Here is a 66,277-nt window from a genome sequence, read left to right as displayed (position 1 = left end):
GAAGACAGACAACAGCTTGAGGTTATGTGTCGATTACAGGCGGCTAAATGCCAAGACCAGACGTGATGCCTTTCCTTTGCCCCGTATAGATGAATCCTTTGATGCATTACATGGTGCAAGGTTTTTCTCGACTATCGACCTGGCAAGTGGCTATCATCAAGTGGCAGTTCACGAAAGAGACAGGCACAAGACTGCTTTTACAACCCCATTTGGGTTGTTTGAATATACTAGATTGCCCTTTGGTGTGTGTAACGGTCCAGCCACTTTCCAAAGACTCATGCAGGCCACTATGAGTGACTTAATCCTTCAGATCATGCTCGTGTACCTAGATGACATATTAGTCTACTCATCAACTTTTGAAGACCATTTGACACGTCTTCAGACAGTGTTGCAGAGACTCAGGGAAACTGGGCTGAAGGTTAAGGTGGAGAAATGTCATTTTCTCCAATCTAGTGTACGCTTTTTGGGTCACCAGATCTCAGCTGAAGGGATAGGTACGGACCCAGACAAGATAGCTGCAGTGAGGCAGTGGCCAGTACCCACCACAGTTAAAGAGCTGAGATCCTTCCTGGGTTTTTGCAGTTATTACAGGAGATTTCTCCATGGATTTTCGCAGCTGGCAGGTCCTTTGCATGATCTGATTAATGCATGGGGCAAGGAGGACAGTCCAGCTAAATATAAAAACTTGCTGGAAAGTGTGTGGACGCCATCTTGTCAAGAGTCATTTGAACAGCTGAAAGAGAAGCTCACGAGTGCCCCCCTACTTGCTTATGCTGATTTCTCACTGCCATTTGTTGTTGAGACGGATGCCAGCAGTTTAGGACTGGGAGCAGTTCTTTATCAGGTGCAGGGTGGCAGGAAACGTGTTATAGCATACGCCAGCCGAAGGTTGAGAAATGCAGAGAGAAATGACAGAAACTATAGCAGCATGAAATTAGAGCTCCTCGCCCTTAAATGGGCTGTGTCTGAGAAGTTTAGGGGGTATCTCTTAGGCTCCAAATTCACAGTTGTGACAGATAACAACCCCCTCTGCCACCTGAACTCAGCAAAGCTGGGAGCCATTGAACAGCGCTGGGTTGCCCAGTTAGCGCCATTTGACTTTGAGGTGCAGTATCGTCCTGGTCGGTGTAACACAGCAGCCGATACCCTCTCTAGACAGCCATTAGCAGGGGAGCCCCAGCCTGCAGGAGATGAGGAGGAGTTTGATGGATGCATATCCATCTGTAACCTTGTCAGCAGAGGGACAACGCTAGGCCTGGACTTAGTAAGTGCAGGTGTAAAATGTTGTCAGGTGAGGCAGGCCCGGGTCACAGCAGTTGAGCAAGACACCCATTTTACTGATTCCCAAGGGAATACACCCACTCTGCCAGGGTATTCTAAGGAAGAGTTGCGACAGTTTCAGTGCTCTGACCCTACTATCAAGTCCTTTAGGCAGTTTTGGGACAAAAAGAAGAAACCCACACACCAGCAGAGGAGAGGTTTGGCTAAGTCTGTGATTTCTCTGCTCCGGCAGTGGTCACGTATCATGGAGTTGGAGGGATTGTTGTATCGGGTCATTGAGGATGGACATTTGGGGAGGTGTCAGCAGCTCCTTTTGCCAGCTTGTTTAAAGGAAGCTGTACTGGGGAGTGTGCATGATCAGATGGGGCATCAGGGGGTGGAGCGGACCCAGAATCTGTTAAGACAGAGATGTTTTTGGGTTGGTATGTATGAAGAAGTGGACCAGTGGATTAAGAAATGCTACAGATGTGTGCTTACTAAGTTGCCACAGCCCAAGATTCATGCCCCTGTCAAGCCTTTTTTGGCCACTAGACCTCTTGAAGTGGTTGCAGTAGATTTTAGCATGTTGGAGCCAGCCTCAGATGGACGGGAAAATGTGTTGGTGGTTACAGATGTTTTCACCAAGTTCACACAAGCTTTCCCCACACGCGACCAGAAAGCTGATACAACTGCTAAGATTTTGCTTAGAGAGTGGTTCATGAGGTATGGCGTACCAGAGAGGTTACATTCTGATCAGGGCAGAAATTTTGAAAGTGATGTGATTCAGGAACTGTGCAAGTTATATGGGGTTAAAAAAAGCCGTACTACACCACATCATCCCCAAGGTAATGCACAATGTGAACGTTTCAATAGGACACTTCATGACCTATTGCGTACCCTCCCACCTGACAAGAAACGCCGTTGGCCTGAGTATTTGCCAGAATTGGTCTATGCGTACAATGTGACTCCCCATGCCACCACAGGGCACTCGCCGTATTACCTCATGTTTGGAGTGCACCCCCACCTTCCTGTAGATGCTTTACTGGGGCAGGAGCAGGTGCTTGATAAGAGACATGACTGGCTGGTTGTGCATCAGCAGCGCTTAAATGAAGCACATAACAGAGCAAGGCAGTACACGGAGCAGAAAGCAGCGGAAAGGCTTGAGCTGGACAAAACCCGAGTCTATTGCCCCCCTGTTGAAGTAGGTCAGTTAGTTTATCTGCGACACTGGCCCCAAGGCAGGAACAAAATTCAGGACGCCTGGAGCCCTGTGGTTTATAGGGTTGTCGAAGTCCAGGGCAGCACACATGCAGTGGAGCCGGTGGAGGGTGGGCCAGTAAAACGGGTTCACAGAGCTAACCTTAGACCTTGTATTGGCCCAATTCCTGCACCCAGGAAAAAGAAAAATAATGAATCCCCTGTGGTAGTGAGTCCTAGGACAGAAGAGAAAACAGGCTGTTCAGATCCAGATCCTGAGTATGTGTTGTTCGGAGAAACCTCATACCCAAGTGCAGAGCAGGGGTCTGATGAAGCAGTTCAAAGCAGCGACATTTCTGAGTCTGTAAACACTGATGATGCTCGTGTTACTGTACCATCTGACTCTGAGCAGGTGTCCACACCAGAGACAGTTGCTACTGAAACTAACAGGGATATTGGGGTCATTCCACCAACACCAGTGCCCCGTCGGAGTAAAAGAGCTAATGCTGGAGTGCATTCAAACCCTTACCATGTCCCTGTATCAGCATGTCATGCCATCACCTTGAGCCCTGAGGTACTGTCTCAGTTGTTGACTAATTTGGGTACTGCTCTCTTTAAGGAAGCAGTGCATGAGTTGAGATATACCAATTGAGTCACCGGGGACGTTGACTCTTAAGCAGGGGAGTATGTAGCCGGGTGGAAGTTCGATATTATGGGACATGCCACTGGATGGCACTGTTTTTCTTTTGGGGTACCTCTGAGAGCGGAAGGGATCATGGGGATCTACGGAGACATGCACGAGTGCTAGCTTGCATTGGTGTTATGTGGGTGTGCAATGCCTTTTTTGCGCTGCGTGATCTGTTTTGAACGCAAAGTGTGCAACAGTTAAGGCACCAGGAGTAGCTGCCACCAACTTCGCCGTTCGTCTCAGAGGGATCCATATTCCGTTTTCTGCTGGATTAATGCACTGAGAAGCCACTACAGTTATTTTTGCACTGCTAAGTTTTGTTTTATTTATGTTTGGGTTTATATCAGACACGAAATGACGCTAGATGTCCTTGAGTTCCAGATGCTGATAAAGTTGGGGAAATAACCTGCAGTAGCAGTGGGTTACCAGAGCACAAAGCTGTTACTGGATAGGAGCTGTCTGTAACAATTTTATTTCTTTATTTTTACAACCTTGTTATTTTCTTCTGAGCACTTACTTTATCATTCAGATTAAAAGAACCCCAAAGATAATCTGTGTTCTGGGCTGGTTAATTTAGCCAGGCTACATGCATTATATCTTTAATATAACAGTTTGAACTTTGACAGGGGATATTTACTTGTGCCCCTGTAGGTGGTACCTAATGAAGTCTTAATTGACCTCTTAAAACAGGTACAGAAGGGAAGGGATCCATTTATTTGTAATTATTCATACATTTGGAAGTGACATTTTTATACCTTTGAAAATGGCATTTATATAGCACTTTTCCTGTTCTATTGACCACTCTAGTCTTTATCTAATGTCTGCTGAGAACAAAGGCATACAGAACTTTATTACTGTGAGACAGCAGTACTAACCACTGCATTATTGTGGTGCTAATCAGAATGTGTTCAGGGAACGACCCAGTAAAACCCTTAAAATTAAGAATAACATTACTAGTTTTACTATTTTGGCCAAGCACAGTCACTTAATGTACCTTTCTAAGGACCACTTTATTACTGATATGTTGTACTGGATGTTGATTTTTATTAACTACACCTAGGAGTGTACATTCGTGTAATTTCACTTGTAAGGAGAGAAATGGACTGGCAGTCCATGGACAGCCCCTGCAGAGAGCATCTGCTGTCGATGGAGGCAGTATACAAAGTATGTGGTACAACTGGTCTGTGGGCTGTTTTTACTTGTGCTATTGGTGGTTGTTCAGTCAGCAGTGGAGAAAAGAAACTAAAACAAAGAAAGAACTGAAGTGAAACCAATTGTTAAAAACAATGACGATTGTTCAACGCAGTTACAGTCTGTGTTTTTCATACTGTATTTTTTTTTTTAATCTTTGATATTATTTTCATGGTTCTTTCATTCCTGGTTAACTCTGCTGTCACTCCCTTCCCTATTCTGACCCACTTGTAAACCAATCAGCATTAGATGACAAATGTCATCCATGTTCAGCAATGTGTAATTGGGATTTTGGAGAACTGCATGGAGGCTCGTTTGCAGAACGTGCAGGCAATATTTTAGCTTTCAATAAAAAAATTTATTGAGATGCTAGTTTAATGGCTCTCAACGTTTTCCCCTCCAATAGTCCAATAAGCCATTTTACAGTTTAAAAACAAAAATGGAAAAACTATTTAATAAGTTGGTTCTAAGTTGGAACCACAAGCTTAAAGAAAACAGGAGTATTATTTTAGCTGTTAAGCTAATACCCATCCACATGATACATTATTGTTGTATGTGAACGATATGGAATCGTGTTTTTAGTGTAGAAAGTGTATAAATTGTGGTCACGGCATCTAGCCATCGCTACAAAAGAAGAGCAAGCATAAAGACAGTAACATCAGCAATACAGTTTATCACACAGTGTGTCTATTTATTTCCCAGGGACTGAAAAGAATATGAGATAATGTCATTCTGAGAAGGAGACAGATGTAAGAAAGACAGAACAAGAGAGATAAAACAGAGATTTTTTGGGAAGATAAGGAACCCTCATTAACATTTGATATAATGGAAATTAAAGCTATCTGTGCTAACTGTGGTGAAGTCTATGGTAATGCATTGTGCTGTACTGGTGTAGAGTAACTATGGTGTTCATGGTCAGTGTGAGGTTACATTGAGGGAACCTTTACACTTTCTAGGTGTTGAAAATCAGTTATTATAATTCATGTAACATCTGCTCATATCTTGCTGAATTCAGTTGTGTAAACCCAGAAATAGAGAGATTAGATTAGATTAGATTAGATAGAACTTTATTAATCCCTCGGGTGGGTTCCTCTGGGAAATTCGATTTCCAAAAAAGCACAGCACCGAATAGCAGTGAATCTCAGAGCAGTAGCATCACCACAGCTCAGTTAACAGCCTGTACACAAAATCTAGATGTGCTCACAATATTGTAACTTGTTCCTGAGTGATCATTTTCCCCACACTGCACCACTGCATCTGATCTTAGGGTTCTCCTATTTACTAATTTTCCCTTTTTGTTGTGGAGGAAGAGTCACTCATCTACAACAGCAAATAGCTCTATTTAAAAAATCCCTTTCTTTGTCTTTGTTTGAGTTCTGTATAACAGATGTTCAAGGTGTGTGAGTTCAGTAGAATTACAATTTAAGATTAAATAAAATTTGTATTCCCATGTGTTTATAAAAACGAATGAGGAGGGTTTTTTTTTTAATCTGGTAGAAAACAGCTAAAATAAAGGGAATAGTAGCTAAGGATCACAAAACCCAGTGTAGTAGTTAAGAACATTTAATATATTTACAATAAAAACAAACTCAGTGCATTAAAAAGAACAACAAATGCTGAAATGGCCACTGAAGTTCTGTCTAAATTATCCTTTTCTGTGGCTGCTTCTAGTACAAATCCTCTTCCAATGGTTTTTACCTATGATATACCACAAGGTTCTGTTTTGGGGCTCTAACTATTTATGTTATATCTGTTCCCTCTTCAGCAAATTTTGAGAACCTTTAAGGACATTTCTCATCATTGCTACAGTACGCAGATGACATTCAGTTATGTATTTCTTTTAAATCCCAAGATGTTTATTAGCCTCAGAGCCCGCATAGGTGCTTAGACCCTGTTAAACTTTGACTGGCTGACAACTTTCTCCAACTTAATAAAGAAAAAAGTCAGTCTTTCTTTGTGCTTTGGACAGATTTCTGCCTACGGTAATGAAAATGGAAACTCTGAACTGGAATTTGTTATTCATGTCTTTATTAAATCACATCTGGATTACCGTAGTTCATTATTCGATGGCCTAAACAAAATCTTGAAATATTTGCAGATTGTCTGATGAAGGTTTCTCATATGTCACACTGTTTCTGACTCAACTGTATTGGCTCCCCATTAAATTCAGAGTGCACATTAAGTAACCAACATTTAACTTGAAAAGAATGCAATAAGAAGACTCAAGTGCATGGCAAAAAGACAACCAAAGTAAACAACACAAGTGAAAACAACACAATTGAAACCAATGTGGATGGGGAGCAGGGAAAGGCACAACAGTAGGAATTAAAACCAAAATGTTACACTGGACAGTAACCCTCAAAGTAAAACAGGACTTAACCAAAAAACAAATTACACTAACACATAAAGAATAACACCAAACATGAAGATAGACAAGGGACACAGAAAAAACAAACACTTGTTAGTGGAGAAAGGAGACAGGTGAAAAATATTATTAACAATGGCTCAGTTGCATTACATATCACGAGAAAACCGGACAGCAAGCCTGACTACACAATAACAAGACCCTGAAACTGGTTCAGCTACAGGAAATGCAGTAATGTTAGCTGTATCCCTCCTTACGTGCCAAACTATCTGCTGTCAAAAAATGTGGTCTCCACAGTTTTAGAAACAGCTAAAAAAGCTCCAGGCTTTTTAAGCAAGCAGATATTCAACAACCAAGCCACATTCACATTTTCATTTTCTATACTAATTTCAAAAAAGAATAATCTTTAAGAAGAAATGCAATACAGCTCAAATGATTTAATGAATATATATCAATTAGGAAAGTGTTCAAATAGAACCTGAAATTTAATTTATTGTTCAAAACTGATTCATTGCTTAGAATTTGAAGCGCTTATCGGGGGGGGGGGGGGGGGGGGGGTTTGTTATAGTAATATATCAAATGATTTTTGGTGGAAAAATTACATTGAAAATAGAGAAAATGCCAACTAAACAAAATGTGAAGAGCAGCAGAACTACCCAAGGAATTATACAGTTTATTAACTAAAGCTATTTAGAAAAGGTAAGTCTACAATTTTTTTTAACTGGATTTAGTTATAAAAATAATATGAATAGTATAAATATTGTTAAATATTGGCACTTATTCACATGCCTCATATATAAACAATAGCAGAGGTTTTGTACTGAACATTAGTCAGTTAAAAGGTAATTTCCAGAACCGCACTTCTCTAAACATTTGTTGATAAAGAAGAATCCAAATTACTTTGGGGGGTGAGCATTATGATGTTTTTGCCGTGTAACCACTGAAGAGCAGCCACCCTTCTGCAATTACTCTACAATAATTGAATCTGGGTGGTGATAGCTCCCTGACACATACATTGCCTGAACATGCCTTCACAGCAGTCAGGATGAAAAAAAATGCAGTGGGTTTGCCAAAAAGGATTAAATGACAGAACAGAATCAATGGGAATATACAGTTGTGGTCAAAAGCTAACATACACTCATTATAGTCATGAATGTCATGGTATTTTGATGCTTTTAAGGATTCCTTTGAACTGTTCTTTTTCCAGGGTGGAATGATTGTATAGAATATATCTTTAATGATATTACAAAACAAGAATTGGGTGCACAAGTTTGACTATATTTTGGCTTTTCACTAAGCCAAACATGGTCAAATATATACATACAACCCCAAATACACTGCTCAAAAAATAATTAAGGAACACATCAGATTTTAATGGGGAAAAAGTCCATACTGATATGGACTGGGCAACATGTTAGGAATGAAAGGATGCTGCATCGTTTGATGGAAATGATAATTATCAATTATCATGCTTATCACTAACTTCTCATTCATGGTTGACTACAGCTGGCAGTTTCTCTTTCCCAGTATTAAAACACCAATAATCAGAACAATGGGAAAGTCCAAGAAATTCAGTGAAAGTCTAAGCAGGAGAACTGCCGTTTTACAAAAGCTGGGGAGGTCTGCTGGAACTATTTCTAAACAACTGCAGATTCCACAGTCATAAGTTAAAAAAATTTATTTAAAATTGTTGGATGTTTCAGCACTTTGCCTAGGTCTGGAAAAAAAATCGCTGGAAATCGTTGAAACAATAATTCCACTGTCCAGAGTTAAGTAAAGAGAATTTGACATTTTCATGGACTGAGAACGTGAAATAGGCCTTCCCACCAAATCAAATCAAATCAAATCAAATCACTTTTTATTGTCACATCACATGTGCAGGCACACTGGCACAGCACATGCGAGTGAAATTCTTGTGTGCGAGCCCCACAAGCAACAGAGATGTGCAAACACAACAACACAAACGAGCAAAATACAAGAATGGCCAACCTGAAACTAATAAATATATGTACAATATATAATAGTGTATGCATTTCTGGATGTGTATACTAAATATTTTCCTACGTGTGTGTGTGTGTGTGTGTGTGTGTGTGTGTGTGTGTGTGTGTGTGTGTATACACATTTTTACAAATTAAATAGTAAAAAAATAAAATAAAATAATAATAATAATAATAATAATAATAAAATATATAAAATATACAGAGTTGAATATGTGCAAAACAAGTGGCATTTATATACAGTGTGGAGTGCATAATGTTGAAGTTCCAGTAGTGAAGCTGAGGTGTCTATGACGTGTTCAGCAGTCTGATGGCCTGGTGGAAGAAGCTGTCTCTCAGTCTGCTGGTACGGGACCGGATGCTGCAGAACCTCCTTCCTGATGGAAGTAGTCTGAACAGTTTATGGCTGGGGTGACTGGAGTCCTTGATGATCCTCCCCGCTTTCCTCAGGCACCGCTTCCTGTAGATGTCTTGGAGGGAGGGAAGCTCACCTCCAATTATCCGTTCAGAGCACCGCACTACTCGCTGGAGAGCTTTGCAGTTGTAGGCGGTGCTGTTGCCATACCAGGTGGTGATGCATCCAGTGAGGATGCTCTCAATGGCACAGCGATAGAAGGTCCTGAGGATGCGGGGGCTCATGCCGAATCTTTTCAGTCTCCTGAGAAAGAAGAGGCGCTGCTGCGCCTTCTTCACTGTTTTGTTTGTGTGTACTGACCACGTAAGATCCTCAGCCAGGTGTACGCCAAGGAACCGGAAGCTGCTCACTCTCTCCACAGCAGCGCCGTTGATGGTGATGGGGGTGTGTACTTCTCTGCACCTCCGGAAGTCCACTATCAACTCCTTTGTCTTTGCGACGTTGAGGGTGAGATGGTTGTCTTGACACCAGTGGGTCAGGGCGCTGACCTCCTCCCTGTAAGCCGTCTCATCACCGTTGGTGATAAGACCCACCACTGTAGTGTCGTCCGCAAACTTCACAATGATGTTGGAGCTGTTAGTGGCTGTGCAGTCGTAGGTGTAGAGTGAGTACAGGAGAGGGCTCAGTACACACCCCTGTGGAGCACCAGTGTTCAGTGTGATGGGGGATGAGGTGATGCTGCCCAGTCTGACCACCTGGCGTCTGTCAGACAGGAAGCTAAGGATCCAGCTGCAGAGGGAGCTGCTCAGTCCTAGATCCTGCAGTTTCCTGTCCAGCTTCGAGGGAACGATGGTATTGAATGCTGAGCTGTAATCTACAAACAGCATCCTCACATACGTGTCTCTCTTCTCCAGGTGTGACAGGGCAGTGTGTAGTGTCAGGGCTATGGCATCATCAGTGGACCTGTTGTGGCGGTATGCAAACTGTAGAGGGTCCAGTGAGTCGGGTAGTGCAGAGCAGATGAAGTCCCTGACCAGCTTCTCGAAGCATTTGCTTACGATGGGGGTCAGGGCTACAGGTCGCCAGTCGTTCAATGAGGAGATGGTGGAGGATTTGGGTACAGGGACGATGGTGGCCATTTTGAAGCAGGCTGGGACTACAGACAGAGAGAGGGAAAGGTTGAAGATGTGCGTGAACACTCCAGCCAGCTGAGCCGCGCATGACCTGAGGACGCGGCCGGGAATCCCGTCCGGACCAGTAGCTTTGCGTGCGTTCACCTTCCTGAAGCACTTCCGCACATCCTCCTCAGACACAGTGTGCGCACTGACGTCATCCGCGGTGCGCACACTGTCCGGTCTCATGGTGTTCGCTGTGTCGAATCTAGCGTAGAATACGTTTAGATCCTCACACAGAGAGGCCGTGGTCTGCGGTGTGCTGGTTTTCCCTCTAAAGTCTGTGATCGTGAACAAAGAACACTATCAACTGTTAACCATGTTAGTGGTAGCATCATGCTCTGGGGCTCTTTTCTTGCCAGTGGTACTGGTACATTGCACAAAGTAGGTGGAATAATGAAGAAGGACTACCTTCAGGCAACACTGGAGACATTGAGGACAGCTACAAGTACCTGGGAAATCCGCAGGCAATTGGGAACAATGAATAGGCCATTAGGAAAGCCACAAGCACCAAATACCTGCAGAGAATATGCACTGCATGTACTAAGTCAGTTGAATGGGAAGAACAACATCAAAGTAGTCAACAGCCTTGGCCTGCTGGTTGTCAATTATCCCACTGGGAGAATCAGCTGGCGAAAGGAGGACTTAGAAGGCACTGATATCACAACAAGGAAGCTCCTTGTCTCAATATCAGTTATATATTGAGACTTGGGAGTGAAACCACAACTCCAGCACCCTTAGGCTGTATGCTAAGCAGAAGAAATGTGGCAGAGAACTACTGATTGTCACAACCACTGCTCATGATGAAAGAACAAAGACCCACGTGTAAATCAGGAGAAGATGGCCACAACTGATGATGTACTAATGGAACACCATTACCAAATGGATCCAAGCTAGAAGGATAAAGACCCCCCACAGGGCCAAGTGTATGTTTGGACACACCTTCTCAGTTAATGATTTTTCTTTATTTTCATGTCTATTTACATTGTAGATTCTCACTGAAGGCATCAAAACTATGAATGAACACATATGGAATTATGATTATTTGATTACTTCTTTGCACACTCTTGGCATTCTCTCGATGAGCTTAATGAGGTAGTCACTTGAAATGGTTTTCCTATAGTCTTGAAGGAGTTCTCAGAGATGCTGAGCACTTGTTGGCTCTTTTGCCTTCACTCTGCGGTCCATCTCATCCCAAACCATCTTGTAATTAAGCCAGTTTCATCTTAGTGCTTGATGGTTTTTGTGACTGCACTTGGGGACGCGTTTAAAGCTTTTCTGGACTGACTGACCTTCAGTCCTTAAAGTAATGATGGACTGTCATTTCTCTTTACTTAGCTGATTGGTTCTTGCCATAATATCAATTCTAACAGTTGTCAAATAGGGCTGTCAGCTGTATACCAACCTGACTTCTGCACAACACATCTAATGGTCCCAACTCCATTAAGAGGGAAAGAAATTTCACAGATGAACCCTGACAAGGCACACCTGTGAAGTGAAAACCATTTCAGGTGGTATAAGTAACTGAACTACTTCATTCATGATGCAAATTTGTGCAAGAATCACTGAGAAAATGGAGAATATCTGTGTCCATCTCACCCAATACCGTGTACCCTCTTCTGGCACACCAACTCTGTGCATATCCTCCTTCACCATATCCATGAATCTGTTTATACCTTTTTCCTCTAAACACAGCTCAATATACCTTTGCCCAGTCTATCAGCTAGCCCTCTTCTGTGCATGTCCAAACCATCCCACTCTTGCTTCTGAGCAGTTTAGAGGCAAGAATTTGAACTTTTCAACTAATCGAACTACAGATCACAATTTAATCTGCAAACTTCATATTCCACCAAGACTTCTGCCTGAACTAATTTGTCAACCTATTCTTCACCAGGGCAAACAAGAACGAGCTATGAGTCATTTCCTGATGTAACCCTATCTTAACCTACCTCTAACAACTTCCATACGTTTATGGAATGGTTCATCAGCTTTTTCCCTCTGTAGTTACTGCAGCTCTGCACATCACCCTAGTTCTTGAAAATCTATACCAGTACACGTCTTCATTCCTCATACATCCACTTCTTACTTCTGTTACAAAATGTGGTTCAAATGATACTATCCTCTCTTCTATACATCGCCATACCTTTGCAGGTAACTGCTTTTCCAGTCTTCATCCTCTTCACATCCTCTTTACCTTACTTCCTCATTATTAAGCCTCCGTACTTCTTTATTCACTAACTTGCCTGTCCTAATCTCTCTCCCATTTTCTTAATTCATTAGCTCCTCAAAGTACTCTGTCTATTGTCTCAACAGGCTCTTTCCATTTGTTAGTACATCTTCATCTCTATCCTTAATCACCCTGACCCATTGCACGTCCTTTCCAGCTCAATCTCTCTGACCAGTCAATCAGTGTAAGTCTTTTTCTTCTCCCTCTTTCAGACTATCCAACTTTTTCTTTGCCAGGCACTTCCTTTGGATACTTACCTGTACTTCATCATTTCACCACCAAGTCTCCTTTTCATCCTTCCTCTGCCAGTGTTTTCTTGGTAGTTTACCACTTCAGTTGTGCTTTCCCAGGCATCTGGGATTATCACCCAAAGCCTGTCTCAAAACTCTTTGAAGTCACTACTACATTCATTCTTCTTTACATTTACCATTTAATCCTCTATCTTCATTCATTTCCTCCTCCTGATTTCCAAAGTCATCCTACAGATCACATCCTACTTGTTGCTGCCTAGCTGCACTCTCCTGTCTTTCAAATGGCACCTTCTGCATAAGGTTTCTACATATAAGAGTGTAGAAAGTTTCCAACTTTCTACACTCTTATATGTCACCCTATGTTCCTCCTTCTTTTTGAAGTACATTTTCACAACAGCTATTTCCAACATTTTGCTAAAATCCCCATCCGTCTGTCCTTCTGCATTTCTCTCATTAACACCAGACTTACCCAGCATCTCCTCATCGCCTTTGTTCCCTCCATCTACATGTTCACTGAAGTGTGCTTCAGTGATCACTCTCTACCCCTTGGAGAGACACTCTTCACAACATTCAATTCACTCCAGAATTCCTTTGTCTCTTCTAACTGACGTTCAACTTGCCATATGCACTGACAACATTCAATATCGCTGCTTTGATATCCAGCTTCAAACTCATGTTGCCACTTGGCATTCCTTTCACCTCAATAGGATTCTTCACATAGACTTCCTTCAAGATTACCCCCACCCCATTTCTCTTCCTGTCTACACCATCATAGCACAACTTGAATCCACATCCAGTGTTCCAGGCCTTGGTTACCTTTCACCTTGGTCTCCTGCCCACACAATAAATCTAAGTTTCTTCTTTGTATCATATCAGCCAACCCTCACTCTTTAACCAGTCATAGTCCTTACATCTCACCTACAAGGTCGTACTCTCAGCCCCAAATTCATGCCTTTCCTTCTCTCTGTATGCCTCAGAAAATGACTTCTCCTTCTCTGTGGTTGTTGGTGATTGAGTTGGTTGTTGCCAACCTGGGTCTTGACTGATCCATATGCAAATCGCATTCATTATAATCTGCATGTTTGATTTTATGCTGTATGTCTTTCCTGACTCAACCCTCCCATTTGGGACTGGCAGGGGTACACTGGCTTACGACTGATTCAAGGATAAAAAAAAATCAAAAATCAAAACTGACTTGCACAACGCATTTTTATCCTATGGAATCACAGGACTCAGCCAGCAGTTTTCTCAAATGCTGGCTGCAGCACACTATAATACACAAGGCATCTTTTAGCACTAGATCCCTGATGTGCTAGACTAGGTGAAATTGGGCACTGAGTGAGAGTTGTTCTAGTTTAGATAACTGCATGGTCCACATTAAGATGTTGAAGTGGTGGTGGTGGTATAGGTATAGGTGTTTGCAAGAATATCAGTCATAAGACCATGGTTCATTTCCTATTAGGCATTCTGCCCCCACTTTCACAACAGTAACCGTCCATGCTGGGAGTGACAGACTTGTTATGTTACTCAAAGCCTAAGAACATGAGGTTTGACAAAGGTGCATTAGTTGACACCTCAGGAATGAGAATAGGCTGAACTTGAAGCACAAACCAGTTTACATGCAATCTTGTTTGTGATAATCCCAAAGGCTTATGGTTTCTACCTCCTTTGTCCATCTTGACAACCCAGATTAAGGTGTCCATATCAGTGTGCAACTGTGTGCAAACAGCAAATACATCTCTTTAAACATAAAATTTCATTCTACTGCATGTCTCACAGTGGATTAAATAAATGCTGCCATAAAAACTTGTAAACTTCTGTAACAGTAAAGAAAAAAGTGTGCTGCAGTGTGCAGTGTTTTTTTCATCAGATAAGCCAACCCCAAGGATGTGTTACTCAAGCTAACCTTCCTGGATTGTATTTCATCTTCTCGCCAGTCACTGAAACAACATGCCCCTACCAGTGCAGCCCCTGCCTTTAATACAGAGCCATTTTCTGTCTGAGCACCAGTGATAAATAGATACACTCACTCTTTAGAGAGAGTCAGGCGAGCAGGAAAAGAGCAAGTCCTTAACCAAATGATTCACCCACTTCAGTCTTCAAAGAAAGGCTACGATACAGAGAGAAAAAGAGAGAGACAGGAAAAATGACCACACCTGTTGTCCGTTTTGGTGACTCAGCCCCCTCAGACGGTAAATTGACTCACCGCCAGCTCGATTATCACTGTCTCAGTCTGCTGCATGTGTCAGGGCCTTCGACAGGAAACACAGACAAAAACAGGAGCTGCGTATTGGGCTAGGAGACTTCCAGTAAACAACCAGCATGTCACTGGCAGATTTTTATTTATAAGCCACTGTGACAAATTTCTTTCATATCTTTTATTTCACAGAGCTCATTTTCCAGTCCCAGTTTTAGATGCCAAGACACAATTATACTGTCAATTGCTGTTATACTAAGAGAGATGGTAGAAAAAAAGCTTTATGATTTAGGTTGCATCTTATTGCAAGAGAGTTTGTAGAGGGAAGTTAAATTAAGAGCTCAAAGCACTTCTCAGCTCATGCAAATAGCTTCTTTAATAATCTTCCATGTGTGTATGCCATTTTGTCTTTCTTAATACTGACAAATGTTTTGTGACTATATTTGGGCTTTCCCAAATTGCCACCTGGCTTTTTAATGTTAATGTCTGTGTGCTGGATGTTGTGTTGTTACTTTTGAAACTTGCAGCCATTTTGATAACTGGTTTGGGAATTATTTCATAATAAAAATATATGAACTCATTGAACACTTACAGATCCTTAATTTTCAGTCCACTTTAGGTCAGACAATGAAAACACATTCACGCAACAGCACTCGTTCTCTAAAATACACAGTCAGCTGCCTGATATTTGTTTGATTGATTGTTAGCACTGTTGCCTCACAGCAAGACGGTCCTGAGTTCAAGTCCACCATCAGGCCGGGTCTTTCTATTTGGAGTTTGCATGTTCTCCCTGTGTTTGCGTGGGTTATCTCCGGGTACTCTGGCTTCCTCCCACAGTCCAAAGACATGGAGTTAGTGGGGATAGGTTAACTGGAAACTCTAAATTGCCCTTAGGTGTGAATGCAGGAGTGAATGTGAGTGCAAGTGGTTGTCTGTGTCTATATGTTAGCCCTGTGACAAACTAGCGACCTGTCCAGGGTGTACCCTGCCTCTCGCCCTAAGACAACTGGGATAGGCTCTAGTTATGGCAGCAATAGCACTAAGGTTTAATTTGAATTCTTTAAAGCTTATTGTCTTTATGCAGATTATTTGTACTGTTATAACAGTACAAAAAAATTAAAAATTTTCTTAAAGCACCTTTCCATTCATACAACATGATTTAGTCCCATCTCTGTGCAGCCTTGCCGCTAGTCTTCAGCAGGGGGCAGCAGAGGCCCTACACACTTTTTAACATGGCACATCTAGTTTATTGGCTGGACAGTGATGCTCTGTAATCCTATCAGATTTGATTTAATTAGATGGATAGACTGACCTGGTTTTAGTTTATTATCTAATTTAAGTTGCTTTTCAGTGTCAATATGACACAAAGGATAGTGAGACTGTTTAATTGAATACAGTCCCATATCATATCATGGTAAACATGTTAAAAATCAGTTTACACAAATTACAATGAAAGGGGCACTCCTTTGGGGTGTTTGAGGTATTGAAATTTTGTATATTTCCCTTTTTACTTTACCTTGATTATCTATTATAAATTATGATAGTTTCTCTAATTTGGCTGAGATGACCAATTATTAAGTTAGCTATGATCTCATCTACAAATACATCTTCCGTGCCATTTTCTATCAAGAAGTAGAAAACTTAAATAATTCAACATTTCCAGCATTTTACCACCTGTTTTCCGTTTCAGAGCTTTGGAAAAATGCTGCCTCCTGCTCTGTTCATCTCACTGCTCATATTCACAGCAAACTGTAACATGTTTTAATCTATACATTTTTTGCTGTATTTTTTTTCCTCCTTCAGTTTTTTTCCCTCTGTACATATTGAGCAATGTATTTTGGGTGATTAAGTTTTTTCTGTCTACATGATTAGGGCTTTGGGGAGTCCAGCTGGGCAATAAAACCACTTTAACATGCAGCTATAAACTTCAGCAGGCGTAATTAGACGCAGTTGACTCAGATGAGACATGCTGTTACAGTCTAGCCTCATTGGTCCCTGGGGCCTGTCAGTCATGGGGGCTGACGTAATGCTGTCTGGCTCTGTCGATCTGCTGCAACACTAATATTCAACATTTTGAATCAACTCTTATTGGACTTTTGGAATGATGAACATTATAAAGGTTATATATATATATGTGTGTGTGTATATTGATGCACATGCAGTTATATTCCTAATGGGATTTTGCCTGCATGTCAGTTAGGTGAGCTCAAATTTTGGCAACACAGTGTTAAAAAAAAACAGCTTTAAATGGTGTGGGTTTGTGTATTTGTCATTTACAGCTTTACTGAAGTTCATTTTACCCGTATTTTGCCTGTTTCATTAGCGAGAGAAACAGAATGAGGGTAGAAAAACAAGCAGACACAAGAAAGGCTGGAAAGCTGCTGCAGAATCTTTTGAATTTCAGCTGCTGTGGTTTGACATTGAGGGCTAACTCGCTGCTTTTAAAATGAAGTTTGTCCTACAATCACACACTATCTAAAAAAGCTGCAAAAAAGACAGAAATAATGGATCATGAATATTCCTGCTTTTATCTGTTATTGAAATTACTATATCATATCATGTTTCTCTATTTTAATAACATGCATGGAAAACTGTTATTTATCCAAAATTACATTTCTTGATGCATCAACTGATGAAGTTAAAAGTTGATATGTAAGTGATTATGTCTGTTATAAATCCTCAAAATGTGCTTATGATTCTTTTAAAATTAAAGGGCAGGTTTTCATATCGAAATGCTTATATTGCTGGTAACTGTAATACTTGTATCTTTTTTTTTTTTTTACAAAGTTCTGCTTTAAGCACTGAATGTAAACTGTATAAACTGAGGATTTACTCTGTTCATTTAAACCAGTTTACTGATCTATCCTCAGTCATTTACTTAGTCATTTAGCTTCAGTTCATATCCACATGTAAGTTACCTGCTACTGTATGTCACACCTGTACCATGAAAGGCATTAATCACGTCTTGACACATCACGTCTTACTCGACATAAGGCAGTTTTACCTTCATTTAACTTTAGATCAGTTTAAAATAAGGATAACAAGACAACACAGGTATATGGCAGTGGAATCAATTTCAAGGAGATTTCAACTGCATCACAGTCTTCATCAGTGGATAATTCACAGACTACCATGTATGCTAAGTGGGGCTTTAGTCACATATCGACACATATTTAAGTCTGTTAAAAACTCTGGTAATTGGACTTCAAGTTGTTTGTTTTTGTCAGTGCATTGAATTTTACATTCTGTGAATTTGCAAGCACAAATCAGTAATTCAGTAGGACAAATTATGCAACTTCAGTAGCTTGAATAATTGGCACTCTGCTTATTATCTGTGGCCATAAATTGGTGCACGGTTTTAGAATTGTGTCACTTGACTCAGGGGACGCATGCTGCACACATCCGAGAGCACAAATTAGTCATTTGTACACATGATTTAATTCAAAAGCAGAAATGATGTAATCTGGGAGCACAAATGTGTATGCACAGTCCTCAAGAGTAAATATTAAGTAATTTGCTGGTACATTTTTTAAACATATTGCACATATTTGTAAGGCAGGTTTATCTGTATTGCTCCATTCAGACACAAAGCCATTAAAAGTTCTTTGCAGAGGCAAATAATAAAAAACCCGCAAAAAAAACAGAAAACTGCAGAAAAAAAATAAAAAAGTTCAGATGATAGCAGACGTGATCCTTTTCTCATTTATTTCCAAATGGTAAAGTTTTAAACTCCCAGTTTTCTCAGGTGTTCTGGAAGTTTATTCCACTGCCGAGCAGTATGAAAACTAGAAGTTTGGTTTTTTTATGCTAGGATCCTGATGGCGAGAGGCTTCAAGAAACATAATATCATCTAAGGCACAAGCAAAATCAAGATGCATCTGGGCCTGAGTCCGTTTAGTACTCTGTAACCGGATTTTAAAATCTAGCCTTTGAAATGCAGAAAGCTGTGTGTTATGGAGCACAGACTACACTAATATGTTCTACTTATTTGGTGTTAGTGAGGATTCAGGCTGCTGTATTTGCATGCAAAAGCACCCAATAGTCTAACCTGCTGAGAATGAAAACCTTGGAAATGTTTTCTGCATAGTTTTAGTAGCAACATTTTTTCCTTGATACCTGCACTTCCATAATGAAAAATGAAAGAAAAAAAAAAGGTTCCATGCAACATTATTTAAGTGACCAACCCTGTGACGAAAAGTTATTTTGAATGGCTGTCTGCTTGTTTTTCCTCGTATATAAGTCAGTGTTCTTAATCAAAGCAGTTTAAAATATGAACAAAATCACATTTATTTAGACAATCACCCTGGTCTGTTAGTTTCTGCTCATTGTCATAATTAAATATAGATGAACAAGTGACTGTGTAATATTTTAATGAAGAACAAATTACAATGAATCCATCACAGTCAAGCTGTTTTCTCTTTTTTATCCTTTGTTTCTGCTGTGAGTCTGATTTAAGAAAAAAGAAGTCTTGCAGATATTTTTTATACTCAAGAACATTTAGATTGTTGCAGCTGTGTATGTCAAATTACTGCTTGGGCAACTCATCTAACAATTGACAATAAAAGCAAAGCATATAATGCTGAAAAATCACAACTTTAATTTACATAGCGTACATACATTTCCATTATCTTAATATTTAAAAGAAAAAAGTTGCACAAAAAGTCGACATATACATGGTGGGAAACATCTTTATGATTAAAAATCATGACAATGACGCGCATAAATGTACAAAATAGAACCCCTTGGTACATTTAAACCACATAAAAATGACAATAAAATGGATCAGTAAAAAAAGATATTTATGATTACAGTATTCATAATATGAAATAAGGGTCATGTGATTCTGCAAGGTTTGCCTCTCTGAGGAAGGCAAATGTGTGATCTTTGCTTTATCTGTGGTTTCCTCCCTGCCTGTACGACCTGGCAGATGAGCCAGAGCGAGGGAGAGAGCGAGGGAGAGCGAGAGAAATCCCTAGAGACAGACTGAGAGAGAGAGAGAGAGAGGGGGGGGGGGGGGGGGGGGGGGGGGACAGACAGACAGGACCAGACAGACTCCCTCAGCAGTTTAGTCGCCGGTCACTCGGCGCAAAACGCGGATCCTCTAAAGCTGATTTGTTGTAAGGGACTGAAAGTAGCTGAAGTACATTTTTACAACGTTGAAACTACATTTAAAGGCTGCAGCGATACTTCAGCGGCACGCAGATAGATAGATAGATAGATAGATAGATAGATAGATAGATAGATAGATAGATAGATAGATAGATAGATAGATAGATAGATAGATAGATTTTCGTGGAAGAGGAGGAGAAACCTCAGAGAGGAGGAGGAGAGAACCGAGACAGGAGGAGGACCGGAGGGAAAGGAGAGGAGATTGGAGAGAGAGCAGAGAAAAAAGGAGGATTTTTTGGAGGGGAGTTTGTTGTGAGATTTTTATTTTATTTTTTTTAGTCTCCTCTCTCTCTTCCGGTCGCCTCTCCTCCTCCACTCGTCCTCTCTGTCCCGGAGTATTTATGTCTGATTTTAGGAGCATTTAAATGTTAAACTTGATGGGTGTTTTAAACGCCACCGCCGCCAATGTCTCCTGTACTTGTAACTGCAAGCGCTACACCTCCCTCCAGAGCATGGAAATCAGTGAGTAATGACTTTTTTCTGCCTCTACCTCGCTCACTTTTTCCTTTCAAGTGTCTTAAAAATGCGTCTGTGAAGCTTCGCTGCAGGTACTCGGAAGAGTTTCTGTTTCCCTCTGCTCTTTCCACATTATTTCTTTTATTTAAACGACTGGAGTTAAGTCTTCCGTTCAGAGTCAGTTTAGAATCTGCTGTTAGTTTTAATATGTGTCATGGTACTCCCTGCAATTATTAACTGTGGTGAATATTACGTTACCCTTTCTCCTTTTCTAACGTTTGTGATTAATAACGCCTCATTTTGAACTTAAACCAAAAACCTCAGGCTTCCCCATCTCTTCCTGAAGACTCGGAATGAAAAAGCTCTTCTGTTTGGTTTAATTTATATCACATCATGGCTGTTTCGAGCTGTTTTCTTCGCCATGTCAGCTAACTTTGACAGTTTGGGGTTGCTGTGTTTTTTTTTTTGGTCGACTTTCTGAGCCGTTGGCGTTTTCTGTCTGCTTTTGAACTTAACGCTCAGCTGACTTGGGTTTCAGAGAAAACCTGCTCCTTCATTTTGGATTTTGACGGTGAAAGTAAGACTTAAAGTGCGACGAAACTGTCAGGACGTTACCTTGGGGGGACACTGAAAGCTGATGCCCTAGGAATACCTGGGTTTGATCGGTGACAAAGCAGGGGAGTTGGAAGTTTTGTCGTCGCTTCGTCATTCGAGCAAAGCCAGACGGCTGTCTAGCCGCCCGTCTGTGTGCGCGCGTGTGAGAGTGCGCGCGCGTGTGTTTATGTGTGTGGCCGTATCCGGGAAATCCCTGTGTTCCACTGCGTGTGTTTATATTGGCGTATACTTTGTGTCGGAATCTTTGTGTGCTGTTTGGTCTAGCAAGACAGTAAAGCAGCAGCGGTCCCTGCCTGTGTAGATATATATAAAATGTGTTCTTACTATTGCGTCGTAATATTGGAGTTATTAATGACTTAACTGCCCTGTCCATGGGACCCTTCGCCTAGCTGGATCTGACTCCCTGATTCATGTTTGACGACGGTGATTTAGGTCTTTTTAGCTGAGTAAAACTCACAGTCCCAGTATATTTAAATAAAATAAATCGCAGACATGATAACACTGGATCATAGTTCCTGATGCATGAGTATGATCTATAGTTTTTAAATCTTCAAAATATGTAACTAAACCTTTAAAAGAAATGCCATGGATCACAAAGTACAGTATTTGCACAGAAAATATAGAGTACACTGTAGTGCAATCTGTGCTTCATTAAAGTACTTGAGTGAAGTTATGGGGTTCTTCCAGCTGGGGACACCTACTATTAAAACTGCAAACAATCATAATGTTGTGAGGTCATTTAAGACATGAAAGCTGTGTGTGTGTGCATGTGTGTGTCACTCAGACAGCTTCAGACGCAGTTTAGGTTGTTGAAGAAGACAGTGCACACACAGACACTGCAAACAATTTAAGCCTATTGAGGTTTTTTAATGTGACGTCATGCACATGTTGCTCGATATTGGTCTGCCATATTGGATGTGATCCAACTGTCAGTTGCTGAGGGAAAATGTTTTTGTTCCCAAGTGGATGGCATTGGTTCTTGGAGGTTTCTGGCTCTCACTAGGTGAAATTGGTAGCTAAGAAGGCTGGGAATACTGATTTTTCCCTCACGACCAGTGATTACCAGATAGTCATGGACCAATCACCAAGTCTGTATTGGGTGTTATTTACTTACCCTTACCCTATATTATCACAATGATTGTCACAAGTAAAGCAATATATCTCTCTTAATCATGTTTGAGGTTCCAGCAGCAGTTTCAGATAGATGGCCTTTTCCTTTTCCACAGCACCTTTAATGTCTTTTGCTTCACCACTTATCCAAATCTTGTCATGTATGACGAATTAAACATTTAAGATCTAGGGCAAACAAATCTTTGCAGTTTTGCAGGTTTAAACAAGCAAGCTACACACAGAGCGCTTATCTCCACCAAGGTCAGTTTCAAAGAAAATGTTCTGCATTTGTACCAAAACTGAACAGCCTCCATCTTTGCTCATGTTCCACCTCTCCATCAGGTTTCATCAAATTCGGCTTGTGTAATCCTGCTGACACACACAGAAGCCACAGACAACATCTGCATCAACAGACAATAAAAACGAGTTATAGTGAAGAACCAGACAAAGTATAAATCACATCAGTGAAATGGTTATTGATGAAATGATTAAGCATTTGCAAGTTCACCTTCATAATTGGGAAGATGTATTTGTAACAATTGTAAAAATGATTACTTTTAGTTTTCATTCAGTAGATAAATCATACATCCTCTAAAGTGCCAGAAATAGTGATAAAAAGCCAGACGTGACGTTATTAGAAGTCTTATTTGATCTGATAAATAGATCAAAACTAAAAGATATTTATTCGCAATCACATCTGCAGAGCTTAATCCAAATGAGCGATTAGATGATGACGTGATTTGCTGCCTTTTAAAAACTGAAAAGCCTTTTGAGCAATGTGTGAGAGACCTAAACTGAAGCATTAATAAAAAGGCTTAATTTCTCCTGAAAGTGATTTTTCTGGATGGTTGAAGCAATATTTTAACAAGTTTTGTGTTTTTCTCATTTAAAATTTAGAAGCCATGATAATGGAGAACGGTGACTAATGTATTTTGTGCAGAAATGGTTCATGATGGTGTCACCTGTCATTTTTCCATGCTGCCATGTTGAGATGACATAAGTCCCAAGCAGATGCTGTCAGACCAGGTTTCCCAACAATAATCCATATTGAATATACTTTGATTCTGTAAATGCATGATAAATAAAGTTATGTGCAATGCCTTGAAAACATACAAATGGTATACTTGTGACAGTTAGAAAGGTCAGTGTGTCAGTGGCCTCAATGGAGTTACTTTTGTGATGTATAGATTTCAGCAGTATAGTGTAGAAAGTTGTGCACTTACCAAGAAATAACATTTGCTTCATATGCTGCACTTTGCAGATATTTACAATTTATTCTTAATGCACAAAACACCCAAGTTATTCCACAATGCGTGCCTGACAGACAGCTAGACACTCTAATGACATATCCCCTTCCAGCTAGCTCTCATGCTACATAGCTAAGATGACACGATGTGTTCCCTCAACTTTCTGGCTGTTATTATGGTTAGACATATATGAAACACTCCAAACAGCAAGTTTTAGTACAAAATGTAATGTGTGATGGTAGATTTCAGTGCTGGTTCATTCCCAGTGACAGCTAGCTAGCAGCTCTTTAGCAGGTATTACTTGATATAGCATTGTTTGTTGTTTAAGCAGGTAAAAACGTTAAGTGTAAGAAGTATAAGCAGACTATTGTAAATATCAGCAAAATACGGCAGCTAGCATGACAAGCGCATTAAAATGTTCAATCACCAGTTTGGGTTGGTGCACAACTTGACAAAGCACTGTAGTGCCGATCCAAGCTGTAGAAATGCAATAGCTGTAAGTCACATGAAATGTTTTGGTAATATAAATAGGATTTTTTTATTCTTAGAACCAGTCTGCGATCGAAATCTCCCAACTAGAATTCCAAGAAAGTAAGTCCATGTAAGCATGTAGTAATGTTGATAGGGGTTATGGCAATCAAGCCATGTGATAACCATAGTTGCCTCAACTTGTAACAGAGAGGCAAGATAAGAATGCAGACAGAGGCGCATACTCAATTCTTCTGTCTGAAAACAGACGTGATGTTTAGTCTGGAGGACAGGAGGAGGGAAACAGATAAACCAAAGAGGCAGACAGTGAAGAGTACTGAGCAGACTAGAGAGACAGCGGAGAGAGAAGTTAGCAAGAAGAAAATGTCAAAACTTTGGAAAAAGCAAATACGGTGTCTGTAAAAGAAAACGACAGAGGAAGTGAAGGAGAAATAAGAGGAAAAAAGAACGGAACAAAAGACATTCTGGTGAATTTTAGATTGCGTAGGAGTTGACAGACTGAAACTAACGATGCGTTGGCTTTTATTAAAAAACCAAAAACAATATCACATTTAAGCTTGTTCAGCTTTACTGGGCAGTAAGCACCGGAGTGTGACAGGAAAGATGAAAAGCACAGTAGAACAAAGTAAAAGATAATCCCCGTTATGCACTTGATGCGGTGATCAAAGGATGACATGATAGAAAAAGGAGGGGTTCCCTAAATTTTTTACCTCTGAAGATCTTAAAAATAGATCTGAAGAAGAAAGCACAGATTTCATAGCAGACACCTGACATATCTGTTGCTGCATATATTAAGGCTGCCTGGTTCAGTTCACCTCTAAAAAAAACTAAAAAAACCCCATCTTTAGTCATTTCACTTGAGCGGTATAAATCAGAAAGTTTCAGCTTTATCTGTCCAAGTTTTTATATCTCTTTCTGAGATTTATAAAAGACGTTAACATGGTTGTGTTAATTTTGCATTAACCAACACAAATGGTGCATCTAACTAGCAGATAATTAAAATAGTATTTCTTATAGACACTTTGAGACGACCACTGGAAATGAAATTAAGTGAAAAGCAGCTCTCCTAGCTGAGTTCTAAAGACATAATGCATCTCAAACCAATTTGGCATCCCATACTGTGTACCTTCAAAGCTGGATTTGAAGCATTTAAACACTTTTAAGTCACTGAATTTAGATAAAAGCATTCATCTGAGATTTGTGAAAGAGCTGCAGATCCTCTGAGTCACCTCAGATTATCATTTATCTGTCTCGCTTCCTCTCATACGCATCCTTCCTTTGTCTCACAAGTTGTAATTGTAGGGTTTTGTGTACCTGTGCAGTCACACACACACATATGCAAAAACACATCTGTTCTGAGCAGCAGATATTGATAGTCAAAGCACATGACATCAGCATTACTCACAGACTAGCCGTGTGTATGTGGAGAGGGGGAGTGAAGTCATCGCTGGTATCAGCTTGTAAGAATCATTTCCTACCAGTAGCTCAGTTTCGCTATTCATTTGTTACTACATGTCTGGCTGCCTTAACATCAACACGTCCTCAGTCTGACTCTATAGCTGACATAAATGTTATCAATAGTGTGTGTCGAAGTATGTGTGAGTTCAGCTGGAGGGTAGGAGTGTGGGTTTTTTGGTTAACGAATTTGAGAAAAACAGTCATAGAGTTCCTGAGTGGAGAGGAGGATGACGCCAACGTTGGCAGGAGGAAGGACACAATGTGACCACGCATCATGTTCAGTCACAAGGTTGATCCTTGCAACAACCCTTATTTGATCACATTGTACTTTAACCTCTTAGCATCCACCAGATCGCCAGTGAACCTTTTAGTGTTAGGGTTAAATTCCCAACAACGCTTCATAAGGAAATGTTGTTCATCTGGTCGGAGATAAGAGGAGTTGAAATGCATGAAAGACAGTCAATTTCCAAGATGACATCTTCTGCTTTTTGAAACTATGCTTGTTTAGCATGTTGCTAAAATGCAAGCTAATGTGGTTTGCTGGTGACTTCTTGGCTGTTAACAGGTTCATTGAAGACAGTTCTTGATTTTTTGTTCTTGCATTTAGCAGTGAATTACCTCTACTAAATCTGGTAATGAAACAATGACAACTTGTAATACTAACAGGCTTTAGCTTTCAATATTTGTTCCCTCTACTAACTGTAAGGGTGGCAACATAAGTAATATACAATCTGAAAATCATCAAGACATATTTGCTCCTTTATTTACAGTTATAAATGTCTACACACTAGATCAGACTCTGAACAATATGATTTATAAGCCCACTATACCCATTTTCAGCTCCATATTTTTAATATAATATTCTTTTCAATCCAGTTCAATTTTATTTATGTAGCATTAAATCACAACAACAGCTGCCCTTAGGTGCTTGAAATTGAAAGGATAGCAGAGAGAAACCCCAGAACAATCAGACGTCCCCGTATGAGCAAACACTTGGCGACAGTGAGAAGAAGAAACTCCCTTTTAACAGGAAGAACCAGGCTCAGGGAAGAGCAGCCATCTGCTGTGACTGGTTGGAGGAGACGGCAGGGAGGGAGATAGATGAATAGATTTTCTAAACAAATGAGATTATCATTCTTGGTTTTAGCTTTTTCCCTTTTCTTTAAGCTGACTCTCTGATTGCCCAATCGTATATGAAAGATATGGCCAGCAGGTGAATGGGATTTCAATGTATATGACATTTTCACTTTCAGTGACATCATACAGAGCCATGAGTGGAAGAAATAACTGAAACAGGGTGTTTTAACTTTTGCTGACAGGGATTCCTTGAACAGTTTAATTGAAAATGCTTGTAACAGAGTTGTATGGCAGAAAACAAGGAGCCTAATAGGTCCACTTAAATAAAACATTAGTCCAGAGAATTTCACATTAAAATGATACGGAAGAGGGAGATAATTTCACTAGACTAGCCTAACTATTTAATTGATTTACACTTTCCTGCATTTTAAACAACATATTTTTTCTTAAGGAATTAAATATATGAAGTTTGTGTTGTAAACCAGTAAAAGTGATGACTCTGATTAACCTTAACCACAACCAAAAGAATCCAGTTTTCACTCGTAATTCTGTGACAAGAACATTACTCTCTCCTGATCTTAGTTTGGATAATTGCACCTACTTGCACCAAATTCAACAAGAATACATGTAAGTTTTATGTATAGCGTGACAATCTCACATCTAAAATTCATCCCGTCGTTCTGTCGCTATCATGTGTCACGCTGTTAAAATGAAAATCCCTCCCACATCCTGTTTGGGCTGCAGCTTCCATGTGGCCCAAGACATGATGTGCATTAAAAAACAGGAAAAAAAGCTTCACTTTTTTTCTCCCATTTCTGCTTTTGACAGATTATTTTTGGCACGAAAGTACATCCTGAGGCAACCTGCATGGAAATCTGTCTTTGATTGTTTTACTGTAAACTGTGGTAGCAACACAGGAATGACGCATAACGCTCCTTTTGACATATCTGTCACCTTTATATTGGCACATTGTTTGGGGGCTGTTGACTGATTATTTCTTCAGAATAATTAAACAGTGTATTATTTCAGGGAAAGGGTTTCAGCAAAGTGCTGAAAATAGAGTTAAATTCTTTCTTCCTTTCTCACTCACTCAGTGAATCATGGAAATTAAATGACTGAGTCTGTTCTGGCTGGCCTCCTAGACTTATTATGTAAACCGCTCTGTCTGGCTGTCTCAGTCCTCTGTGTGAGTGTGCATGTGTGCGCACGCGTTCACATGTGTTAGTCTGCGTTTGTCTGTTAATTTCCTCCCTGTGTGACAGTGTATTTCTGTGTGAGCAGTCAGTTGAGGGGGGATTGAGAAAGAAAAAACAATATAAACAATAATGTTCCTTATTGGACTTTTCTCGCAGCTAAAGAAGATGGGTTGGCGTGGATCAAATTCTGCCTTTTGTGTTTCATTTTTCTGTGACTGACAGCTGGCATCGTCCCAGAAACAGAATCGCTTTAATCCCGTGTACGATATACAGATAGTAATTTGTCTTCAAAAGAATTACCACAAAAAGTTGGCACATCTGCTTCCCCTTTGTTCAGTTTCCGATAACGCACGACTCCTGAGTAACTGGGTTCAGTGTCTTGCTTAAGGGCACAAAGAATAGCATTTCCTATTTACTGCGAATTGGTGAGAAATTGCCTCTTTCCAACGTTTCTCACCTCCTTGCTTGTTTCATCCTTGATTTTTCCATTTCACCTCCTGTCTTGTATTCAATTTCATGCATTTTTTAAAATTCTAGTGGCGGATATGTCAAATTGATTCATTTTCATTAGTGGTTTTTAACAGAGATCAACCATATTTGTATATTTAATATTTATGATATTTAATCATTTGAGGAATAGCCGATGCCCTTTATCAGTTTCTTTTTTGTATTGTTTTTTATTGTTGTTTTTTTTTTAAATTTAGTTCCTTTTTTGTTCCCTAGAAGCAGAAAAAGTCTTTTTCATTTTAAAATTTTTCAGGTTTCCATCACATTATCCTTGAAAATTCAGTCAGAGCAAAATGTATGTGACCCAACAACAATATCAGTTACTGACAAAGTTAAATGAGGGTTTTCAGAGATGTTAGAGAGACGCATTGCTCTCAATGAAGTATGGACTGAAATCTATGGGAGGTAAATGGACTGGTGTTTTTATAGTGCTTGCCTACTCTTGCTGAGCACTCAAAGCCCTAAAACACTACAAACCACATTTACCCATTCAAACATCATTCATTTCTATCACTTTAAACACTTACCTATCACACTCACACCATCAATGGATGCATCAGGGGCAATTTGGGGCTTAGTATCTTACCCAAGGACTTGAGGAGATGGTGATCAAACCACTGACCCTTATATTAGTAGACTACTTGCTCTACCTCCCGAGCTGCAACTATATAGGTATCAGGCAGCTTTAACCTCCAGTCAGTTATACTTTGACAGTCTTTTCACAGTAGATATATATATACTTATATTTTGCAAAGTCAATACTAATACCGAGCCTTTTGTAATTTAAAAACCTGCATAAGTAGAGGTTCCTTAGTTGGTGATGGTTCTTTGAAGAACCAGAGAACGTTTAAAAAATTTGAAACAAGTTTTCCAAGAGAAGATAGCGAGAGTTGCCACTAGAAGATGAGTATCAGCCTGCATACTTAATTTCTAATGCAAGAAACGTCCAAATGTGCCTTTTTTTTCCATAGTGGGTGAAAGACCGAAAGTTGAGGCACACAACAATGTGTGCTGCTGGTAAAGTTTCTGGGCAGCCTTTCCTCATAACACCCATCCCTCAAGAGTCTCTCCATCTAAAGCAATGCATTATCGGGGGCTGTAACATCTTTTTACTGAATTTTAAATGTGAAAATGTGATGCTGTAATCTTATTATAATGCATATATGTGCGCCCTGTCTTCTCTTTAATGGGTGAAGCAGTCTGAATAAAACATTCAAAAACTGTAAAATAATTTGGTTTATATGTTGGTTGGTTTATATCATATATTTTATGTTTATTTCAGCATCTCCTTGTGGGAACGTTGTTATGGTCTCTGTTTCCGTTTGTTTCACGTCACGTTAAACATATATATCATCCGTAGGTAAATTAAGAGTCACCAAAAAAAAAGCTTTTGCTTGCGTAGGGTCGAGGATGTATATATGCATATACACACAAATAAATATGTTTAAAGTAAACATAGTCAGGTTTTACTTTTAAATAATTTTTCTTTTCTTAAAAATTGAATTTTGACTAAGTAGACAAAAAACATTATTAATTCAACAATTACTGGATTAAATAACACACAGTTGCAGATTTAAAGTGTTTTTTTCCTTCATTCTTTGTTTAAATCCTTTCGTTCCTTTTTATTCAGCCTCTCAGCTGTTCATTGTTTCTCGGTCTAGACACCAACAACACACACACAGCTCGAAAAAGTCATCAGCATGTTCTCATCATGCATATATGTAGATGCATGCAGTGTGTGTGTGTGTCTAGGGGTTCTGGGTCAGCAACACTTTGGGGAGTTTGTGTTTGTGTGAGTGTGTGCTTTTTGCATATTATCTGCATACCAGTCAGCATTCAGCTGAGCCTCTTGTAGGCTGTTGGACCCATATTGTCCCATTAATTAGTCTGAAGTCAGAGCCAGCCCTATATGTCTGTCTCTCAGTGTGAATAAATCCATACAGAGACTGTCTGAGGTCCAAGAGGCTGGCTCTATAAATAAAGGCAATGACTGTCTGCCTGCTGTAGGCATAGACTCGCACACAGTAATGTGGAAAAGATTGTCTCTTGTTTTTCGTTAATTACGCTGAGGACGAAAAATAAACCTTTATGACTGTCTGGTCTAAATACTTCAATTGTTGTGTGTCAGTGTAGTTTAAAAAAAAGACTGTTTTCTTATTAATTAGTCTGGGACAGAGGAAGTTGCTAACGTTAATGTCTGATTACGTGTTGAGAAGAAATTAAAGTGTCCCTTGGCTTTTGTTAATTGGTCTGAGTCATAATTTGTCTGTCTGGTCTTTTAAGAGCGTGGTGTCACCTGCTAATGTGGAACAGGTCATGAACGCAGGCTTGTCTGCTGAAAAGAAAATTTAAATTATTATTATTTTATATCTTTAAGAGTTTGTGTTTTTGTCACCTCTGTACGCATATGATTGGATGTCTACATGGAATTTAAACGTGATGTCATGTAGAGACTATTCTGAGTGACACGTCAGTAGTTTCATAAGTAAATTGGTGAATCGTTTTCCTTTGTTTTCTCAATTACAAAGTTTCTCCAATTGAATCTGTTCATACTTAAGATCAATGTTTATTTAGTCATTTAGAATCGCACCCCTATGGCATTAATATGGAATCTCTGGTGTTAAATGAATTAGAGTGATACTCAGAATGAAAGTCATCAAAACTGTAGTTTATGAGTCATCTTGTTTAATTAACATTTAGCAATATTTTTGCCTTAAAAGGTTAGTAACTCTCCTGATGGACCATCGGCTTTTTCACATTAACCTAACTTGAAGAAACATGAAAGTAGTTGAGTGATTTCAGACGTTGTGGGAAGAAATATCAAGATTATGTTTAAGTTATGTCAAAGGCCTCCATGAGTAATTCAGTTTGCAGATTTTCATTAGACATTCGGATATTCAGATGTATGCAAATGTTTGCTGTGTCAATGGTGGCATTTTTGCATTTGAAACCAATGTCGTGCTGCATCTGCTGGGAGGCAGTGGGTGAAGTGAAACAGTCTGAGTATCTTTAAGGGTAAAGGTCAAGGGTCAGGTCAGGAGAAGGCAGGGAGGAGGAGGGGTGAAAGGTTCATTGTCACAGCGGAGGGGGTTGGTTTTGGTTGTTTGTGTGCCTTCTCCCATAATATTTCTCCTCACTAACTATATTATGTTAATGAATTCAGTTTTATGTTCCTTGTTTGTTTTTTTTAAGTGCAGATATATTTATGAGACCTTTGATGACTGATTGATTTGTTTCTGTCCACCTGCTGACAAAGCTACCAGTAAATATAACAACTGGACATATTGATGCTGACTGCAGGAAGCCACAGATCAATATAGATAGCCAAGTCTCAGCACAGGGTTGGAGCAGGCTCCAAAAATGAAAAATCTGCATGCTGAAATCAAAAAATTAGAACAAACGAGCGTTTTAAACACACATTTTTTTGACGTCCTTGTCTAAGAAAATATTTGAAACTGCAGTGCTCAATGAAATTATTGCTTAAAATTTAAGGTTAGAAGTCTAAACCATGAGTGTCAAATTCCCAGCCAGCCAGAAGATCCAAAACAACCCACTGGATGGTTTTTCAATGTCTGAAAATTTCAGTGAAGCAGGTCTTAACTTTTGAACTTTTCTCTGGGTTTTTGAAAAAGGAAGCACTGTGCTGACAGTGTCTAAGAATGAATCATGTCGTGAAAGTCTTTCATACTGTATCATTCAAGCCAGATGTCTGAATCATCACCAGTTTTACAGCCTTCTTACTGACAAAGACCTTACGTGTGGCCTGCCCTACCACACCAAAGCAAAGTTGTTAAGCCAGGTAGGCAAAGTGTTTATTTGATTTATGACAGTAGCCTTTGTGGTGACAGTAGCCTGAGTGAATATGGAAGACGGACACATATTATTGAGATTCCACATACTTTTCTGAAGACATCTCAGACTTGAAATGAATGGCTCATATGAAGTCAGAGTGTCTTCTAAAACAAATGGAAAAATTTAGACAGTGTTTTTTTCATTGCTATTTTTCCTTGATTCACTGATCTAGCCCACTTGAGATTAAATTGGGCTGTATGTGGTTCATGAAAGAGTCAAGACTAAACTTGGATGATTGTCAACTACTGGAGAGCATCTTACAAAAAAGACAAAAGCATAGATGATTTTCACCAAATGTGAAAAAAGAATTTGAGTTACGTAAGTCACCACATACGTATTTTGGCCTTTTGTGTGGATATACCTTACATTATGTTCGGAAGCAATCCGTGATGTAGATTTCACACAAAGACGTTTTGTGCGACATTTACGATGATTTGTCAACCAATCAGCTGCCCTCACTGCTAGACAGAGTCTAGACAATGGACACTTCAGTGTACAAAGCACACACATACACTCCCATTCCCCCCACCCACGCGACACAGACGCTCATGACCGTGGGCTTGACCCCTGTGCGCACACACACTCAGACTTCCAGAGAGAACGCGTCTGCCTCCTTTGCCCTCTGGCTCACAGGAAACAGCTGGGACCACGTCATTTGCATCCTCAAACACACACACACACACACACACAGAATGCCACCGTGACTCCTCCTAGCTGTTTATATTGCTAATAATTATCATTACATATTCAACCATTCAAACACATAGACACAAACCAAGCTCCACCTAAACGCCAAGTAACCCCCTCACTCTCTGACTGTCACAAACGCACATACATTTACACACGTACACACTGAGTGGATTTCAGTGTGTCTAGACAGAGCAGCAGGCTAGAAAAGCACACAGACAGCCCCTGTACTCCGCTTCAGATGCACATTAAGGATGTGATTCTAATGGTTTTAGGGCTAAAAGGTGAGAAAATAAAAGCCCACATGCACATCAAAACAAAGTTATATTACAATCATGCTCTTGCACTGTGGCCAAGTCTACATCCCCACTAAGCTGGCTCAGTCGGAAAACACATCTTTTCCTTTCCACTGTGGCCTTTTGTTCACATTCGATGGTGTTTTTCAAAGCCCAAAGCAGATCTCCTGGTCTACAGAGCAGCTAAACATGTAAATGTTGGCCTCAGATTTTTGATCATTGGAAAAATCGAAAAGTTGATCATGGGGAAAAGTATGCAACCTAAGCCTGCTTATGGTGGAATCTATTCGCTTTTTTAGAAAGGGGTTATAAGGAGTAAGGGGTTTACCTTTAAACTAATGTGCTCTGAGAATAGAATAGAACTAAACTTACTGTTGGTCAAACAAACAAGCAGCCTCAGTGCTCTTCAGTCAGTTTTTTATAGCTATGTCTGCACTACTACAGACTGCAGAAAGAAAAAGAGCTTTAAATGGCTGGAGACTTCACAGAGTGCATTTCAATGCATTTAAATATTTAATGTTTAAACTGTAAAAAAACAAGCAGAGGAAAAAGTGAATTTCGAACAAAAACATATCCCCAAATAAATAATGATGCAAATAACGGTGCAATGGTTTGCTAACATCCTATGATCAAGGGTGTGTTCAGGGGGTCACATAGGGTGGCACTGGCCCATCTCAAAAATTTCACCACTTTGCAAAAGAGTTCAATGTAAAACAAATTTCAGGCTCCTTTGCAGCACTAATTTTCACTTAATGCTGTTTGTATAAGGGCGCGCAGACCTGCACATTAACATGAAGACTCTGCCTAATGTTTCTCCAAATTTCTGCTCAGTGTTTATTTCTGATAAAATATTATGATAATGGCATTGCATTATATAGATTCTTCAAAACTATATAAGATGAAAACGCTGTAGGAGAATTTTTCAGCAGAAGAAGAAAGCTTTTTGAAATTTTATTTTTGGTCAGATTTAGCAAATATTTGACTGTTTCATGTTTCTGTATTTGCAGTTTTTATGTCTCGGCAACAATAAAGGTAATAATACTACTTCGAATGCTATCGAGATGAGCTGTTGAGATGGCTGTCGAGTTTTAAGACTTGCTTTTGGAAGGACTTAGATAGTTCTGCTGCCCACAAGTGGCAGAAAAATCTGTGAACGGAGCTTCCAGCATCTGTGGTGTCTCAGCCTGACAGCTGTTTTTGTTTTACGTAAACATACCAAATTTTAGTCCATTAAAGTCTTTGTGACGGCCTTGATTGTGCTCTTCATGTAAGCATGGGGACCACAAGACTTGATGATGATGGGTAGGAATGAGAAAACAGGAAATTTAAAAGAAAACAACATGTTGCCTTCATCGGATGTACATGTCTGATGAAGGTTTGTTCTTTTTACTATTTTTAGCCATGACTCAGTGTCCAGCCGCTCCATGGCATCAGACTTAAATTTGTATTTGGCTACCCCACACAAAGTCCACAAGACCTTTTGGAGTCAGTTGAAGTGAAAATTCAACTTGAAAGGTTTAAGGAACTTCTTAGAAGTTGTTTTTTTGTTTGTCTCCTAAATGCACCACAGTATGGAAGGAGTCTTCTTACAGGAGACAAACTTTGAAATAGCTAGTTTCTTTAAAAAAGACAAACAATTCCCATCACACCTGCACTGACAGATTCTTGGCTACATCAGAAACACGATCGCTGCTCACATTGTGTCCACTAGCTTCCCACACCTTCCTCAGTGAGGAGACGGTAGACTTTGCCAGCTGGCATGCACAGCTTAATGTGAGGCCCATATCATTTTGTGCTCTGGAGGCATGGAGCCAGTTTCCCAGCTTGTTTGCCATCCATCCATTAAGCTTTCACAACACACACCCTCTTATGGTAAACATTTCTGACCCTGATGATACGGAGAAACATCAACAGCATTAAAACACTGTCGGCTGTAAGTACAGGGAAAATATCATTGCTCTCTCGCAGACAGATTTCCACGTGTATGTTGGGTTTTTGCCAGATGTCTTTTGCAATAAACGTTAGAGTTCTACATGTCTACCACAAAATATTCAGACGGTAAAATATTTTCACCCTTTATTCCCCCCCACCCCCCGCTCCTGCTCATTCTTTCCTTTTTATACTTTCCATGCAGTTCTTTGTTTCAGCTTTGTTGCAGTCATGCTGTTTGGGTTTCTGCAGAAAATTGTTTTGTCTAAACTAGAGGTTATCTCATCTCTAGCACACAGACACATACACACACGCAAAGGCACAAAAGCAAAGGCGTGTTGATTCATGTGGAGGATAAAGAAAGGACATGAGCTGATTAGAGGTGAGTCTTTAAGAAAGAAAGTGCCCTCTCAGAGCCAGGTGTTTTTGAACGTTTTAGCCACCGGGCTCTGAGAGTGCACTTTCTTTCTTAAAGACTCACCTCTAATCAGCTCTCGTGAGGCAGGTGAGGCTTCGGTTTCTTGCTCAACGGCACCTGAATAATAAAGGAAGCATTCAGGTGTTCACTTGTTGCTATTGTTGGATTGCAGTTTATAAAGAGAGTGAGGGTGGCGGTGTTGGTCAAGGGAGGGTAAGAATGTGTTTAGTCATCAAATGGTTCAGTATTTCCTTAATGGAGCATGTTAATGTAAACAGAGATCATCAAATGTAGCATTTACATTATTATTCCACCATCATCATAGGTATTGGCATCTGTTACAATTCTTCAATGAAATAAAAGGAGCGACTGCCTGGGAGGGGAATTGCTACTAACTTAAGAAAATTAGCAAAATGTGTGTTAGGATAGGCTTTCTGGTTTTTAATACAACCACAAATAGTCTGGTTGCACTTCAAAACCACAAAAAAGTCTTAGAAGATACTAAGGAAAATAGTACAACTTTTCCAAATGACTTATTCTTGAAGCATAGATCGTGAAACCTTAAACTTCAACAGGTTGCTGCTTGTGAAATGACAGCGTTTGCTTATTATGTTTTTTAAATTCTAAAAGCAAACCAAATATGTTTGGAATTTGGACTTCGTCGCTATGATCCTGAGCAGATAAATGAGTAAAGCGCCAAATCACAACAACAGTCGCCTCAAGGCGCTTTTTATTGTAAGGTAGACCCTACAATAGTAAAATTGTTCATTATTGAGAAAAAAATATATAATGAAAGTTAGAATTAAGAGCCTTCTGAGCAAACCTACTCCTTATTTCGAGTCTTTGTTTGGCCTCCACCTCTTCAGCTGTTAGTGTGTAACTTGTAACTGCGTAACAGGTGTGTCGTTTTTAAAAGAGATTAATTATGAACACAGCTTCCTAGCAAGTCTTTAAAAGAAAGAGCTGTAAAATTTGTGAATTCATCAATACAAGTGATCTATTTTAGATTATGTTTAGTCATCCAATTCATCACTGATATCAAAATATTTAATAGTAGAGCTTTTAGTGGGGATTGGTACTTGAATCACATGGCATCCAGTCTGAGCACAACAGATTTTCGTGCACAGTAAATCATTAACATCGTTCTCAGTGTTTGCTTGTGTTCCGCACACACTCACTGTAGCCGCAGACAGAAGTGCTTTTAATTCATTAACCATTGTTTATTAATGTGGAATTGATTCTCCCATGCAGACACACAAAAACGCACACAGGGTCAGACAGACATTGTTTTGTCTAGCCAGGTGTGTGTGTGCGCGTGTGTGTGTGTGTGCATGAAAGGACTGGCTGAGCGAGTTTTGATTTGGCAGCTGGAGACGAATGCCTGGCTCACACACACACACACACATACATATATTTGCCTCGTTTTGCAGGCTTGATCGCAAACTCATTACCTCTATAACTGCTTTTAGCTTATCTTAGGCACACACACCTGCAGAACACAACAGGTTTGTCCTTGAATATTTATTACACTAAATTCATACCTCCTTAGTGACCCTTTATCACTGAAACACCACTAATTTTTCTCAGTATTATTTCTTTTATATTCTTCTAAATGCATAAAAATTCACTATTAGTGGGCTATTGTGATACATTTAATGCTATGAGTCATTTTTAACAAGTTTTTGGAGCATGGCTTAAAACAGTTCTCTATTGAGGATACGCAAGTAAAATAATTTATAACTGTTTTGTCAGATAAAAGCAAACTTTTGGTTTCTTTCAGCTTTTGGACGTAGCTCAAAATGTCTTAGATGTTAGAAACCCATTTAGTGACTTAGCACACTTACAAATTCTTGCTCACTAAAGTGACCGACTAAGATTAAACTAATAGTAGCTGGAAAAAATCAGTAACATCTCATCAAAATTTAAAAAAAAAATCAGCCCAATTTCCCCAATCCATGTATACAGGATGCATCTTAATACTACTTAGAGTAGAGAGTTGGGTGTTCGTCTTGTAATTGGAAGGTTGCCGGTTCCAGACCCGGCTCGGACAGTCTCGGTCGTTGTGTCCTTGGGCAAGACACTTCACCTGCCGCCTACTGGTGTTGGCCAGAAGGGCCGATGGCGCGATATGGCAGCCTTGCTTCTGTCAGTCTGCCCCAGGACAGCTGTGGCTACAACTGTAGCTGCCTCCACCAGTGTGTGAATGTGAGAGTGAATGAATAGTGGAATTGTAAAGTGCTTTGAGGGGTCCCGAAAAACGCTATATAAATGCAATCTATTATTATTACTTAATGCATTAAATCGTGACATTGAAATTCATTATTAACATTAATTTAAATCAAACAACAGGAAATTAATCAACGACTGTTTGGATAATTGAAGTCATTTCTGGCCAATAACATGAAACATTTGACAGATCTGTGCCAGTTTTTACATTAACGGAATTTCTTTATTCTTCAAACTGTTAATCAGACACCGCTAGACATTTGACAATGCTGTCTGGAGTCTAGGAAAATGTGACAGCGATTCTTTTTCTAATGTTTTATAGAACAAATATTTGGTTAATAAGCAGAAATAATCTCAGAAGAGTCATTAGCTGGAGCTATGAAAGAAATATCGTGCACTGGCACATTTATCATATTGAATCACGTCCTCTTGTGATAAGTTATCAACACACTGGTGCCAAATACTTAACATTTTTATTAAAGCATTCAGGAGATCTAAACGGGCTACCCTGCCAGTCTTAGGTCACTTAAAGACTCCTTATGGTGGAGCGTATAAAATGAATGAGGGTAAAGTGAAGAGAGGGGTGTCACTGTACTGTGATGTGTTACTGTAAACAACCTAATGTAATAATATCATATTGAAAACTGATCCTTGGCTCTCAGCCCCTAGTGTATGCCAGTTATAATATGCATGATATCCGTACTGTTCTTTTATGACAGAAATAATAATTGTGTATACTAAAATGAAATCGTGATTATTTAACTATTGGCTTTACAAACACACACATTCATTAACAGGGGACGTGGTGGGAACACTGGGTTATCATGTTGAAAGCTGGGCCCAGACTGTGGGTCCAAGTGAGGCCTGTGGCTCGGCACAGATGTGGAGAGTGAGGGAGAGCTGTCCTGACGTGAAGTGGGCCTGGCAAGAGACCATTAGCAATGTGGAGAAAAAGGCAACTGTAGGCAATCATTAATGATCCAACCATTAATGAGCCCTCTGCAGGTTTATCCATGCAAAGTGTGTTTCAACTTTTTAATTCCCACTAGAAAGATTTTGTTGATCAAAGGCTGATTTTCAGTTATTTGAAATAGAGTTGAACCAGTAACTGATTTTTTTAAAGAAGGTCAAAAAGTGCACAGCTACAAAGAAAAGAGGAGCGCTGAATTTTTAAAAAATGAATGAGGGACAATAATTATTTTATCCATGTAAGCTTGTAGATGTAGAATACAGAAAAGACTAGTCATGCACAAAAGTAAATGTAACAATATAACAGTAAAGGTTGGTGTAATTTTGCTGTAATAGTACTGCTAAAGGGCACTTTGGCAAAAATTTGCCACTGCTGACAGAAGGAATTGAACCAGTAACTTTGTTAGCTAACCTGATGACCTGTAAATGTGTGTCTGTGTGCGCGCAGCCACTGATTGCACGCTGCTAATGATTATTATTATGTCTAGTGTCACTTTGGATCAGGTCCATTATAAACACACACACGCGAATGTGACCTGCCCCGTGACTTTCTTGTCTCTTTCTCATTCAAATGAACACCGTGTGTGTTTGTGAACGAAGGTCTATCTGTGTGCGTGCGCGTCTGCGTGTGCGGGGGTGCGAGACGACAGGGGTAGTCTAGCTCCTTCTGGCTAGAATTATAATGAGCAACACACACATACACTCACGCGCGCACACACAAACACAGAGCCAGACAAGCAGCTGATAATGAGGTTTGATTTTCATATGTTTCAGACAGAATGCTCTGCAGGTCAGCTAGTACACAGAGGAGCAGTGTGTGTGTGTGTGTGTGTGTGTGTGTGTGTGTGTGTGTGTGTGTGTGTGTGTGTGTGTGAGAACACTGAGTGAAAGATTTCCGGTCTCCTTGTTGGATTTTACATACTGTCACTTTTTCCATTGTTAACATTGATGGCTTTGCGTGTCCAGTACAGTATGAGGTGTGTTGTTTGCGTTTGTCTGTGCCTTGTTTCCATTTCGCTGATGTTTCTGATGTCAGCACAGCAGGGATTCTATTTAATTTTTATTCATTTCCTTTATCATCCCACAGCTCAGCCAGACTCCTGCAAACCAGAAAAAACAAATATTCTTAAGACATGCAGAAACATAACTGTAACTGTGTGGTCAGGATAATGTCTTTTATACAGTTTTACATTTTTTACTGTAATAATTTTGGTGAAAACAGTGCAATTGCTATAACAGAATTAAAGATAAAAAATGAGTTATTTCTGTAAAACCTTTGGACAAACACAAGACAACTATAATAAATACCGCCCACATGCTGATGAGAGCTAGTCAAACAAACAGCATGGTTATATCTTTTTAATAGCAACTTCAAAACATGGCCAACTTCAGAAAACAGACATACGCATACATATCACAGAGAGTAAAACAAAGTCAAGCCAAAAAGCAAATTATTTACAATTACAAAAATGCATTAGTGGTATTGAAATTGCATTTTTTTAAAATAAAATGTAAGTAAGCTAATGTACAGTACTGTAGCTCAGTATATTCACCACCTGTCACGAAAGTAATTCTTCTTCCAGTATTTTTACAAGAAACCTCAAAAAGCTGTGAACTCGTAGAACTTTAATCAGCTGTGTTGCAATTGTTTTAGGTGAAAACAGCATAAAACATGAAAGCACCAAACTTACTGATTAGTGCGACCTGCTCAATGAGACGTTTCAGTACTATAGCTTTTAATGCTATCCAAACACATTTACTTTTTTCTAATAATAATCCTTATTATTATTATTCAGTTTTATTAAAGTTGTCATTGGTTCTTGTTAAAAAACAAAGACTTTTGTATTTTATCATTCGTATTTAAAAAAAACTGAGTCAAATGTGTTATTAGGGTGGACTCTGAAAGGTCATTAAAGTCTGAAGGTCAAAGTGTCAAAGGTCACAGCACCTGTATTGTATTGGTGAGAGCTGGCAGCATGCTTTATGTGTTTCATGGTCAGGATATTTAGTTTACTCAGAGTCAGTGACCTACTCTCTGCTAGAGTTAGCATAGCTAGCGTTCCAGATGGGACTTGCAATTTAACATGGGAGTTCCCTGGATTAACACTCTAAATTTAGACTAATGCTTCTCTGTCCTTCTTCCACTCCAGCACTCATCTATTCCATACACCCAGTTCTTACACCTATTACATATCCTCCAGTTCTACTTTATTTTGTCTTGTTGTAAAATGTCTGCACTGAACATTTAGATAAGGTGGTTACTTACGTGGTGAAATAATGCTCTTTATCACAATGGCAGTGATGGCTGTTTTGTTTTTTTCCCTTATCCATTTAGTTTTAAAATTTGATATATAGACTGTGATATCGGTATTTGTTTTATTATTATTATTACAGTACAGTGGTTTGACATAGTTAACCTCTGTACTGATTTGCATGCATTCATTTTTTTTGTTTTTACAGGGAAAGAATCTCCATTTGAGATGGATTCAGGTACATATGTCAGCACATTTTGCTTGCTGTTACCTCTAACTTCTTCCTGGGTTCAAACCCGGGCAGGGCCTTTCACTCATTTGCACCTTCTCTCCGTACTTGCACGTATTTCTCTGGGAGCTCCGGTTTCTTCCACCATCTAAAACAATGCCCTAGCCAGCAGGATCTGGTCCTCATTTGCAAAGTAGGCTTTGGGTAATGTAAAATTACACACTGTGCAAGTGGATCATGTAAAGTTACAGTTCTGGTTTTACATTTTGTCAGAGCAAAGACTAATGAAAGATGAGAATCAGAAATGGGATGACGGTTAGAGAAAGATGAGGAAGGATGATAACTTACCCCTTCAAACATGCACACACACACACACACACACACACACACACACACACATTTCTGTCTCTATTTTCCCACTGTTGAATCAAGCAGTGGGAGTTTTATGGACCAAAGTTCCCACACTTGTTGGCTGCACCATGACTATGACTTCCAAAGTCAATGGGAAGAGACAGTGTGTATCATTTTGTGTGTCTTTCTTGTATGTATGTGTGGGTGTTTGTGCAAACCTCCCTTACACACACACACACACACACACACACACACACACACACACACACACACACACACACACACACACACACACATACCACCACCCATTGCCCCCTATAGCCTTTCTCATGGAAATTGGCAGGCAAAATTGTGTGAACCTATGACCTATAACTCTGCCTCTCACACTCACACACATATAGGAGCTTGCACAAACACTCTCTCTCTCACACACACACACACATACACACACACACACACACACACACACACAGCTGTCTGTGCTATTTCTGACTACCCAGACTGTCGAGTCATCTGAGGACTGAGAAAGGGGGGAGGAATTAGCGAGCTCTTCTCTCTCTCTTCTTCCCTTTCTCCCTTTCTACTCTTTTCATCATTGATTTTTTTTTTTTACATTTTCTTTTCTGGTTGCCTTCCTTCCTCCCTTTTTAAGCTTTTCAACCTCATATTTTCCATCTCCTTTGCTAATATATTTCATGTCCTGCCTTCTTTTCTGCCTCCCTTCACATTCCCTGCTTTGCACTCTTCAACTTCTTCCCTTCCACTCCCTCCTTCCTTCCCACCATATTTTCTTCCTCCCTGTCTTCCTTTCTCCTACCACCCCTCCCTCAATTCTCCTGCCCTCCCCACTCTCTCTCTCTGTCTGCACTCTCAGAGCCATCTGACTCGGCAATGACCGCTTGTGACCTTTAGTTGAATGCAGGAGGAGGAGGAGGCAGATAGACTGAGAGCAGGCAGCGGATGACAAATGAGCTAATTGCTTTAGATTAACCATGGAGTGTCTGCCTGCCTGCCAGGCTTACGGCCTCCTCCTGTCTAGACAACACCACAGAGGGAGGGAAGCGATCAGCAATCTCTCTCATGCAACAATTCTGAGAAGTGAAAATGTTTCTTTAGCATTGCACAAGGAAAATTAAAGGAACTTCAAACGGCTATTTAGAATTGTTCTTCCTTGAAGATAAGGCACTGGGAAGACACAGGTCTGAACCTTGATCTTTCAAAAAGAAAATATGCTGAATTTTAGTGCAACACTGTAAATCCTGCATAATTCAACCTGACACCATTTTTTTTTTGTTTCAGTCCTGATAAACCAGAAAGCACCACAGACTTTCTGTTTAGTCTCTAAGCTGATGTAAGCTGTGCAATCAGACTCAGGATGAAATGAGAGATGTCAGGCTTTTATTTTGATGATCAGTTTTTACACAAACCATCTTTTTCTGAGATTATCTTTAATATGCTGCAAATTCTTTTTGGCATAATCAAATTCATAAAAACAAAAAATGAAATGTAACTCTCAACTGTTTTAAGTTCAGTCATAAAGTCAAACTTTGACTTCTTCAACTTTTCAGTTTTTTATCACTTTGAAAATATATGCACGTTTTAAAATCGTGCACTAATTTTCAGTGTCTGATCGCTACAATGTTGCAATGAAGCATAGCTAATAGGCCTAGAATAGCAAGACGTGCTGCTGCAGAAGCCTTGAGGCAAATAACAGCAAAACAACTAATGGAGATGAGTTGGAGATGCTTTTATTGCATTAAAATGATTAAAACAATTACACAATACAATTATATATTAGAAGGCATCTGTCATAGATTAAGGAAAGACGGCAGCTATGATAAACTCAAATGGCGTCATTAGAAAAAATATTCCTGCATAAAAGATAAGGGGTCATAAATGAATCCTTTCAGTTATTTTGGTTGCTTGTCTAATCTGGCTGAAGGTTAAGCACCTGCACTGATTCAATTAGTCAGTCAACTGAAGATAATTTGAACCTGGATGAGCCATTTAAGTCATTTTTAATCACCATCACACATGGGACAATTTTTTTAGTAAACTGCAGATTAGAACAAACAGGTGAGCTGAAAATATCGCCTTAACTATTCAAGGATTAAATAAAAATTATTTTGCACAATACAGTTGCACCCCAGATGGCTAATGAATTAGTAAGAGATTTTTTTAGACTCCATTTGTGTGAAATACAATGAAGGTTAGGGGTAGAGAAGTCGTCTTTTGGATCACAGTCCACTGTCCATTATTTAAAGACAAAAAATAAAAGAGTTTGATGAAGTCAACAAGGGTAGCAGTGTCTTTTGAAATTTATCTGGGGCAAAGGGATTTCTTTGACTTATAACCTTAGCAATTGTCAAAGCAGCGTGGGCTGAGGCTTAATAAACCCATGAATGCGGTTTTCTGTTTGCATTTGGCACAAATACTCGGCGGTGCACATTTTTGTCTGCCAGGAAGAAATCAAATACACTAAAGCTTGATCATTGTTTGCCTATTTGTTTTATATTTCTTTTCTTGTCTCTTTGAATGCACACATATGAGCATGTAGCTGAGATTTTGGAGCCTCTGCGGTTTGCACAAACCTGCTTTTTGTAGCATACCACAGACACAGTGTTATTATGTATCTTCGCTGGAGCATGTTTTAGCCTCAAGGATGTTTTTCAGTGGTGCATCTGCACAACACATTTGCTTTAAAAATAATTTTGGCATACCAAAAAGGCTTCTGCGATTGAAAGAGAAGAGAAATAAGGATGAAGAATAAGATGACAGAGAGAAAAGAGAAGAAGAGGGAATGGGGAAAATGAGGTGGAATGGCTGCGCATTTTAAATCTCCACAGGGTGGGGGAAAAACATGCCCTAAATTCTGCAAAAAATAAAATAAAATCTCTCTGCAAAATTATGCACCTTAAAATGAGCGGCATAAGTGGATTAAAACACAGTTAGCATGCAGAATGGAAGGAGTGAGCTAAACGCAGCATTATTGACACTGGAGAGAAAAGAGAGAATCAAAATAAGAGCAGAAAAGAAAGGGAAGGGAGGAGAGCTGCTGGCCGAGCTGCTGGCCTCGCAGTTTTGGGAGCTCTGTGTTCAAGGGAATTGACAGAGTATGTGTTTATAGCAATAGTAGGAATTTTTTATTGAATGATGACGCATCAATTTGCAAAAGCCGAAAGGAAACAGGATAACAAACATTAAAACGTCAGCGAAAGGCACTCCAGAGTGGCTCAAACTTGTGCCTGTAAATGCAGCTTTCAAACATTCGGTCCACGGGCCAGAACCCCTGGTGTGTCGATGCCAAAATATTACAAGGGTGTGGAAATATCTGGAAGCTTAAAAGTATTTTTTTTTTTATCTCTACAAGTTGTCTAAACTGTAAAAAAGTAAAAAAAAAACAAAAACAAATCTGTAGTTCCAAAATACTTGTAGATCTACTTTAATCTATCACTTATAGTCTGCTCTTCATGTGTTTTGTAAAGAATGGTTTAATAAATGTGGTTTTACTTATTTAGACTAAAAGCAACGGAGAAGGTGGACATGTTTACTTCTTATTATTAATATTGTTAATTTAATATGCATGGGTTTTGCTGTTGGGGCCCACTTTACATCAGATTTGGCTATATATGTACTTTTACCAAAATGAGTCAAACAAGCCTAGTGTCACTACAAAGCTATAAATATGTCAATAGAAGTGCTATAAATATAATATTAAGATGACCAGTTTTGAGATATCCAGTAGGAAGCAAACAACTAAATTAGCACATAAAAAAGGTGTGTAAGTGCCAGAATGCAACAGTATGGCTTTATGTGCTAAATCCACTTTTAATTTTTGAACAATGTTGCCATGAAATGTTCAAACCTCGGACAGAAAGGAGAAAAAAAAGGACTGAAAGGAAGGACGGAAAGATATCAAAGGGAGAAATTAAGGGACGTACTGTAGCAGACATGGGAGGAAAGGAACACAGACACCCACATGAGCAAACATAAACAGACTAAAATTATTATCTGTAAACAGTCACATTGCCTGTTAAAGCGAACTGTTGTTATTGTCAAAGGCAAAAAAGGAACAGAGAGGCACTTAAACATACAGCGATGCCAGTCTCGCCATCTGTGTGAAGCCACCCAGACTGTGTGTGTGTGTGTGTGTGTGCGCGTGTCTGTGGGCTCACTGCCTGCTGACAGCTTGTTCTTTCAGCTGGTGCTAAACTCCCACAACTTTTCTTTCCCTCCCTTTCCTTTCCCTTCGCAACATACCGTACACAGCACAGTGGCCTCTTTGGTAACTATAAACCTTCCAAGCCGTCTTTTCTGCATTCACAACGTCAACAGGAACTCTGACGTTATGTAACAGGGCTGCATGGTAGTGCAGTGGTTAGCAATGTCACCTCATACCAAGAACGATCCTGGGTTCGGACCAACCTGGCTTTCCGAGTTCACCCTGTGGATGTGTGGGTTACATCCAGGTGCTCTGGTTTCTGCCCAAAGAACTTAGAGACAGAGAGAAGATGCAGACGTGACAGTAGCTGATCTTCTGTGATGGACCGAAAAACCACGACTGTACATGTGGGTCCAATCCACTTGAATCCACTTATGTAATTAGGCCCCACAACCCCTGACATTGGCTGGTAATTTAAAAAAAAAAAATTATTATAACATTTTCCAAGTAATATGAGGGAAAAGGGGCTTCATTAGTGTGAGGTTAAATATTCTCATGGTTTGCCTTTTGCTTAGTTTTCTTAGCATTTTGGATAAAAGTGTTGTTTTGTGGGAGACAACATATTGGGCTTTGTCCTGGAGGGATGGTGTTGCCTTACAGCTAAATTTAGGTCTGGATATTTATGGACGGTGACACAATTTTCCATATTTTGCATCTGTACACCAGCAAAAATAGATTTGAGAGTCAAAGAGGGATGAATTACAACATTTGCAGGGAATCATTTCATACACGATCTCTTCATATAATATTTAAAAAGCTGCGCTCTTGTTCTTGACCCCTTCCCCACCATACCGTGCCATGACAGACCATACCAGACCACAACGATCCTTTCAGTGATGAAGCAGTCAGTACTAACTATTGTATTCTGCTTGTAAGAGTTTAATTGCCTCAGTGTTTGAATGTCCTAATGAGCAGAGAAGTTCAAACTTCAAACTCAACTCCCCCTCCCTTCTCCATGTCTCTCTCTCTATCTCATCATTATTCTCTCCATCCCACTGACCCATCTGTCTCCTCTCCCAGACGCTCCCACCACTCCCCCTCTTTTTCTCTCCCCTCTCCCTCTGTCTCTTTCTCTGCCTCCCCTCCTCCCTCACACTGACCCCTTTTGTTCACAGCTATTGGGTTTTGGTGGCGAGGGAGGGCAGAAGAAAGGGTCTGGTCAGCTGTTTCCTCGATATGTGCGCCTGTGTGTGTCTGGACAGTGTGGGAATGTGTGTGAGAAAAAGTTGCAGACAAAGCTTACTCCAGGCTCAGAGTGTGTGTGACGGCCGGTGAGGACACACATGGTGTTGGAGCATCCACGGGATATGAAGCTTGGAAAGTTTTGTTTTACTTTCTTTTATTTTTGTTGTTTTGGTTTAGCGTTGGTTTCTTCCTTTTCCCTCAGTAGCAGATCTTCGGGATCTGTCCTCTGGAAATCAACCTTTTTTTTTGTGAGGCTTGTTGAGTGACGAGACTATGCAACCTTCATCACAGAGTCACAACCATGACAACTGTGTTCAGACACAGTTGTGCGGTGAGTTTCTTATCTGAGATGAAAAGATGGATGTTATCAGATTCCTTTGTATGCACTAGAGTCTGATTTATTTTTAAGCAAGCACGCTTTAGTCTTTAAGTTCATTTTTCCTTTTAAATGCATGCGAATCAGCATATTTTCAGATAGTTGTAGATAGTTACATATGTATATATCTAAATTGTCAATTAAAGTTTTTCTTACATGTGGGAGTTTGCAGGTTTACTATGTGCGTCACTGCATATTAAAAATCTTGGAAATTTGGACAGTTGGTCAAGTGAAATGGCATTTAAATGCATCATCTCAGCCAACTTTGGGTTATCTTGTTGTGGAAATCCTTTTAATCCCAGGAAGTCTGCAGCTGCAAGTCTTACAGAAGTTTGTCCTAAGTGGTCTTCTGACCACGTTCCCTGAAGTTCTTTGGGGTCCTCTTGTGTATATAGACCAGCGGTCCCCAACCCATGGGCCTCGGACCAGTACCGGTCCGTGAGTCGTTTGGTGCCGGGCCGCGATAGTTGAGGCTCAGGTGTGAAATGTATGGTTTTCAGGGTTTTTTATCGGTTTTCAGCATTATTTTGTTATCGTTTTTATCGTTAACTCGGTTTTCCTGGGTCTTTTCAGGTGTGTTATGAATAAATCTTCTTTTTTTTCGGTACCGGTACTAGTTTCATTTTGTTGTATTTATCCGCCACACCTTAAGCCCGGTCCGTGAAAATAATGTCGGGCATAAACCGGTCCGTGGCGCAAAAAAGGTTGGGGACCGCTGATATAGACCATACGTGCTAAGCATAAGTGCCTAACAGAAGGGGAAGAATGATGCTTTTAATCATGGTTAAAATAAAATGTTCGATTTGTTTTGTTAAAAAACTGGTGCTTAGTTCCCAGAAACTAGTATATGTTTTAACTTTGGCTGTTCACTTCTATTGATTCTTTAAAACTCTGCTTCTCTATCAAACAGTTCTGCGCATCTCTGAAACTTTCTTTTTTTGCTTTAATATGTCAGTGTAGCCTGTGAGCTAATATAAATAAATGTGATAAAAAGTAATACGTGAATGAATCCAGCGATACAGGAGTCATCTGACTCTATACTTCTTCATCTTCTGTGATGGTTTACTGGTAAGAGGAACTCAAGACTGTGAGAACCGGTGTGGACTGTGAGAAAAACAGAATGCAGTGTGTGTGGGCAGGGGGTGTGCGGGGGAGGGTTGGTTTGTTGTCTGCTAGTTACTTTATGCTCTTGTGTCTGACTTGGCCCTGACCTCTGCCTGCTCCCTGTGAAAAAAACAAAACAAAAACAAAGTGTGAGAAAAAAGCCTCCGTTTCTGTGTGTGTGGATAATGGCAGTGCTGATGATGGGGGAGGTGGAGCAGGGTTAAGGGGTATTTAAAGCAGGCTGTCTCTCAACAAAGGTGGCCCTGTCTGTCAGCCTGGCCTCGGCTGGCTGTGTGTGTGTGTGTGTGTGTGTGTGTGTGTGTGTGTGTGTGTGTGTGTGTGTGTGTGTGTGTGTGTGTGTGAAACACCCTGACCTGACATGAAGACTATATCTTTCTCTGTTTTTTCTTCTAATAACATCAATTATACCAGCCTGCTTTAAATGTGTGTTTTTGTATTTGTTGAAGTCATTTTTAACCACGAATGTGATGAAGCACTCCAAGTAGTACTAAAAAACCAAAAAAGATGATGAACTCATATATTTTACACAGTAATTATTGGGTATATGTTGCAATACTGTTTTATGTACTTTAGCTCTCTCCATGTTGTTTGACCTCAACTACCAACATCCCCAATGATTAAATGGACAATACTATTTTTCAAATCCAGCCATGAGTTATTTTGTTATTATTATCATTAGTATTTCAGTTGAATAACTAAATCAGGATGTACAACAGTGTTTTGTTTCTGTGAAAGCCCTGAACTTTTGAAGTGTGTATTTTTTGTTGCTTGGAATGAAACTAGAGAGCCGTGATCTGTTATTGCCCTAAAACGTAATAAGAGGATGGTGATTATGTTATCTGAGGCAACTATACAGGGGATGAGGCCTTTGGCCATCTAAAAAGTCTCTGACAATGATTGAATTTTCCAATAAATAAATAAATAGAAATATTAGATCTTCAAATATAATGCAAAATAGGCAGATGTCATCATACACTTTTCATGTCCTTGCAAGGCCTGACCTAACGGTGTTAATGCGACTGTACCATCATCAGGGTTATTGTACGAAGAGCCACAGAGGACTGTTTTCTGCTTTCTTGAGACTCGTACTTATGTCAGTCTTTGTTTCTCTGTCACTGCAGCCCAGCTGGAGTTCGTCCAGATTCTGGTGATCGTAATAGTCATGATGGTGATGGTGGTGGTCATCACCTGTCTTCTCAACCACTACCGCCTATCAGCACGCTCCCTTCTCTCCAGGCACACCCCTACACGCAGGAGACACCTGCCACTGGCCAACGTAAGTCAGACTTATGCCAGGACTGCATGATGATGTGTTGCCCAAGCTATGCACTTACAGTAGCTCATTCATTATGTGTGCAAGACTTTTTATTCAGTTGGGTTTACATACATGTTGCTGCTAAAAAGGTAACACAGTTCTGACACACCGAGCAAAGAAGAGAAAATGTATTTTAAGGCCTGTAGTTCACTGTTTTCTTTCATTTCAAAGAAATTCATTTTATTCAACCTCAATACACCAAAATGTGCACTTGTATCCAGACTATAGAATAGAATAGAATAGAATAGAATAGAATAGAATAGCCCTTTATTGTCATTGTACATGTACAATGAAATTATGGGTGCTTTGTGCAGGAATTAAATATAAATGATAAGACAGGAGGAATAAATAACAAGCAGGAGAAACATTTACAAAACAGTAGAAAGGCAGACATTGGAGAACAAAGTGCTTGAAAGTAGTGCAAAGGGCTCGGTCAGAGTATAGAGTCCATGTGTGAGTCGCCTGAGTGATGAGAGTTACTCAGACCATGGCTCAGATTGGTGAGATGAGTGACAACTTTGCTTACCTACTGCATCACTACACCGCTCATTTTTCCATAGTGCCTTTACATAGCTTAAACATACACGTGTTTCTGTGTCAGAGACAGATAAAGTCGGTTTGAATATGTGGAGCAAACAGAAAATGAAAAGTTGTAAATGGTGGCAGATATTATGTAAGATACATGAATTCATTAATTGAAGAAATAAAATAGCACAGTCTGTTTAAGACATGGAATAAAGTTAGTGTCTCGACAGGTGAAATTTTATTTTCCAGTAAAGCTATCCAACTTTGCAAGGTTATGAACAAGATATATGTAGGAAGAAAGAGAGAGAGAGAGAGTTAAAGAAATATATGAAAAATGAACGAAATGATTTATAAAGACAAATAGATAAAACATATAACAAACCCCTCAACCACGCTGACCTTTTATAGTTACAGTCATTCATCTTTATAAACAGACTTCCTGGAGGAAGTTAGCATCTGTTTCAGACAGTTTCACAATAAAAGCAGTTTCAGAGGCGTGCCAACTGGCCGCATGTGATCACAGTGCTTAAACTGTGCTGCAGGCTAACGCTAACGCACTGACTCATTTCTTCATTAAGGGCCATGGCGACTTGCCGATGTCTATTTGAAGAACACGCACCGACTTACACCTGAGGCTTCCTCAAACATATGACTTCACTAGTGCTGCCTGAATCACCTTCCACTGAATCACTGTCTGTGTATCTGTGTGGCTTCAGTTTCAGTTTAAAATATGAGTAAAGAATGAAGCACAAACATGCACATACACACACATAGAGCTCCTTATAAGCTCAGGGGAGTCATAGTGTCCTAGTTAATTTGGATTAGCAAACAGACATGGTGACACACATGCAGCCAGACAAGCAGGCAAGAAAACTGTCACCAGAGAGAGTATATATATTTTTTTTTTTACAAAAGTTGGAAAAGTTCCTCTCAGACTTTTTTTTAAAGAAGCAAAGAACTACTTTTGTCTTCTCCTCACTACAAGCGGTGACACCGAAGGCATCGAGACACCCTCTAAACATCAGCTTGAGCTCAAAGTATTGTTCAATCCATTATAGATTCATGTACACTCTTAATTTCAACGTTTTAAGTCATACTTGTGTTGGGCAATGTTGTACCAAACTATATGTGCTGCTGATTTTAAATGAGCACAGAAAATTTTTTTACTTTGTTAACTGAATGTGAAGCTTACAGTGTCAAATTATGCACATACATTACACAATACAGCTCATATATTAACTGTAGGAAAAGGTCAAACACAGGTAAAAGGTACAACGTTTTACTGGAGAAGACAGTATTAGGCAGTATAACCTAGATTTAAAAATACTTTAATAGCAGGGATCATAGTTAGCTTCACACTTTTGCACAGACAGGTTTATATAAACAGAGTCCTCTAATAAATAACACGCACTCATCCATCCGTCCATCCAGTAAAGTTTGAGCAAACAATAAGAAGTGTATCAGTACCAAGTCTCATGTTCTATGTTTGGGGAAAGGCGATCGCAGTGGAAAGTCTTTGTGACAGTGTTTAAAACAAGAACTAATATATGACAGGAAGTTACAACCACTCATCTCTAAAAATTACACAGCGGTGTTGAAATCATTATTAGCAGCAGTGTATATTCCCGTTCTAGTATCTATGTCTTAACCAGCTCAATTTTATTGAAATTTGAACTATTACAAATCAGAGGAATAAATTATACTTTTAAATAGTGCTAAATGTGGTTTGAGGTCAGCCAGCAGATGAGTGGCTAATGCGCCAACCACAAGACCTGCTTCCCTGCCTACTGAGTGTTTACACCATGCAGACATTCTCATGCTCTTCTTCTCCACATTTTCTTTTGCTTACTGCTGTTCTTTGCTAATAGAGATGCAAACTGCGAAAAAATTAAAGAATTATTTTTATTATTTAATTACATAAATTGACTTTTTTGCACACAGGAGGGAAGTCTGTGGTCCTCTGAGGGAACAGGCACAAACAGTGGTCTAAATGAGGTGAGTGCTGCTTCAACCAGTGGTGGTCTTCGAGTTTGATTTAGTACAAAATTCATTTAAACCAACATTAGTTAGAGGCACAGCAGTAATTAAATATCTCTCCTCACACAGCACCAGGTGTATAACACCCACCCCCCGGAGAGAGGGGGCTCTTCCTATATACAGCGGGAAGTACAGCACAGCCACTCCCAGCCTCCGCTGCAGCCCCAGCGCTTCCAGCACACATACGCCCCGAGTCGCTTTCAGCCAACTTATCCCTACCTGCCTCAGAGCCTCATCGATCTTCCCCCCACCATCTCCCTCTCAGATGGAGAGGAGCCCCCGCCGTACCAGGGGCCCTGCACCCTGCAGCTCAGAGACCCCGAGCAGCAGATGGAGCTGAACCGCGAGTCGGTCAGAGCGCCACCCAACCGAACAGTATTCGACTCCCACCCTCTCGATCCATCCAACTCCTGTTTGCAGGCCAGGTAACAATGAGCAAGTCTGTGGTCCGTTATTGTGTTTTGGATCACTCACTTGTCGTTGTGTTGACTAATTCCTGTGTTAAGGATTTTTATCAGAGACTTATCCAGCTTATAAAAGGCGTCATAGAAATGTTTATGTTCTTTGTACCAACTTTGTACTAACTGTGACTAGATGTACTGCACAGTAAAGGAGAAAGAGACTAAGAGCTTTAGACATCCTCTCTTCACAGCCTAATGTTTAATTATGTTTCATTTTCTGTAATTATGATGCATTATAAGGTTTTAAATGCAGAAATTTGATTAGCTGAAAACCTACAACAAATCATTTTTTATCTGCCATCATCTTGTCTTCATCAGTGTTATTTATTCATTCATTTATTTTGCTCTCAGACTGCAGGCCCCCCCTCCAAGTGTCCATTCAGGCATCAGTGTGTTGGAAGCCCAGGAGGCTTTGTCCAGGCATCAGAAGCAGGGCTCTCGAGTGGAAGGAGCTCCTCCAGCCTACAGCGAGGTGATTGGGCACTACTACCACCCAACATCTGTAACCTCCAGCCATAACAATCGGACTGTGATATCCTCACAAGCACCACCTGCCTCGCTCATACAAGGCCTGCTCCGACCTCCGCATCAACAGCAAGGAAGTGTGGACAACAGGAACACAAGGAATACAAAGGAGAAATCCCAGAAACCCCAGCAGGTGTGACAGTGCTGCTCTCTGCTTCCAGTGAGAAAACCGGGATTACATCTGCTCACCACTGGAGTAATGACCAGTGGAGAATGATGAAAAGTCACGAAGTTGTTAAAATCCACTCTGAAGGGTTTAAGAGCTGGTTAGTTTTAGTTGTTGCAGGTCAGTTTTGCAGTTTCCCCACTGGCTTCTCTGGGTAAGATAACCCAGAACCACATTGCTCCTGCAGAGCACAGTCGCATGAACATCTGGCACATCCTGTTCTGCAGCTTCCTACTTCATGTCTTCTGATGAACCATTGATGTCAGAAAAGAGAGATTTAGAAGGGAATGAGATGGAAGCAGATGATTCTTTCCCTTAACAAGTCCTCCTCATCTCTCTTCTGTCAGACTGATGTGCGTAATCACCTTTCACAATGAATATTTACTTGGTCTGTTTTTTCCGTTGAACTTTTTCTTTATCTTATTCACACATCCATGAAAATTCCTATCCAAGCAAATGGCGAAATGTTACAATCTTTTTGGTTCTTCCATTTGTAGGATTTCTTTTTTTTAAATGTGATAATCCCCCACCACCACGCTGCTTCTGTCCATTTAGTCCATATTCAAAACTCCACTTCTGCACCAGGCTTTAGCCACATCGCTGGGACATTTTAGCACACTCGCTTATTCCGCGAGTTGTAGCACAAGGCTAAAAGTTCTGCCTTACATTTCCTAAGCGATGCAGGAGTTGCCACTGAAATGGTTGTTTCTTTTTTTTCCTTTTTAAAAAAAATGTATGTTCTTTTTTTTAAAGAACGCTTGCACAAAGTTCAAGACTGTTCACCGGAAAAAAGAATAATCCGCAATATGATCGAAAAGAGACAGAAAGTAGGGAAAGTTTGGGTATTTTTCTATACTTGATGGATTCCTATGAGTACATTTTTTGTGTTGCTTTTGTTTAGTGTTTTTTTTTTTTATTTGTTGTCTAGTTTTAGAAAAAAAAGATACAAACATCAGTAATCGGTTGGGGTGCCAACTTTTCACCTTTTGCAACGTACATGTTGACGTGTATATACGTCACACATGGAGCATATATACAGACACATGTATGCAAACCTAGAGTGAAAAGCACGAATTTAAAGTTATTTATATAATTGCTGAAAAGAATTGCACTATTTTTTAGTATGCGCCAATGGAACGTTTTTGGGACTTTTATTTTGAAGGAGCTCTGTCTATTGCGGCATAAAAACAAGAGAGAAGCAAGAACATGGTGAGTGAGGCTCAGACCGAGCGGTGCACAGCAGCTGCTATCATGATAAATGTAAGGGGAGGTTCTGACTTTGGCCCAACGGACTCGGATTAACCGTTACTGTACCATTGATAAAAATGAATAAATAATCGTTGGTTTATGCAAATGTCTGAGTCCCACGAGCCAGCCACAAGTCAGCATCCAACCTGTGGGTCCAATCAGAAAGTCTTAACTCTCTCTCATCCTATTGGCCGAATCATTAGCCAATCCCAAAGCTGGCTATTACTACCTCGACTAAACAAGCGAAGCACATTAGAGTTTATTCATGTTAACCAGACACAACAAATGTCTGGACTAATCGAGACAGTCTAATGTAACAATAGATGTTAACTAGAGTAGGATGTCGTAGACTTAGTTTTTAATCCTGTTATTTTATTTGAATGTCAGATATTTTTATTCATTGGATGAGAAGAGAGAAAACAAACCAATGACACCCCCCTTGTAGTGTATTACTCAGGAAGGAAGCCAGTCGCCCAGCAGGTCCTGAATATCTGATGCACTGACTGTGCACCACTTTGGTCACCCATACACCCAAAAGACCAAATTTTCTGGTCACGTACCTCTGGTTCCTTTGAATTATAGATTCTCTCCCACGTTTTCAACCCATGTATACACTCTGCTCTCTAAGTTTTTCTCTCTTGCAGGCCACTCTGAGCACTTTATTGCACCAGGAAAGAGACAACAATCTTCTGTCAGCCAGCGCCGACCAACCAACCAATAAAGCTTAAACACAACGGTAGAACCTTTTAGGTTTTTAGATTCAGATTTAGATTCTCCAACTACTAGTGATGCGCTTTTAAAGAGATGCAAAGAGTTGTGGACCAAAGCTTTTAACATTTACTGGAATAAAAAACAACTTTATTTATCATTTTGAGATTGAAGAACTTTAAGACATACAGACTTTAAATCCTCAACTATCCTTCCACAGGTCTCCATAAAACCAGCTGAACCTGTGCTTTAACAAATATATTCTATAATTAGGAGAAATTTTTTAATTTTCTTGTTTATAAACTCATTCTTTTAAGCTTTGGACTCAAACTCTTTGAGTGTTGAATGCAGCACAAGGCTGGTTGTTGAAACTAGACACACTGAAGTGTTGAAAAGTGGCACGAGTGTTAATAGCAGCCCGTCTTGTGTCATCTCATTAAGAGTGCAGAATTAATAGAGTTGCATTAGGTAGCTGATTGAGCTACTTGATCACTATTTGTAGTTTTTGTATTTAAAGCTGCTGCTTGATCCAGACAAAATCAGCGCCCTCTAGTGTCCAGCCTTTATGCAACAGCGCCCTCTTCAGGGACTGAACCAAACTGTAGCCAAATCTCCTGAGAGACAGTCTGAAGGCTAAAACAATACATTTTATAATCTCATATGGTGAATCTTTCATTTTTTGTCTGTACTTTCCTTCCATGGTGAGTCACAGCAGCATCTATCAACTATCGTGATAAAAAGAATTCAATCTGCTGAACTTGTTCCCCAGTATAAACCTTGTTTACAGGGACAGTTTGGCCCAAAGGTAAATTTATGTATTTTCCCAATTTTTTTGTATTCATTCCTATCCAACTGGATTGTGTTGAACTGGTGTGTGAATTGCCCAGTTCTGGAGAAATCAGCTACAGCGATGCCTGTGTTCTCTTTAATATAATGTAAGTAAATGGCAATTTCTGCTTGGGGTGTTTAAAGTGCCAAAATGTGAAAAAGACGGCAGCAGTTTCTCTTTCCAGAAATTGTGACCTGTTTATTCAAAAAATAAAAAATTTAAAAATCCACAAACCTTACAGTGAGCCATTTCATGCAGGAACTCTTTAGTTCGTACCGATCCGCAATTTTGAAAAATGTCCATGTGCAGAAGAAAGCAACCATGTGCGTGTGATGAAAGGCTCTTGCTGGTGGGAGATTGAATGGATGTCCCTCATTTGACCTGTAACATCAGGTAGCTGCACAGGTGCGAGGGTGTCTTTTGGTTTGAAGAAGATATTTCCTGCATGAAACTGCTCACAAAAATGTTGGTGGATGTTTTTTGATTAACAGCTTCACAATTTTTGAAAGAGGCATTGCTGCAGAATATTTCAGATGTAATTTTTGCTGCTTTGAGCTCTTCATAGTAAATGCCATTCAGTTCTATTCCATTAAATAGAACGGTGACATTTCCACATCCAAAAACTTCAAAAATGAGTGTCTCACAAAAAAACCCCATAGAAAACTGTGTAAATTTGATATTAATGTAAATTCTTATTTAAGTTGCTGGATACAAACTAAACATTTACAGCTTGATAGATGGATTGGATGTGTTTATGCTAGTCTTGTTTCTTGTCATTTTATCATCGCAATGATGCAGTCTTGTGTTCTATAGCAAACTATAACATTTCAAATCATAAAACAGATTGAAAAGACTCTTCTAACTGATTAGAAAAGTCTTTGATGATGTTAGAAAGATCTTCAAAATATCTTGTAGCATTACTCGGCAAACTACTAAATCTGAAAACACTGAATTCCTCTCAAAAAGTAAAGACAAAAAGTGAGAAAAAAGATTCGCCCTCCCATCATCTTTTAAGTCTGTAGCTCTCTGTAGCCCCAAAAGAAAGATGATTGGCTCATTTAAAAAAAAATTATTGTAATAATAATAATAATAATCTTTGATCTTATAATGAGGTTAGCAGCCTGGTTCTCAGTCCTAAGGTACTTTGAACTATTTTTCTGTTTCATACTTGTTTTTGAACAGAGTTGTTTCCTTAAATGGTTTCCTTTCCTGCACCAGAGGGCTTGCAGCGGGTATGAGAAGGCTGGCCAGGCTCTGACCACAAATATTAGTGATAGGAACTTAAAAAATGTATAAGGAAGTTGGAAAAATGTGTAGAATCAATCTCTTATTTCAGGGGAAAACCCGGGCTGGCTGACAATACAAAATAAGACAGGAGGAGAAAGAGGGAAAAGTCATTTGGAGGCTGACAGGAAGAACAGATCACACATTTCTACACAGCTGCTAATACCCTAGCGCTGCCTACATCTAAAGACTGGTGTGTTTACATGCAGTTGTACTTGTTCACCAGTGTTTGTGAGCTTTTCTTTAACTCTCAATTCTATTTATTTATGTTTCTTTTTAAAATTCAGTTCGATTTGAGTCACATAAAAGAGAGATATTAAACCAATCAATGCTCAGATCACATAGTTTTTGTTGCTTTAATCCATCGTGGAGATACTGAAAGTGTTAGGAGATCACTGTATGTGTGTGCGTGCGTGTGTGCAGTTAATGTACACCCACCTGCCCTGGGAAAGACCTCCAGCTGTCTAGACAAAAACTAAACACATAAAGGCACACACAGAGCAGACTAAACAAACTCACCGAAGAACCAAACGCCTCACACACACACAGACACACACACACACACAATAAACACACACGCACACACACTGAGGTTTTTGTTATTGCGGACCACACAAGGTAGCAAAAACATTTATTTCACACACCTTGATTGCCTCTCCCCTCCCTCTCCCTCTTCCTGTCTGAACGAGCTCTTCCTGTTCCCTAGAGATGGCCGCTGTCCAATGACAGAGCTCCTTTCAGAACCGGCCCTCGCTGCCGCTGGGTCAGCGGTCTTTGAGTCTCCTTGGAAACGTTCGTTGTTTGTTATTGTTGCTATGTCGTACAAGTGTGCCTGCCTGCGCTGAGACGGGCAAAATGTGAGTGGCTAGTTTGGGCTGTCAATCATCCCAGGCCACACTGTCTCAGATGATGACGATGAATAGATGATGGTGATGAGATTGTTGCTGTTGGTGATGATGATGATGGTGATGAAGATAGATGTTTTTGGTAGTGACACCGCAAAGATCGTTGCAATACACCTACTATTTGCCTTTTTGATTATATTAGTCATATTTTAACGTAGTGTGCTAAATGTCAGTTTTTTTTATTGTTGTTGTTGTTGTTGTTGTTGTTGTTGTTGCTGATGATGTTTATTCACTTGAGAACAAAAAGATTTAACTTCAATTCAAAAGTTCATATCATTAAAAAATGTGTTTGGTTTTTTTTTTTCATTTGTAAACATCGAGAGTGTAAAACTACCTAACACACAAAAACTGCAGATTTCTGGGGAGGATGTGTAAATACAAGAAAATGTACTTCTGCTTTTAAGTGCCCTTTTTTAAAGTTTAAAGTTGTCAGTGTGCAGCTGTCTGAAGAGCAAATCGGTGCGATTGGTGCGGGGATCGACGCCACAGATCCCCATCAACATCCCTTGAGATGAGCTTATGTTAAAGCTAGCTAAAGTTCCCTTTTATTGGAACCTTTTTGAGCACATTTGTATCACGCACTTATAAGTTCCAAGTATAAATCTTCATGTAAGCACCTAGTCCTCGTAACCCACTAATCATTGCGTCTCCTTACTCGACCCAGTGTCTAGATGTGTGCCTTCTGGTGTCCAGCATGATCGGAGACTTACACTTAAAAAAATCCTTTACTGTTGCCTTTCAACGTAAAACCTCGGACAGCACAAAATCTTAACACGTTACAGCCGTGACGTATGGAAGCCCAGTCAGGCCAAGAAAAAAAAATGGAGGGGAAAAAAAACAGTCAGTGTTTCTAAGCTAAAATGGACCAAAAGTCCTTAAAATACTACAAACAAATAACATGTGGAAAAGCAGATATCTGCAAATCTTGTGTGGTTGCTTCTATTGTTTTTATGTTATCATTCCAACTTCTCTTCCCTTTTCTTTTTCCTGGTAAAGCTGGACTTCTATAATCACGACATTAGAAGCTAAATTTGTGAAAACAAATTACTGTTGCTATTGCTGCTCTATATGTTTGGAACTATAACTAAAAACAGCTGAAATTAATGCTTTTCTTCAGAAATTTAATGAGACGCAGTATTTGCTTTTAACATTTCTGACTGCTTGCAAAGAATCACACACCACACAGTCCAGATTCATATGTGACATTATTTAAGACATCTCCAAAGACGAAACCACTGTAAAGAAAAAAACGTTCAGTCAAGCTTGAACTTTTTGTTTTCGATTTTGGGGAAAAATCTTTTTTTTTCCTCCAGTTTTTGCTACATGTTTGATCAGTTTTAAAAGAAAGGATGATTTAAGTAACACAAGTAGACTGGCGGACGGCATACAAGCAAACCATTTTCTCCCTTCATATTTCTGTATCATCGCATTTTTCTCTGCTTGCTCTGCTCTTTTAATCAGCGCTGTGTGGCGCCTTTCCTCTGACAATGTCGAAGAAAAAGTATACAAAAGCACTCTTGTTCGCAGTTATGTTATGTGTTCATATTTAAATAAGCCTCTGTATCTTACACCGCAGTGACTATTGTAGAAGTCTTCCACCTGTCCTTGAGTTTTATCCTGCAAGCATGTAAACTGTGGGGCTTGTACAATAGACCAGTTTGTTCTGGTAAGGATTCCTACGTGCAGCTGGTGCAGATGTTTTAGAAAAGCATGATAAAATGCTGCGATTGTGTCCAGGGAAGTAAAACTGCACACAAGTAATCAGCAGCTTTGGAGTGAAATCTTCACTCAGGACCAGATGTCAGATAAAAATGTGGGAACTCCGATCTGTTCTCTGCAATGCTGGGTTTCCCATCACTCAAACGTAGCACCGGGTTCATAAAAAGAATGAACATGGAGCTGAGGGTTTAACTTCAATCTGTTATCTGTCACAGCATGGCTCATGCACTTATATAGAGGCCTGCTTATTCTCAGTGATAATAACTGCTTATTTGTGTATTAAGACAGTTTATTTTAATTTATATTGGATGGTCTATGTGTTGCTGGGTTTGCTATGTTGTTATTTTCTTTTCTGTTACAAACACAAGACAATGGTTTATTGTTGTTGTCACAGAACATGAATCAGACACATTTCAGTTAGCCTTCGATTTAAAAAAACAAATAAAAAGTTTTATAAATTCACCCGAGTCTCGTCTGCTTATTTATTTTGTATTTAGTAATTGTTGGAGGCTTTCCTTTTTTTGTTTTTGCAAGAAAGGAGCCTTTGACACACATTCATTCATCCACCACACAGACACACACACACATGCGCAGACACTTTGTACACATACAAGATTTGGTTTGTATGCACATTTCAAAAAGCTGCTGGTACATCCCTTAGATTAGCTCCTGTTCCATGCTGATGTGATAGCATCATGCAGCAGATCTGTTGACTGTACTTTGATTCAGGCTGAAGCATTGATCTGACAGAAGGTACTCTGCAACATGGATGATTGGTTTTGTGATATTTAAACTCAAATATGACCCTACTGTCATCATGTGGCATCCAAATTATCATAACTTTTAAATGTTGTGTGACTCTTGAAACACATTTTATTTTCATCTGCAGAGTTAAGTTGCTGTAAATATTTATCCAGCAGATGGCGCACTTGAATTAGAGTTCAAGGCTCAATGGCCACATCATGGTTATGATTGTTAGATTTACTTCATTTCTAGTTATTAGTGTTTAACGGGTCAGTGTTCACTGATCTGGTCCACCAGGGAGACTCAGGCCTTTTGATTGTGTTGTTTGTATTTGTTGAAAATACATGAAAGCACAGAAAGGAGGAAGTGTGTCAGACGTTTTGTAAAAATGTTATTTTTTGGACTTTGCATATTAGTAAAAACGTGAGATACTCTGAACATGCTGTGTCTGCTGCATGATGGCACTGTGAAAATATGTTGTAAATAAAATGCCTGTGCAGGTTTTAAGACAGTTTAACGGTTGGGTTTCCTCACTTTGGTGCTCTGCTGTTTTACATTCACTATCCTTGCTATTAAGGTTTTCATTTGGGTCTTTTAAATTAAGCTGCAGAAAGCGCCCTGAGTGTTTTGGCTGGAAATGTGTTTGTCTGTTTTCAGTTTTTAAAAAGTACCAGTGTCAGGATCACCAAAGCCAGGAAGGCCTGATGGCGGATGAGAATTCCCTGCGGAAGACCACCTTGCCTGTTGAGGTGGCTCCGACGGGCCTTTTGCACTCTCCATTATAAAGAAAACAAAAACATGACAAAACAAGTAAACAAACAAAATATGCATTCATTCCTCAAATTAACTTGAGCCCCTAAATTAACTTGAAGGCTCAAAATGAACATTTTTGTCATTGCCATCTTGATGTTTTAAAACCAAATGCACAACTGAATATCGTTTTGCAACCTGAAAAGTGATCCTTGCTGACCAATAGAAAGAATGCAGTTTTAAGGCATCCACCATGCATGGTTAGACTATAAACATTTGTAATTATTTACAATGTCATCAATTATTCAGACATTTATGTAATACAAGTAGCAATAACACACATTCAGAAACGCCTGTCTACAAGTAAGACACGCTTTGAGACTTGATCTCAAAAACTGTGAGACTTGACATGAACATATCTGTATTTACATGCTTCACCTGTGCATGTTTGAAATTAATTTAAAAAAATGTTTGGATAAAACATTTCAAAAACTTTTTATTTAAATTGTGTAATGTGAAACCACTGCAGAGGTACCTTAAATCTGCATTCATTTCTGTTAGGCCCTGTTAGTACTCTTGTGGCATTGTGTATTAACTGAAGGCTTTTAGAACAGCAAGATAGGAAGGGGTTACAATTGTCCAGCCTTGAAGTGACAAATGCATGGATCAATTTTCCAATGTCACTCTTGGACAGGATGTTTCTAAGTTTTTGAACATTGCTCTAATGATAGAAAGCAATCTTACATATTTCCTTGAAGGACATATCCTGGTCAAAACTGATGAGAAAATACTCCTCACAGTTTTACTGACGAATAAGGTAATGTCATCTAGGGTGAGCATTTGGTTGGACACCATGTTTCTAAGATTTCATGGCCAAATACAATAACCTAGACTGATTTGATGCTTGAATTTATCTGAATTTAATTAAGACCCACTTGGTCTTGTTGTTTGAAAGCCTAACTTAGATGCACAGGAGGACTTGAGACTTGATTGGGTGAGGCTAAAATGAGGGTAAACTTGAAAATGCACTAAACTTGTCACAGTCGACATTAAAGGCTCAGCTCTGCCCTTTGATCTGTGGCTGTCAGCTGTCAGCCTCTTGATCATTGAGTGACTTCCAGCCTGATGAACCTGAACCAGTTACTGAACAGATTCCAATGACTCAACAACTTACATTAGATTACACTCTTTTCTGTTCCTGCCAAGTTTCTACATCAGCTCTCACCTCATACTGCAGGGTCATCCATTCTCCTATCTCTCTTTCTCTTTCTCCTATCTGTCTTGCTACACACTTGGCAGTCAGCCTACTGAACAAACACTATTCAGTTTGTTTTATGGCCTACGAGAGCAGAAAAAGGTTGAATGAGTTACGGGTGCATCGTAAAATGAAGATGGAACAATGAATGAGGTGATGAAGAAATGAGGGTTGATTACTGAAAGTCATTCCAGGGATCATGTAAGGATCATTTGAGTGAATTCACAAAACTATTTTCTCCTTTCTTCTTTCGTCGTTTATAGCAAGTCATTTAAAAAAAACATCAAAGATCAATTTCTGACAGGAGGCATAAATTTATTTTTGATCTTTCTCCTGTTTTTTCTTTTTTTCCCTATGGTACAACTTGTCGAACGAGGGTGGAAAAAGCAGCAGAGTTGCAGTGATGTGAAAAAGGGAAAAGCTGCACTATATTCTTATACCAACTTATTTGAACTTATTTAGGCACTTTAACACCTCAACAAAGAAACTTTGAAATCTGTGTGCAGAATTTAGCAGAAGGGAGTTCAAGTTGTCAACTTTGCCTTGGCATCCTCTCGTTTATGTTCAAAAGACTAATGTAGCTTATTAAATGATCTGGATGCTGTTCATAAAATTAAGTTGATATTTTCAGCCTATTTCCATTCAACTGTTGTCCAGCTTTGCTCACTCTGACACAATTTACTATTTGTAGCTGTAGCTTATTTGCTACAAGGTCTGATGTCGATGTCGAGGTGTGGAGATGCTCTTCTGTGTATCCTGGTTTTTACAAGTGGTTAGATAGCATCTACAGATGCTGTCAATGCAGAAATTAACTACTGAATTCACTATAAAGGACCACTGAAAAGAATTAAAGCTGTCACAAATTATGAGGCTTAAAAGACATCCTTGGGTCTGAGGGTTAAAGAAATGACTCACACACAATGCCTGGAAGGCATGAACTGAAATTTAAAGTACTGTACTGTAAAACATGATATCTTGAACCAAGAAAACAGCATTTGAATACCTTATCGTCATCCATCTAAGCAAATCAAATTTTCATGATGGAGTCTACAAATGAAACTGGGGAGGTATTGTGGGCAGATGTTGCATGCGAACTGGACATTTCAGCAAAACGTAGAGTCATCGGAATTCCCTGTGAGCACGGACCAATCACTGCGCAGAGGCATTCCTGCTGACGTCTAACAGAGAGGGTGAGTGGCCCAGCAGTGATGTCACTGTGTCATCTGTGCAGCCACCAAACAAGAACACACACAAAACTGATAAGGCCTCACCTCCGCTCTGATGCTGCTACTTGTCATTGTGTAACTGTATTTTTTGTCACTCTGGCTCAGTTTCTATCACATTTTTAATGTTTTCTATTTGGTATATCCATTAACATTGGACAATTGATAAATATTTTTATTGTTATTTATATTTTATATACAGATCCTGTGGTTAAAAAGGGAAGTTTAATTCTGTTTTTCAAAACCTAATATTTTCAATATGCTGTAACAGCCCAAAGCAGACTGAAGACACGGGAGTATAAAGATACATACTGATCTAGATCACTAAATCTTTTTAGCAGACACTTACTGGAGGGAAAATCCTGTGTGTGTGTGTGTGTGTGTGTGTGTGTGTGTGTGTGTGTGTGTGTGTGTGTGTTTGCACGCGTGTGTGTTTTCATATCCTTGAGGGGACATCTAATTGATATAATGCTTTCACTAGCTGTTCACCCTAACCCTATCTATAACTCTATGACTACTGCAACCCTGACACTAAAGCCACATTTTGAGTCTCAAAAATGTCTTCAAACTAGCGGGGATGTGGATTTTGTCCCCATAAGGATTGTTATTCCCCACAAGTATAGTAAACTTTCAATTGTTTCATCCCCACAAAGATATAAAAACATAGCATGGGCACACACCCGACTGTGTGTTTGTGTGCTTGCAGCAATCAGTTCAACGGAGCTATTTATGTCTTGTTTTTGGACATGTATGGAGCTTGTCAGTACAGAGGAATAAGGTAAAAACTTCCAGCAGGTGAACTGAACAGAACTGATCCTCATTATGACATATTAGCTAGAAAGACAATTAATGTGAATATCACTATGACACTAACCACCACCCTACATTTGATTGCACACGAAGTCTACTGACATCGGCCTCTCCCAGCAGGACAGTGTGCCCTGACACACTATAAATAAATAAATAAATAAATAAATACGTAAGTACTCCTTAGTGAATTTTCGGACCTGGAAATTTTTTCCTGAGCCTGGTTCTGCCAGAGGTTTCTTCCTGTTAAAAGGGAGTTTTTCCTTCCCACTGTCACCAAAGTGCTTGTTCATGGGGGTCATATGATTGGTTTGTTGGGTTTTTCTCTGTATGTATAATTATAGGGTCTACCTTACAATGTAAAGTGCCTTGAGGTGACTGTTGTTGTGATTTGGCGCTTTATATAAATAAAATTGAATTGAAATGAATTTAATACTGCTTTTCACTACCATATACATTTACCTTATTCTGTGAACTTCATCTGCCCACATCCATCAGTGAGCCTAAAATATGTTGTTGGCTTGTGGAGAGAAAATTAAAAGTGAAACCCAGAACCTTCATGAACCTTCTTGATGGGAGGTGACAGGGTTAGGCATCATTCCATCATGAAACCCAGTGAGTCTAACTGTGGGTCTTAGTTCAGATGTGAAGCAAAGTTTCAAACTCTTTTCTTTGTTTTTCTTTTTGTGTCTGCAGTGAAGTTGAAACACTGACAATAAGCTAGCCCTCCATAGCAGACTGTTAGTGGCTCATCCACAGTCTCCTGGAGAATCTCAGCTGGCTTTTACTTCACATTTACAGCATTGTCTATTCTCCTCTGTTTGTGTCACCTGGCAAAATTTTGTGTCAGTCTGCGTCTTTGCAGAACTTTATTTATTCATGCCATGCAAAAACTCTGCAAGCTGCAGGTTTAAAGTTAACAAACCAAACAACAAACAACTCTGACTACAAATTTAATATGCACTGTAAAGTTTTTTAACATATCAGCAAACTATGTGGAACATTTTTCATCATGAAATGCATTTTAAATCTGTCATATTTACACATTTAATTAACCAGGGAGACCAAAGAGAAAACCAAACGTTTCAATGTACATCAGAGTTGATATTTGCACAAAATAGCTTGAGGCTTGGGGCAACCATGGCTCAGGGGGTTGGGAAGCGCATCTGTAACCAGAAGGTCGCCGGTTCGATCCCTGGGCTCTCTGTCCTGGTCGTTGTGTCCTTGGGCAAGACACTTTACCCTACCGCCTACTGGTGTTGGCCAGAGGGGCCGATGGTGCGATATGGCAGCCTCGCCTCTGTCATTCTGCCCCAGGGCAGCTGTGGCTACAACTGTAGCTTGCCTCCACCAGTGTGTGAGAGTGAATGAATAGTGGCATTGTAAAGCGCTTTGGGTGCCTTGAAAAGTGCTATATAAATCCAATCTATTATTA

The 66,277-nt window shown here is 39.7% G+C and overlaps 1 protein-coding gene and 1 long non-coding RNA gene across 3 annotated transcripts; one reads left to right on the top strand and one right to left on the bottom strand.

Moving 5' to 3' along the window:
- The first annotated feature begins 19,966 nt into the window (after positions 1 to 19,966).
- pmepa1 (prostate transmembrane protein, androgen induced 1) lies at positions 19,967 to 60,525 on the top strand. 2 transcript variants are annotated; one of them, XM_004548844.4, is made up of 5 exons: positions 19,967 to 20,531; positions 49,463 to 49,617; positions 52,123 to 52,176; positions 52,288 to 52,643; positions 53,031 to 60,525. In XM_004548844.4, exons 1-5 carry the CDS (start codon positions 20,435 to 20,437, stop codon positions 53,341 to 53,343), a joined length of 975 nt encoding a protein of 324 aa, XP_004548901.1. In that variant the 5' UTR covers positions 19,967 to 20,434; the 3' UTR covers positions 53,344 to 60,525. The 2 variants fall into 2 exon arrangements, with proteins under 2 accessions (XP_004548901.1, XP_004548902.1); XM_004548845.4 differs by lacking the exon at positions 19,967 to 20,531 and adding an exon at positions 46,828 to 47,171.
- LOC143418649 (uncharacterized) lies at positions 21,933 to 25,590 on the bottom strand. Its single transcript, XR_013098667.1, has 3 exons — positions 25,392 to 25,590; positions 23,213 to 23,314; positions 21,933 to 22,619 (listed from the first exon to the last, which is right to left on the bottom strand). It is a non-coding gene; the product is annotated as an uncharacterized LOC143418649 (long non-coding RNA).
- Positions 60,526 to 66,277: the final 5,752 nt, after the last annotated feature.

This window comes from Maylandia zebra, linkage group LG5 (genome assembly GCF_041146795.1).
Source record: "Maylandia zebra isolate NMK-2024a linkage group LG5, Mzebra_GT3a, whole genome shotgun sequence".
Taxonomy (NCBI): Eukaryota; Metazoa; Chordata; class Actinopteri; order Cichliformes; family Cichlidae; genus Maylandia; species Maylandia zebra.
The sequence above is the reverse complement of the archived record's forward strand: the minus strand, read 5'-3'. Positions and strand labels throughout refer to the sequence as shown.

Bases quoted from the DNA above. Each gene is read 5' to 3' on its own strand.
- pmepa1 (XM_004548844.4), top strand. From the start codon at position 20,435: ATGTTAAACTTGATGGGTGTTTTAAACGCCACCGCCGCCAATGTCTCC. The intron at 49,618-52,122 runs GTAAGTCAGACT...TTTTGCACACAG, and splicing joins GACACCTGCCACTGGCCAAC to GAGGGAAGTCTGTGGTCCTC. The intron at 52,177-52,287 runs GTGAGTGCTGCT...CTCCTCACACAG, and splicing joins CAAACAGTGGTCTAAATGAG to CACCAGGTGTATAACACCCA.